Genomic DNA, 60,948 nt, shown 5'->3' with positions numbered 1-60,948 from the left:
CTCATGAGCATTGATGCACCTGGTCTCTCCGCTGCCTATCAGCTATTCCTATTTGTTCTTGTAGATTCATATTGAAAATTGATGCAGCTTTGAATGGTTTTACAGTGCCTTGCGAAAGTATTCGGCCCCCTTGAACTTTGCGACCTTTTGCCACATTTCAGGCTTCAAACATAAAGATATAAAACTGTATTTTTTTGTGAAGAATCAACAACAAGTGGGACACAATCATGAAGTGGAACGACATTTATTGGATATTTCAAACTTTTTTAACAAATCAAAAACTGAAAAATTGGGCGTGCAAAATTGACATTTTTTCCCCATTCCTCCTTGCAAAACAGCTCGAGCTCAGTGAGGTTGGATGGAGAGCATTTGTGAACAGCAGTTTTCAGTTCTTTCCACAGATTCTCGATTGGATTCAGGTCTGGACTTTGACTTGGCCATTCTAACACCTGGATATGTTTATTTTTGAACCATTCCATTGTAGATTTTGCTTTATGTTTTGGATCATTGTCTTGTTGGAAGACAAATCTCCGTCCCAGTCTCAGGTCTTTTGCAGACTCCATCAGGTTTTCTTCCAGAATGGTCCTGTATTTGGCTCCATCCATCTTCCCATCAATTTTAACCATCTTCCCTGTCCCTGCTGAAGAAAAGCAGGCCCAAACCATGATGCTGCCACCACCATGTTTGACAGTGGGCATGGTGTGTTCAGGGTGATGAGCTGTGTTGCTTTTACACCAAACATAACGTTTTGCATTGTTGCCAAAAAGTTCAATTTTGGTTTCATCTGACCAGAGAACCTTCTTCCACATGATTGGTGTGTCTCCCAGGTGGCTTGTGGCAAACTTTGAACGACACTTTTTATGGATATCTTTAAGAAATGGCTTTCTTGCCACTCTTCCATAAAGGCCAGATTTGTGCAATATACGACTGATTGTTGTCCTATGGACAGAGTCTCCCACCTCAGCTGTAGATCTCTGCAGTTCATCCAGAGTGATCATGGGCCTATTGGCTGCATCTCTGATCAGTCTTCTCTTTTGTATGAGCTGAAAGTTTAGAGGGATGGCCAGGTCTTGGTAGATTTGCAGTGGTCTGATACTCCTTCCATTTCAATATTATCGCTTGCACAGTGCTCCTTGGGATGTTTAAAGCTTGGGAAATATTTTTGTATCCAAATCCGGCTTTAAACTTCTTCACAACAGTATCTCGGACCTGCCTGGTGTGTTCCTTGTTCTTCATGATGCTCTCTGCGCTTTTAACGGACCTCTGAGATTATCACAGTGCAGGTGCATTTATACGGAGACTTGATTACACACAGGTGGATTGTATTTATCATCATTAGTCATTTAGGTCAACATTGGATCATTCAGAGATCCTCACTGAACTTCTGGAGAGAGTTTGCTGCACTGAAAGTAAAGGGGCTAAATAATTTTGCACACCCAATTTTTCAGTTTTTGATTTGTTAAAAAAGTTTGAAATATCCAATAAATGTCGTTCCACTTCATGATTGTGTCCCACTTGTTGTTGATTCTTCACAAAAAAATACAGTTTTATATCTTTATGTTTGAAGCCTGAAATGTGGCAAACGGTCGCAAAGTTCAAGGGGGCCGAATACTTTCGCAAGGCACTGTATGTGTGGTATGATTGCTACCTATTGTAGATCTGTACAAACGATCCACCTATCACTATGAATGGTGGATAGAGAGTAAGACAAGACAGTCAGACTGGTAGACTATAGTGGTATAGTAAAAGTTAGCTTGATATAGTGGAGGCGCATGCAAGCAGATGAGGAAATGTGGCTAGGATGGATGACATTATACAGTAAAACCTGCAAAAGAGCCAATGCAAACCAGGAAAAGAAACACACAACCCTCCTCTGTGGCCAATTTGTTTATAAACACAACCCTCCCCTATTTTGGAAGTTTGAACTTTCCCTTAGAGCTGTCAAATCCACAAGCAGTTCGTGGCATTATACCTAAAGCAGACATATCCATTGGCTGCACTGTCGCATTAACATAAATCCCATACAGCCTCGCTTACAAATTCAAACACTGGAATGTAATCTACACCTCGATGGAAATGATATAAATCCTAATTTCGTTGAATGATTTTTCATTTTGAGCGTCATTATTTCTATATAGCCTACACTTTCTCGTTCTGAACTTCTAACGCCAGCCGGGCGGGTGTGGCTTCGTGACAGCGCGCAAGAGGCTGCTCTCCAATTTGACAGCTCCAACCCAGTTCCACCTCCACCACTGCCTAAACATCAGCTATAATGCGGGTGTCAGCTATCGCTAGTTAACGCATGATCTGATTTAAGCTAGGCCTTAGTTTAGGAGAAACCCTGCACAACCTGGTGAGCTTCCCCCTTGTCTTAAAGTGTAAGTCACTTTGGGTTTAATAACCTGTACAACTCTTCACTCAACACCCGTCGTCTGAAATAGCAGGGCCCTCTGCTATTCGCAGCTGAATTTCCCCAACTCTTGTTTGGTTCCCCTGCATATCACATATGGTCTAAGAACAACTTATATGAATCTGTTATTTTCCAAGATTAAAATCAGTCTCTTGAATAAAAATATCTGGCTAGCTATAATTACATTTCCCCTTCAACTGTGGCTGCTGTCAACAACCTTGGGCTTTTCTGTTCCTATTGTCATACAATGGATGTATTTCCACTCGCTACCTCTGCAAACCCATTCAAACGCGAGGCCTTCAATTAAATGTTGAAATCACCAATCTGTCTAGTCTACTACCTATGGACATTCTTTAGAGGTACAGTGACTATGTTCAGTTATTTGGAGCACATAGGAACATTACAAACGATGTCGTTGTAGCCATTATATTCATATACCATCATTTCAAAACATTATGAATAGAGCAGATATTGTTTTGGGTAACTCAATTATAATACATCGAAAATTATTCTATGGGCCTATGTCCATCATTCTCAATGTGGCAACTACTCTGAACGCTTCGGGTAGGTTGTGTTTGTGGTCATATGGCGCCACCTGTCGGTAAAATGTTAACATTACACATGTTTTTTAATTAACCTTTATTTAACTAGGCAAATCAGTTAAAGAACAAATTCTTATTTACAATGACGGACTACCCAGACCAAACCCGGGCGACGCTGGGACAATTGTGCGCCGCCCTATGGGACTCCCAATCACAGCCGGATGTGATACAGCCTGGATTCGAACCAGGGACTGTAGTGACGCCCCTTACAATAAGATGCAGGGCCTATCCTCTTCTCTACTAATAACCAGGTATACAGAATTATCTTTCAGATGTTTTTTTATAAAAAAGAAAGCAACAGCTACAGTGAACAAACAAAACGGAATTATTCGAAAGATTTCACATTGCCATTCATTATACAGGTACTGAGTACTACTGTAGAGTTACATGAAGCATGAAGAGTCCTGACTTTTTACTAGTTACTATGTCCATCTCAGCAATGACCATTTAAACCAAGGATTACTAGCAGTCAAATCCTTGCTTCCTCCTCGATTCCTTACCTTTCTCAAAGTGCATGGAAGTAGATGATCCAAGGTCTCTCCTCTAATGAACTTTGAGAGGAATTTAGGAAAAAAAGAAGCAAGGATTTCACTGTTAGCAACATTTAGACAGCCTTTTTTCCTGTGGCAGCATCAATGCAAAGGCATACAATTGAATGGTTCCCAAATGTCCACTTTTATTAAAAGTCATAAAAGAGGACACAACAAACACAAACGATGGAACAGTTTAGTAGCTCTTGGTGGTCTCGTATGATTCAGGGAAGGGGACAGACATGTGGCCAGAGCCCATGACCAGGGGCAGGATCCCAGCGTTGGGCACCACGTTCCAGGACAGAGTCAGGGTGATGTTTTTGTTCGCCCTGGTGGAGAGATCATCACACAAAGGCCTTAAACATCGTAGAACATTCCTACAGTATTTCCATTCAAAAGACTGGAGAGGAGCAGGAGAGGTGCCAAAAGCGGTCCTATACGAAGGGTGTAACTATTCAACATAATGTAGGACTAAAGGGAAATCAGATAGCTTACAGCAGGTTTAAAAGGTGTAGCAAAATGATTATGTCAATGTGCCTTTTATACCTGCTGTAAACTCTATGTGACAAACTATTTGATTTGATTAAATAAAATGGCATCAAGACCGATTTTACACCAATGCTATATCAAAAACACGATTTGTTATCGTTAGGTTACTGGCAGCAGAATAAAAGTGAGAGGGTGAACAGAGGGCGCTTACCGAAGACCGTTTCCATCATCGAAGAAGAAGTACTTGGACTTCATGTCTCTGAGGTTGAGCTTGGTGCTCTCTCCTCTGAGCACGATCTTATCCCACAGAACCACCTGGTTCAGGGCCTGGAAGAAAGCACAACACGTCGCAGTTAAACGTCGCAGCCATGCATGTCACCTTCCTAGGTGGCCCAATCCCAGATCTGTATCAAAACTCCAGTAAAAAGTCCAGTAAGTGTGCATAGAGCTGGTGCAAGAGTCAATACAAATAGTCCAGCAGTCTTATGGCCCGCTTGCCGTGCGGTAGCAGAGAGAACAGTCCATGACTAGGGTGGCTGGAGTCTTTTTTTCCTCCACTGACACCTCCTGGTATAAAGGTCCTTGATGGCAGGGAGCATGGCCCCAGTGATGTACTGGGCCAGACGCGCTACCCTCTGTAGCGCCTTACGGTGGGGTTGTCAAGCAATTGCCATACCAAGCGGTGATGCAGCCAGTCGAGATGCTCTCAATGGTGCAGCTGTAGAACTTTTTGAGGATCTGAGGAACCATGCCAAATCTTTTCAGCCTCCTGAGGGGGGAGAGGCGTTGTTGTGCTCTCTTCACGACTGTGTATCAAATTCCTATAGTCATAGTTTACATAGGATTATACAGCACAGACAGACCTGAGACCAACCCAGGCTACTTCTTAGGATACACCATTTATAAAAAGTCACCCATCAAACCATATTGCCTTCTTGGCTCCCACCAATTAAATGTGTGTGATCTGTAGAAGAACCAATGTGTCAACAGCGTGTGGCAACCAGCCTACCCATGCCAAGAGGAGGAAGGTGATAATGACCCTACACCATAAAGGAAAGAGGTCAGTTCTTACATTGCTCCTGGTGGTGTAGAAGTATGACTATTCTGCTGCAATTCTATATATAGGGTAATGAACCTATAGAAGGTCATCCCTTCAGATTGGCTTTCATCAAGTATAATTTGTGTGATCTGTTGTTGTGGCAACTACCAAAGCAAGCCAAGAAGAACGTAAGATAATGATAATTGACAGATCAACAGGAAAGAGAACAGGTCTGGGTTGTATTCATCACGCCGATTTTGCAACAGAAACTGTTTAGTCGAAACGGAAAACATATCGCAACGAAAATTAGAGTTCGAAGAGTGCCTTGGTCCTTCTTTCTATTAGATCATTTCAGGTAGGTACCTCCCCGCTTGGTTCTTAAATGGTCAACCGTTCCTGTTGCAAGACGTAATGTATACACCCGTTGTAAGACACTTACGTTGCTCTTGGTGGCGTACTCGGCAGACAAGTAGAGGAAGAGCTGCTTGACGTTCCAGTCAAATATGGGCTTTATGTCAGCAGAGAGGTCAAAGGTGATGAACCCCAGGTCACTTCTCTCCCTGGGTCCTGTGAAGTCATCCACGTTTTTCCTGTCAAATGGTAAAGGCCGACTTAGTTGTGTGCAGTGCAAGACATTTCTTTCACCACGTGGAACAATAAGCTGTAAAAAAAAACAGTTTTTTGTCTTGGCTACACCATAGATATTAGTAGGCTACATTTACTTTATGGTTTCTGGCTGTACATTTAGGCAATGTTCTCTAGCTACACTTTGCACTGTATGGCTTGGTACAGCTACTTGAATGGCATATCACAGTTCAGTGGGCCCCCCGCAAGGGGGGACAACAGCCAACTACCTACAATTCTACACATTTTGCCATGTGGTAAAGGGAAATGTGCATATTTACATATGCCATGAGCCTGAGAGACAATGTTGCTGTTTAAAAGTAATTTCCTGCAAATCTACACGTAGCCACAGGGCAGAGAGAAAATTTTGCAGTTTCATAGCTGATCTCATGGTATTCTATACATTTTGCCATGATACTGAGAGAACATGTTGCAGTTTTGCAGCTAATTTCCTGAAATTCAAAAAAACAAATTGTGCCATGGCTCATGATCTGTTCATATGCTAATGGTGGGGGGGGGGGGGGGGGTTGTAACTACGCAAGTCAGTTAATAACAAGTTTTTATTTACAGTAAGGTCGGAAACATTTGATCTGCTGGCAGCTAGGTTACAGTTTGACAAAATATACCGCGCTGACGTGCTGTTCAACTATTGGGTACAATGTTGCAAGCAGCAGCAGCTGGCATCCGGTCTGGCTGGCAGGCAACGGTTGTTTATTGCTCAGGCAGTTTAATACACTGGTGTCTGTTAGATTGATTGGCGTCAATATTGCCATATGAATTCAATGATCACCTCGAGCTAGCATTAGTTAGCACCATTGCAAACACGCATACACCGAGCTAGCTATGTAGCCAATTGAGACCAATAACTGTTTATACGAATACAAATGTGATAGATCACGGAGTGAAATATATCTAAACCAAAACAAAGCATGTTCACTGTAGTTTAATAATAATAACTAGTCATCACTCACAGCATTACTCTCGAGACGTGGATATCCACCGGTACCCTGCGGTCTTTGAACGCCGTCGTGATAAAACAGCCAAACGTCAAAGCTGCCATCACGCTGAGCGAGAAGGCGAAGAGGGAATTTGCCCTCGACAACACTGTATTCATTTTGAAATACAATTATATTACAGCTTCATACACAGCGATGCGGAACACTTCTCGCTGCAAAAGCAGGAAGTGTAGTTTGACACAACGAAATACGAAACAGGGTGGTTCATCTGTAAACGATGGAACATTAAAGAAAAACATTGCCACCATGTGTTATGGAGGCGAACTACAGCTCACACGACCAGTAATGGCTAAGGAATTTCGTGACAGTAGACAATTGACTGGATAATATAATTTTGAAGTAAAAGTACATGAGTCAAGATAATGTTAAACCTCAAGAGAAGAAATGCTCAACACATATTTTTGAACCTTTCTGAAGCATCACAACAAAATGGAACAAACCACAGTTCAACTAAGATTAAGGCGCGGGTTAGTTTTTTGTAATCATAGGTCACAGTCAGAATGCCCCTGGCTATAGCTGTACTGTATTCCCTGCCCTAGGACTGCTGGAAGAGTCTAAATGGCCCTAGGCCTGTATCCACAAAGTGTCTTAGAGTAGGAGTGCTGATAGTGCTGATCTAGATTCAGTGTTGCATTTTAGATCATAATGAATAAGAATACATGGCTAGGAGGGGTCTAAGCCTAGATCTGCACTCCTACTCTGAGACACTGTATGACTATGGGCCCCAGTTGTCCCACAGGCAGGCAGGCAGCGCTACAATACAGCTGCTCTCTCCAGCTTATCCTATCTGGTCTCGACCCAGCTGCTGAGGGGAATTTATGTGTCATTCTGGGCTGGCATATGACCCAGTACCAGAGTCAACACAACACAGATAGCCAGGCCCCTCATTTAAATTTCCAAAACATTAGCAGCCAGCCACTGACAGCCAGGCAAGACATAAGCAAGGATAGACAAGAAAGGAAGCAATGACTTCAAATGTGGATAGCCAGTCCTTTGGCACAGTACACTACTCCAATGTCTACCTCTCCATATTCGCTCTGTTTTGCATCAAGCTCTTTGTCAAGATCAGCCTGAATATTCTCACCCACTTCTATGTGGTGAAGGGGAATCGGAAGGAGGCTGCCCGCATTGCAGAAGAGTTTTATGATTTTGGACAAGGGCACAGTAAGTAGCTGTTTCTGTGAAAGGCAACAGACTATTATTCTATAGTAGAGGGTCATACACACACTTTCTACAGTAACGTGTGTGTATTAGGGTATTCCAGCTTTCTAAAAGCTCTGTGTCTGTAACATGCCAGGCCAACTGTATCCAGTCTGCTCAGGAACTACCCAGCCTATCGTTGTGGCCCGGGGACATTAGAAACACTTAGATACATTGTGTATTAAATATACTTTCTTCTTGATGTCTTTCAATGCTCTTTTCTTGCTGAGGTACTGGGGGAAAGCACTGCATTGTAACAACCGCACCTGGGATGAGGGGAAAGACCCAGAACCTTTGGCATCATGACGACACGTTGGGTTGGCATGACAGAAGTCTCTGATTCAATATTTCTTCCGCCCTTAGCGTATTCCACGCACTGCAATCGTCAAGTGATCTGATGGGATGACACAGGGAATGCACATTTTTGAGACTATGTCAAATGAATATTATCAATCCAGAGGTTTGCAGCTGTACGTGTTTGTATAATTGCGCATGCCCCTTGGATGGGGGTCATACCTAGGAGCTGTGCCCTTATTAAAATGCCACACAATTCACAGACAGATTATATCGAAGCTGAGACTTGGCAGTTACAGCCTGTTGTCATACTCCACCTAGGTTACGCACCGCGACTGTCAGCCAGGAATGTTTTGAGCTGAACAGAAGCATGTTAGAGAGAGGTTAGAGAGGCTCTAGCGTTCCATCCCCAAGTACAACTAGTTTAACTAGTCTATTTGATTTGATAACCTGTAGTAGGGATATTCAAATATGGCTCTGGAGAGGCAAAATACTTATTAACTAGTTATTCAAATTCCCTTATTAATCAAAGACTATTTCAGACCAGGGACATCAGGTGTGTAAACCTTCCGATCAATGAATGAACTATCAAAGAATACCTGCATTATGTCCGTCCCTGAATTATTACCTGACAATTATGACCTTATAATGTGATCAATGACGTTATGAACAGCATGTGGGTTTTTCACTTGAATATTGCAAGCAAATGATTGTTACACAAGCAACTAGGCATACTCAAAATAGCAAATACTATACTCAACTCAAAGGTCAAACTTTAGTATTTCAAACCATGCAGAATGAATCCTTAATGAACAGAACGGTTCCTAACCCTGAGACCAGCGGGGGTAAAGGCTGTTCTGGTCCTTCTCTGCCTATTCATGTTATTGTGGTGCTTGTCCTTGGCAGTGAAACGACAACAAGCTGAGCAACCAATCAGAGAGCAGGTTTTAGACTGGATCATGGTGCACAGTGGTGTGGGGACAGATAGCTGATGTAAACATGCCTGAAGTTCCGTCTGCAGAGAGCTCGAGCGAGCAGCAGCCAGAAAACACGTCGAGGAAAAGAACGTTAGAGAACACAGATGATTACACCGCAAAAAAGAAACCACGCTGTTGGGGTATTTTAACTAGCCAAGGTCAGTAGCGTTTTACGCACACACAATTGCGTATTTGCGCACTGGGTGAGAGCGTCTCGGACTGTCACAGTGCAATGTTATTATAGGACTCATGTGCTGTTCGTGTCGAGTTTATTTGAGGTAGAGAGAGGGGTTGACATAGAAATGTTTCGTGAAAAAGGCACCTGTTCTGGAACATTCTCATAGGATCCAGCCTATTTGGGACTGTGTTATAACATGTGAAATTAAGCAAATGAATCAAACAAACGCCTTGGACACATCTGGTCAAATGGGTCCCTAGAGCAGTCGAGTGCTTATCCTACTGATGTGGATACAGATCCATACATCTTACATCATAACACAAATGCTTTTTAAATTTTATTTAACACATACTTTATTAGTATTATTACTAGGCCTATGTGTAGTAGTAGGCCTTAGGGTATGTGTCTATTAAAGTTTAATAATGACTGGCCTACAACAGCTGAAGCTACCATGTACTCTCATGACTCTCACACAAGACAATAAGAGTATGACCTTTGAACTGGACTAAGCAGCAGCTTCAGACAATTAAACCTGATTGTATTTCTTTATCAGCTGTATCCAATCTAAACTGTAGCTGGGTCACATTAGGGTTGTAACTGCTTGATTACTAATTGACTTTGACATCCAAATGTTGTAAATGCAATAGTTTATTTAAGCAGAGTAAATAAACAGAAATACAGATTGCAGATATTATAGCCATTTCTGCTTCCTCCTGTTATTGCTTAGTGTGGCAAAGGGGAGCCTTAAATGAAAGCAAAAGTCACATGTTCAGTGCACTGTTGCAATATTCATGAGAGCTACCATTTTACTCTGCTAGAATAGAGACACCATGTGCTGTTCGAATGAGCATAATGGGCTTCAGCCGCACCAGGCAACCAGCTATAGAGGATCTGGACTGTGGGAAAGGTTGGCTGGGTTCCTGGAGAAAGAAGAGAAAATAGAGAGAGGGGGATTCCAGGTTGCTGTTGTGACTGGAATTAACTACTTACTGTGGCTCTAACATGTGCTTCCTAAGAATAGCTTCCAAACTCTAATTATCTCTGTAACAGTGGTGGTCCTCAGTGGCACCTGTTGTTATGCTATGTATACCTTGAAAGAGTTATTATCCTTTCCCCCCAAAAAAATATCTATCAAAATGAATGTCAATTTGCAACAACAAAAAACAAAGATACAGTATTTTAGTTGTCCTATTCATCATAAAAGATAGTAGCAACAACAGGCCATTTCATTGTACTACATGAGCTTGTCAGGTGATGCAGATGCCCTTCCAAAGATGGCCGGCACAGTCACAGCTCTGCCTGTGTGAATCCATGCAGTGACAAAAAGTCCCTTCAGTACAGTAACAGTACAGTAGGTGACAGGCGCCCTCTTCTCCTACAGGCAGCAATGTCATATACCTATCAATGGCTAGATGTTCCGTGGGGAGACGGAGACATGGGTATGTAGTATTGAATATTGCACTGCATTGCTGTGTGATGTTTATTGTTTTATTTATTTTTTATTTCACCTTTATTTAACCAGGTAGGCTAGTTGAGAGCAAGGTATCACTTGCAACTGCGACCTGGCCAAGATAAAGCAAAGCAGTTCGACACATACAACAACACAGAGTTACACATGGAATTAACAAACATACAATCAATAATACAGTAGAAAAATCTATATACAGCATGTGCAAATGAGGTAGGATAAGAGAGGTAAGACAATAAATAGGCCGTGGTGGCGAAGTAATTACAATATAGCAATTAAACACTGGAATGGTAGAATGTGCAGAAGATGAATGTGCAAGTAGAGATACTGGGGTGCAAAGGACAAGATAAATAAATAAATACAGTATAGGGATGAGGTATATTGGATGGGCTATTTACAGATGAGCTATGTACAGGTGCAGTGATCTGTGAGCTGCTCTGACAGCTGGTGCTTAAAGCTAGTGAGGGAGGTAAGAGTCTCTAGCTTTAGTGATTTTTGCAGTTCGTTCCAGTCCTTGGCAGCAGAGAACTGGAAGGAGAGGCGGCTGAAGGAATAATTGGCTTTGAGGGTGACCAGTGAGATATACCTGCTGGAGCACGTGCTGCGGGTGGGTGCTGCTATGGTGACCAGTGAGCTGAGATAAGGCGGGGGCTTTACCTAGCAGAGAATTGTAGATGACCTGGAGCCAGTGGGTTTGGCGACGAGTATGAAGTGAGGGCCAGCCAACGAGAGTGTACAGGTCGCAATGGTGTGTAGTGTATGAGGCTGTGGTGACAAAACAGATGGCACTGTGGTAGACTGCATCCAGTTTGTTGAGTAGAGTGTTGGAAGCTATTTTGTAAATGACATCGCCGAAGTTGAGGAGCGGTAGGATAGTCAGTTTTACGAGGGTATGTTTGGCAGTATGAGTGAAGGATGTTTTGTTGCGAAATAGGAAGCCGATTCTAGATTTAATTTTGGATTGGAAATGTATAATGTGAGTCTGGAAGAAGAGTTTACAGTCTAACCAGACACCTAGGTATTTGTAGTTGTCCACATATTCTAAGTCAGAGCCGTCCAGAGTAGTGATGCTGGACGGGCGGGCAGGTGCGGGCAGCGATCGGTTGAAGAGCATGCATTTAGTTTTACTTGCATTTAAGAGCAGTTGGAGGCCATGGAAGGAGAGTTGTATGGCATTGAAGCTCATCTGGAGGTTTGTTAACACAGTGTCCAAAGAAGGGCCAGAGGTATACAGAATGGTGTCGTCTGTGTAGAGGTGGATCAAAGAATCACCAGCAGAAAGAGCGACGTCATTGATGTATACAGAGAAGAGAGTCTGCCCGAGAATTGAACCCTGTGGCACCCCCATAGAGACTGCCAGAGGTCCGGACAACAGGCTCCCTCATAAAAGAGACTCATATCTCAATAGGGTTTCACCTGAATAAAGGATTAATAAAATAATTTAAAAAACACCTAAATATTGTTCTCTGACGTGAATGGTAGTGTTGTTGGGTGTGTAGGGAGAGACTGAGCTATGCCTGCCAGATGTACAAGGCTATGCCTGCCAGATGTACAAGGCTATGCCTGCCAGATGTACAAGGCTATGCCTGCCAGATGTACAAGGCTATGCCTGCCGGTTGTACAAGGCTATGCCTGCCAGATGGCCTGCTTGGTTGAGCTACAGTTATATATAGCTCCATCCACACTGTAAGAGAGTGAAAATATATCTAGCGCTCCGTGATATTAGTGACAGCTGTGACAACTGGGTTTCAATTTTCTGAACATATGAACATATGGATAGTGGACTGGTACTACTGGCTTTTGGGAAGTAATTCTAGATTAGGATTACGGTAATGATTGAATAATAAGGATACCGACAGAGAGTGAAGGCTATGATGAATGCTGTCATTGTATCAGACTTGAATGGGAATGTGCTGGTTATATATATATATATATTTGTGGATGTGAACATTAAGAGCTTGTGTGATAGTGAAGGGCTGTCACTGTAAACGTATGACTGTAATGTGTGTTGTTTTGGAGAGGCTCAGTGTTTTGTCTGCCCCTCTCCCAGGGTCATGGGCGGACCGGTCCCCTCTCCACGAGGCAGCGTGTCATGGCCGTCTCCTGGCCCTCAGGACCCTTCTCTCACAGGTGAGTCACACACAGAGGGGCGGGGCACCACATTGCAAAGATTTCTGGTCAATTGTTTATACAGTGTTAAGACAGAGGGACTTTTTTGACACCTTTATATAAAATAAAATGCTGATGCTCTGTCTGTACGTCCCAGATAAGATACATATATGTTTGCCATTTTCCCTCGTAGTCAGATCTCCAAAAGTTTATTTGGGTAGTTCATCTGTAGATGCTCTAAAGACTGTCAGTAAAATTTCAATTATCTATCTACTAACTTTAGCGCTAATCCTAATCTTAACCCTTATCCTAAACCTAAACTCAACCCTAACCCTGACCCTGACCTAACCTTAACCCTCACTCTACACTATCTAGAAACTAAAAAGGCTTCTTGCCGGTTCCCATAGGAGAACCCTTTGAAAAACCCATTTTTGCTTCCAGGTAAAAACCCTTTTGGTTCCAGGTAGAATTTTTTTTTTACACAAAGGATTCTACATGGAACCCTAAAGAGTTCTACCTGGAACCAAAATGATTTATACTATGGAGACAGCCTTAGAACCATTTTGGAACCCTTTTTTCTAAAGAGTGTAACCCGTATTGGAAACCTAACCGTAACCTTAGCAAGCAGCTGCTTCTCAACAGACAGTGTGTTGATAGTATGACCATCTGTAGAGCATTTACACAAAATAACGTGTAGGGAAAGTGAGACCTATATAACGAATGCAAACATTTCTTGTTGTCAACCCAGGGTTACAACGCAAACATCCCTACCATAGACCATGTGACGCCGTTGCATGAGGCTTGCCTGTCAGACCACGCGTCATGCGCCAAGGCGCTCGTTGCAGCTGGTGCCAACGTAAGTCATGACCAAACGGACGCACACACAAACACATAACGCTCCACGTCAGAACGAGACGTCATTATTCGGTGGCAGCAACTCCTCTTTTTACATTCCGATTGACTCGCCTTTGTTGGAACTTTATAACTTAACACATGGTTTTATGACAATGCTCCATCTATCTGATCAGGTAAATGCCACCACCATTGATGGGGTGACGCCACTGTTCAATGCCTGCTCAGCGGGCAGTGCCACCTGTACAGAGGTACTGCTGGAAAACGGTGCCAAGCCCCAGTCAGAGATGTGCCAGCCCTCGCCCATACACGAAGCCTCCAGCAAAGGTACTGCCATCGCAGGATATGTGTGTCATACACATAGCTGTCACTTTACTGTGAGGTTTTGAAGAACTCTGGCTGTAATTTTGGTATGTTTCCCCCCTCTATTCTAAGACGAGAGCACTGAATGCGTTTCTGAATGAGAGTACCCTGGTAACACAGGGCGTATTGTGTGTAGGCAGAATTGCTTGTCTGGAGGCACTGATCACATGGGGAGCAGACGTGGACTATGATATTCCTCACCTGGGAACCCCCCTGTACATCGCCTGCATCTCCTCAGGACTCCAGTGCACACAGAAACTCCTCGATGGAGGTCAGTAACTAACCAGACACTTTGGTCCTAACTTCACATGATCTCTCCCATTGACATCAATGCATTTTTATTTATTTATTTTTTTACGGTTCATCCGTTTGTACTTTTTCCCCTTCTGTATTCAGCATTTAGTAAGGAAAGGTATGTCACGGGACATTGTTTTACCTGACGCAGTACTCACAAACATGGAGCGTGTTCAGTAGGGAGAATCTTTTGAAACTGAGGGAAACGGGAAGGAACTACACAAACGAGTCCCTTCCGATCATAGATTCATGTTTTCTGTTGCAAACCATTTTGGTACAGTGTGACCTATTGAACAAAACCAATGTTGTCTGGTTTGCTCCACAGGGGCCAATGTGCAGAAGGGCAGGTTCCTGGAGAGCCCACTCCATGCAGCAGCTCAGAAGGACTGTACTGAGATCATCAATGTGTTGTTAGAGTTTGGAGCGAACATTAACGCTAAAAACCTAGAGTTGAAGAGACCGGTGGAGTCAGCCCCACCTAACAGCTCAGCAGAGGAGACGTTACTGCTGTATGAAGGTAAGATTATGCTCAGTTCACATGGGAATATCAGCCTGATTCCAGATCAGTTTGTACTGTATAACAAACTCATATGTTTGTTTTCATGCCAAACTTGTGGTCTGATCAGAAACCGATACTGAAGTTTCTTGATACTAATTCTGATCTGGGACCAGGTTAGGAAATATCCCCATTCAGCTGGTGGGAAGAAGTCAGAATCCCTTGTAAAACATTGCTATTTGGATTATAAAAGTGGATGATATTGAGGCTGTCTTGGATTAATCAGATCAGATATATCTCTTGCTCTCTCCCTCTTGTTTCTCTCTCTCTCTCTGCAGCAACACCTCAGTCACTATGTCAACTGTGTCGTCTCAGTGTCAGAGATTATATGGGCCGATCTCGACTACACCTCATCCCTCAGTTACACCTCCCCAACCCTCTCAAACGCTTCCTCCAGTACAGATAGAACACAACGCTCTCTCTCTTTCTGTCCCTTCCCCTCTCTGTTTCTCTCTGTCTTCCTCTTTCTCTATCTTTCTAAATGAGAGAGCATCGTCATAATAGAGGATATTCTTTCTCCCACCCTCTCTTTTTCTCTCTGTTTCTCTCTCCGTCCATCTTTATCATCAAGGGAAGTTTTTTATTACTCACTGAACCTTGTTTCTTTTTAACCCAGAACCTCAAATGCACCGAATCCCTCCCATTGACTGACATCTGTTTCCACTCTTTCTCTGAAGCACCTACGTACAAGGTCATGTAAATATGTATATTCTGTTACATTGACCAAAACAACAACTCTTATGCTAATCAGAGGTACTGTGAATAATATTGCATTTCAATTATTTTCTTATATAATATTAGCCAACTAATATATTAACGTGACCCGTATATGCATAACACACTGAAAAATGTACAGTATTTTGCCAAAACTCATTTCACATACCTCTCACCTGTTTCACTCTAATAAATGAGAATGTTATTCCATGATGTGGTTGTCTTGGAGATTATACTTCTGGCATGTTTCGGCTGTGGTTTAGTTCAGTCGTTTTTTTCTTCTTGTCTACAATACTAGATGGTGCTCTGTAGCAGGACCCATTTTCTCAATCTATTTAGAAGATCCTTCACCTTTTCCATCAATCAAAACTCAAATATATATCCTGCTCACGATACATTGGTATCGTCTTTATGGTACAAAAACTAACATTTTGATATTTTCATGAACACATTTTATAAACTGCAATGGCAGTACAAACAAACTGTACATATGTCAATAAGTAAAACACAATCAATAAATACATATGCAAATAAATGCATTTGAAGATAATTTAAGTAGAGGTGGAAAACTAAATATCAATACATTATTTTAAAAAATGACAACACTTGTATAAATTATCTGAATAAATGTTTGTTTCAAGAAAACCTCTTGTCTTTACATGAATGTACCGACTTACCAATATACTGTATGTTGCAGTGATAAATAGTTTTCTACTTTAAGGCACAACCTTCAGGTATTACATTTTTTTTAAATGATTAATTAGCCTATTTATTCCGGTCTGTGTTTCAAAAGCAAAATGATTCTCAAATATTGCCTTTTTAATCACAGCTTTCTGTTTAACATATAAGCTAGCTAGTCTTAGCAGGTTGTCACCCTGTCCGCCAAATTGTGATGGTAATAATGACTTGCATACAGAAGCTTGTCATCATTATGAAATCACTACAATCTCTGCAGTCAGGTGATGGCTACAAATGATTATGAAGGAGGCAACGCTGACGAGACTCAGAGGCATTCCAAAGCGTCGACCCCACCATAGAATAGGAGTTGTAATCCTATGAATCAAGTGTCGTAACAGCTATTACACTTGCAAGGCCCTAGCCGTGTACAGTACCAACTACCTCCCCTTCTAGCTAGCCACTGTGATCCCTGAAGCAGTGCTGCGCAACTCAGCAGGAACGACAGTCTTATGTACAATACAAGAACCCATTCACAAGTTAATTGACAACATTACATGTCCACATCCTTTTTTTTAGTTTGTTGGTCCAGCAGAAGTCTTATACCTTCACAGTCAAACACAGTACTGCACAGACACCATGCTGCTAAACTGTTTTAATGCGAACGCAATCACGTCCTACATCAATTATTTGACTGATTGATGCTAAGCTAAATAAAAGGCTAACGGGTACGTTTCTCTGTATTTGTTTTGCTTTCGTTCAACTACCCCTGTAAGCCGACATCACCATCCGCTCTGCTCTTGTGCATGTATGTGTGCGGGCTGGTTTCTGTAGCAGACAGAAAGGATGATGCAACATTGCACAACGTTAAACCAACAGCAATACAACACACATATGGTGTTCACCAATCAAATGAGGCTGGTGCTATGACCATGAGCACAATAAGAATCACATGGCTCGTCGACTTGTCTGTCTGTGTAGTGATGTGCATGTGACGGTGTTTCTAAAACCAGACAGCCGTACTAGAATGGTCTCACTCCTACATATAAACACTATCACCCGTTTCAACCATGCGAACCCTCTTTGTCAGTGTCTAAGTACGGCAACACGTTTTCTGTGAGAAGCTGTAACACTGTTGACTGGATGACTTGTGCTGCACACATTGTAAAACCACATAGAAAAAGCACACAGTGGAGAGAACTCATTTTAAGCATCCTTCCTCCCATCTCTCTTCTTTCGTCCTGGAACGTCCATCCCTTCTTCCTTCTTTCTCTCAGGAAGAGCAGGTGTCGGTCCTGACGTCGCCCTTTTACCGTCGTGTGACCTTGGCCTCGGAGGCTGACCAATCAAATGCTATTAGTCCTGTAGCCCATCCTCGTTGGCTAGGCTGGCTCTTAGAAGGGGTTGAGACGGGCACCCGTACCCAGAGGTGAGAAAGGGTTCACTTTGGCCCACATAAGGGCGTCGTTCAATGATATGGCCGATTTACCGTCCTCAAGGAAAAACACAGGGCCCTGAGTGAAGAAAGAAAAAACACAGCACTACTTTTATTCTTCTACCATTGACCTTATCACCATGGCCTGCAAAACAGTTTAAAGGTTGTAACAAAGTCATCTTTCTCCCCTTGACTCACCAGAGGAAGTGACTGAGACACACTTGAAGCAGAAAGGCACTTCAAATCGTCGCTGTGGACACAGCTTGAGCAGCAATTTACTGATTACCACCCACATAGTGATTACCCACCACTAGGGGACTACAAATAGTAACCACTTATGGGTTATATATAGCATGGTCCTCTTTATAAGGGGTTAGAAAGCATGGCGGTTTCGGGTCTGGGTTGCTGCTGAGCCCTTTGTTTCCCTGACCCAGATTAAGCCTAGTCCCTAACCAAATTCTGTGTCCTCCAAACTGTCCCTTTGTGACCAACGTATTTTTCTGAATACACTTTGTTTGATTTATTATTATTAATTGGTTGATTGCTTGAGGCTGACCTGGATCCTGAGTCCGGTAAAGCAGGAGACCTGGACGTCAGAGTGGCTGGGCAGGTTGGAGCCTGTGACATAGTCAGGCCCCTCCAGGCCCCTGAGTGGCTCCTCCTGGAGCCTGTCTAGCAGACGGGCGTGCTCTGCCTTCTGGGCCTCTGACGGAGGGGTGTAGGGAGCCTCATCTGGACCCCTGGAGCTGGGTGGCATGGAGACAGAATCAAATGATTCAGACAGATAAACACTGGTGTGTTTTAATGTCAGACTTTGAACCTCAAACTGTCTTGAGTTTGCTAGTCCAATACTTGGACGTGATGACTAACGTATTTGCCAGGCCAGAGTAGAGTATATCAGAGTCATGGATTGATAAGACAATTCTTCCACTCACTTGATGAGAGACTGCGTGCAGGCCATCCATGCCTCCAGCTCTACAGAGAGTTGCTCTATCTGTAAGGGAACAGACACCTCTCTCCTCTTCATCAACTGACTGGGGAGGAAGGTGAGAGGTCAGAGATAGGGCTTTTAAATTCAACATTGAATTGGTGATGTAGGTTCAACACAGACATTTTTGCGTCTTACCTGGTGTACTCGTAAAGTGCAGGAACAATGCTGGAGTACTGTCTTCTGATGGCCAACAGTGCACCGATGTAGCCAGATAGGATGAGCAGCTCACTTCGAGCTCTATAACACAGAAAGAACATCCAAGGTGAGAGGGCTGAGGACCAATCTACAGCAGCAGACATTCTTATCCAGAGCGACTTACAGGAACAATGAGGGTTAAGTGCCTTGCTCAAGGGCACATTGACAGATGTTTTACCTAGTCGGTTCAGGGATTCGAACCATAAACCTTTCGGTTGCTGGCCCAACACTCTTAAACACTAGGCTACCTGCCTAGACCCAGGTGACGTTGTGTCACACATTCTGATTCCCGTTCACTTACTCAGTGAACTTGGCAAGTATGAGCCGGTCCGTTCTAATGTAACCCAGAAGGTCCAGGATAGGATGGACAGAGTCTACGGTCCAGTCAGAATCACTCAGCTGTTCTTTGACGTGGGCGATGCCAACAAGCAGGGCTGCCTCGGGTTCTGGACTCATTAGATAGTACTTGACAGCGTTGAAGATGTCTCCCTCGCTGACAGCAGACTCAGCTAATCCCTGACACTCCTCCAGACTGGGAAGACCACACTGAAACAACACCACCAATTATTAACATGCATTTTTTTACTTCAATGTTGTTGTTGACATTTTCATGTCATATTGTCGATAGGTCTATTTCTATGTTCTTCTGTTTAAACAATTAGGGCCGGTTTCCTGGACCCATTTTGGACTAAAATGTCACGCCCTGACCATAGTTTACTTTGTATTTTCTATGTTTTGATTGGTCAGGGTGTGATCTGAGTGGGCATTCTATGTTGGATGTCTTGTTTGTCTATTTCTATGTCTGGCCTGATATGGTTCTCAATCAGAGGCAGGTGTTAGTCATTGTCTCTGATTGGGAATCATATTTAGGTAGCCTGGGTTTCACTGTGTGTTGGTGGGTGATTGTTCCTGTCTATGTGTTTTTCACCAGATAGGCTGTTTAGGTTTTCGTTACGTTCGTTACGTTTTGTTTTGTAGTATTGTATTGGAGATTCGTGTTTCGTATTATTAATAAACATGGATCGTAAACCACACGCTGCATTTTGGTCCGACTCTCCTTCTCATCAAGAAAACCGTTACAGAATCACCCACCACAAAGGGACCAAGCAGCGTGTCAACAGGCAGGAACAGCCCAAAGTGGAGTACAGTATGGACTATACTTCTTGGGAGGAGATAGACAGGTGGGCGGTCGACCCAGGGAGAGTGCCGGAGCCCGCCTGGGATTCGATGGAGCAGTGCGCGGAAGGATATAGGAGAATGGAGTTTGCGAAGCAAGCAAGGCGGCGCGGACGGAGGCCCCAGAGTCAGCCCCAAACATTTCTTGGGGGGGGGCTCAGGGAGAGTGTGGCAGAGTCAGGAGCCAGACCTGAGCCAACTCTCCCTGTTTATCGTGAGGAGCCAAGGAGGAGACCAGAACCAGAGCCGGTGTTGGAGGTGAGCGAAACAGAGACTGTGAAGGAGTTAATGGGGAAATTGGAGGAGAGAGAAATGAGGGAGTTGCTGTGTTGGTGTTTTAAACATGGAATTCGCCCGACGGAGCGTGTCGGGGATTTGATGGCACCTGGGTCAGCGCTCCATACTCGTCCTGAGGTGCGTGTTAGTCGGCTGGTGAAGATGGTGCCAGTCTCACGTACCAGGCCTCCTGTGCACCTCCCTAGCCTTGTACGTCCTGTGCCAGCACCGCTCTCAAGATCTCCAGTACGCCTTCACGGTCTAACCCATCCTGTGCCACCTCCACACCCCAGCCCTCCGGTAGCAGCTCCCTGCACCAGGCTTCCCGTGCGTGTCCTCGGCCCAGTACCACCAGTGCCAGCACCACGCATCAGGCCTACAGTGCGCCTCGCCTGTCCAGCGCTGTCGGAGCCCTCCTCCTCTTCAGCGCTGTCGGAGTCTCCCGCCTGTTTAGCGCTGTCAGAGCTTTCCTTCTCTTCAGCGCTGCCGGAGTCTCCCGCCTGTTCAGAACTGCCAGTCTGCATGGAGCTGCCAGTCTGCATGGAGCTGCCAGTCTGCAAGGAGCTGCCAGTCTGCATGGAGCTGCCAGTCTGCAAGGAGCTGCCAGTCTGCAAGGAGCTGCCAGTCTGCAAGGAGCTGCCAGTCTGCAAGGAGCTGCCAGTTTGCAAGGAGCTGCCAGTCTGCAAGGAGCCGCCAGAGCTGCCTGTCTGCAGGATGCCGCCAGAGCTGCCAGTCTGCAAGGAGCCGCCAGAGCTGCCAGTCTGCAAGGAGCCGCCAGAGCTGCCAGTCTGCAAGGAGCCGCCAGAGCTGCCAGTCTGCAAGGAGCCGCCAGAGCTGCCAGTCTGCAAGGAGCCGCCAGAGCTGCCAGTCAGCAAGGAGCAGCCAGGGCCGCCAGTCAGCATGGAGCAGCCAGGGCCGCCAGTCAGCATGGAGCAGCCAGGGCCGCCAGTCAGCATGGAGCAGCCAGAGCAGCCAGTCAGCATGGAGCAGCCAGTCAGCATGGAGCAGCCAGTCAGCATGGAGCAGCCAGAGCAGCCAGTCAGCATGGAGCAGCCAGTCAGCATGGAGCAGCCAGTCAGCATGGAGCAGCCAGAGCTGCCAGTCAGCATGGAGCAGCCAGTCAGCATGGAGCAGCCAGAGCAGCCAGTCAGCATGGAGCAGACAGAGCTGCCAGTCGACCAGACTCTTCCAGATCTGCCAGTCGACCAGACTCTTCCAGATCTGCCAGTCGTCCAGACTCTTCCAGATCTGCCAGTCGACCAGACTCTTCCAGATCTGCCAGTCGACCAGACTCTTCCAGATCTGCCAGTCGTCCAGACTCTCTCAGATCTGCCAGTCGTCCAGATTCTCCCAGATCTGCCAGTCGACCAGATTCTCCCAGATCCGCCAGTCGACCAGATTCTCCCAGATCCGCCAGTCGACCAGATTCTCCCAGATCCGCCAGTCGACCAGATTCTCCCAGATCCGCCAGTCGACCAGATTCTCCCAGATCCGCCAGTCGACCAGATTCTCCCAGATCTGCTAGTCGACCAGGATCTGCTGAAACCGCCAGCCAGCCAGGTTCTGGTAGTTTCTACTACCTGCCTGGGCTTCCTCTCAGTGCTGAGCTTCCTCTCAGTGCTGAGCTACCTATCTGTCCCGAGTTACCTCTGTCCCGAGCTGTCCCTCTGTCCCATGTTATCATTGTGGTGGGTAACCTATTTAGGGACGTTTAGGAGGGGGATTAAAACTGTCATGGAGTGGGGTCTACGTCCAGCGCCAGAGCCGCCACCGCGGACAGATGCCCACCCAGACCCTCCCCTATAGGTTCAGGTTTTGCGGCCGGAGTCCGCACCTTGGGGGGGGGTACTGTCACGCCCTGACCATAGTTTACTTTGTATTTTCTATGTTTTGATTGGTCAGGGTGTGATCTGAGTGGGCATTCTATGTTGGATGTCTTGTTTGTCTATTTCTATGTCTGGCCTGATATGGTTCTCAATCAGAGGCAGGTGTTAGTCATTGTCTCTGATTGGGAATCATATTTAGGTAGCCTGGGTTTCACTGTGTGTTGGTGGGTGATTGTTCCTGTCTATGTGTTTTTCACCAGATAGGCTGTTTAGGTTTTCGTTACGTTCGTTACGTTTTGTTTTGTAGTATTGTATTGGAGATTCGTGTTTCGTATTATTAATAAACATGGATCGTAAACCACACGCTGCATTTTGGTCCGACTCTCCTTCGTATGAAGACGAAACTCGTTACATAAAAAGGATGCTCAATGGGGAGTATTCCCGCTGAATTTCAGCACCAACTTTTTCATGGATTTGGTCTATCTCCGAGGAGCTCCCAGGGTAGAAGGCACACAGCTTGGCCAGCAGGACCTCATTGTCTGGGATCATCTGGAGAAGGTCAGCTGCCAGGTCCCTGGGAAGGAGAAGGGTGGTGACATCAGTCTAGTTGTTGGATTGCAGAGGACACATCCACACATCCCTTTGAAAACCTAAACAGTCTTTATGAATCCAGAATAAAGTCAAATCCATTCTCGCAGTAAACATAGGGTTATGATACATGAAACATGTGTAATACCTGCTTCCAACTGATGGAAAGCTACGAGAGAAATGAGAGAATGGAGATGATAAACAAATGCACTTTACATATTCACAATCATATGGAGAATATATATATAACCTAGCCTGTCATGTTCATTAGCCCTCTCATGGAGAGTTGTAATTGGCTCTTACCAGGTGGGTGCGGTCATGTACTTCCTGGCTAGTAGCTCCAGGACGTAGTGAGTGGCCTGATTGGCTGATTCTCCCAACACCAGCCCTACACACACAGCCAGCTCCAGCTCATTACCCCGGATCAGACTGGCCATGGCTAGCTGTGGGGAACACACAACAACATGATAGGTTATGCATCTACTAAATATGCACATTTATGTTCACATTCATAGGCATTAGTGCTCTGTAGGTTTTTTCTCCAGCCCTACACGTAAATACCTGATTCAGCCAATCAAGGGTCAGAGGCTGCTGATTAGTAGAACCGGGTGTATTGGGAGTATGGTTGGAACAAAACCCTGCAGGAGGGTAGCTCATGCCTAGCTTTAGGTTTCAGGTGCACAACTAGCATGCGCAACATTGAATGTTATGTGTGTATTACAAGAGATCATACATACGTAACCTTTGACGCCATCATGCCCTGTCTGTGTGTTTACCTCAGTGTTGTCCACAGCCAGGTGACAGCAGGCCGCCAGCACAGCACGGCCATCTTGGAAATACCACTCCGCTAGCTCCTTACATGCACAGTGCAGTAGCCTGGAACAACAGAGATTACACTTCACCCTCACAAGCCTGGGGTCACGAGGGGATATTCAGTTGCCCAGTATGGATGCAATGCACCATGGACAGGATGGTGATTACGTATGCTGTGGAACACACCATCATTAGGCAAAATGGTGTATTTTTATGTGAAAAGGACACACCCATTATATGCCTGTATGTCGTCGCTGTCTGTATTGGTTGTATGGTTGATTACGGCGGTCTGAGGCACGTGGATGTTGCCTTCACAAGCTCCCTGTACAAGAACAAAGGTATGACGTACGACAGCAATAAGGCTGAATGAACCTTCATCAATCCAGATAAGCCAATTAACATGGTGGTATGTTGTTCTCTCCTTTAGAGAACAGGGGTTCCGATTGGAACCAATACATGTTTTATATTATGTTACTTTGTTTTCTAATTATACAATTAATCAAAGAATGTCAATGTCGACATACCTGAGCCACTAGCAGTGCCTCGTTCAGTTGACCCCTGGCAGTAAAGAAGCTGACCAGCTTCCTCACATCTCCCGTGGCGATGCAGTACGGGATGACATCATGGTTTTCTTCCTGCATCAGCTGGTCGGCTCTTCTACGAGGGCACATGCATTGAGCAAGGAAGTCAACAACCCCTGTTGTCGTTCTAATTGTAAGCCGCTCTGGATGAGAGCGTCTGCTAAATGGCTCAAATGTACACGTAACCATAAACATGCCTCTTGAATTGACAAACTAACTCAAAACATACCGTTGCATGAGTTTCTTCCAATACTTTATGGATACACCAGGGGCAACTGACAATGCCTTGTCCCACTTTCAAATACAGAAAACATGGCAGACATCATCATTATGTACAGCAATTAATGCTGTGATTGTTAATTTGACACCCTTTATTGAGGGACATACTGTAATGTCGTATGACTCCATGTATTCTTCCTAATACACCCATAGTTGTTCTACACACAGAAAAAAGATGCTATCTAGTACCAAAAATGGTTCTGCAGCTGTCCCCATAGGAGAACCCTTTGGGTAACCCCTTTTGGTTCCAGGTAAAACCCTTCTACACGGAACCCAAAAGAGTTCTACCAGGAATCAAAAAGGGTTCTACCTCGAAGCAAAAAGGGTTCTACCTATGGGGACAGCCGCAGAACCCTTTTTCCCCTAAGAGTGTAGCCTAGGGCCTATAACAAATAGGTCCATTACCTCTCCCAGTTCCACCATGAGTTCACAGTATCTCTGGATCTGCCCCAGTCTTAGATGGATCTCTGCTGCGTCTCTCAGTCTCTCCTCTTTACTGGGAGCCCCGATCCCCCCGCCGAACTTAGACATCTTCACTATGGTCAATTCCTGGGCCTCAGACTACAGAACAGACACATTGAAATGTGTACTGTAAGTGAATAGTCGTGAAACGTTTGATGTTCTTTTGAAAAACGAACCCCTTAGAAATATGACTCATACGCTTGGTCCAAAATCACTCCATCCCCCTTTCCTTCTGCCCTAACCCTTGGATGTTTGCAGATCTGAAGGGACTGGACCATGTGTGAGATGAGACAGTCAGTCAGTCAGTGGTCGACTTACGGTTTTGAAGCGGACCAAGTGTTTCATGTGCATGATGCCCTTGCCGTAGCTCTGGGGAAGCAGACTGTCGTCCTGCCCATTGATCACTGACACCAGGTCCCACAGGTTATGACTGCCCCCTGGTGGCTGGAGGAAAGAACACAGAACAAGTATTCATAAGCACTTCATAAGAGTAGGTAGTATGTACAGTACATAATACATGGGGATTCCAGTACATACAGTGCCTTGCGAAAGTATTCGGCCCCCTTGAACTTTGCGACCTTTTGCTACATTTCAGGCTTCAAACATAAAGATATAAAACTGTATTTTTTTTGTGAAGAATCAACAACAAGTGGGACACAATCATGAAGTGGAACGACATTTATTGGATATTTCAAACTTTTTTAACAAATCAAAAACTGAAAAATTGGGCGTGCAAATTTATTCAGCCCCCTTAAGTTAATACTTTGTAGCGCCACCTTTTGCTGCGATTACAGCTGTAAGTCGCTTGGGGTATGTCTCGATCAGTTTTGCACATCGAGAGACTGACATTTTTTCCCATTCCTCCTTGCAAAACAGCTCGAGCTCAGTGAGGTTGGATGGAGAGCATTTGTGAACAGCAGTTTTCAGTTCTTTCCACAGATTCTCGATTGGATTCAGGTCTGGACTTTGACTTGGCCATTCTAACACCTGGATATGTTTATTTTTGAACCATTCCATTGTAGATTTTGCTTTATGTTTTGGATCATTGTCTTGTTGGAAGACAAATCTCCGTCCCAGGCTCAGGTCTTTTGCAGACTCCATCAGGTTTTCTTCCAGAATGGTCCTGTATTTGGCTCCATCCATCTTCCCATCAATTTTAACCATCTTCCCTGTCCCTGCTGAAGAAAAGCAGGCCCAAACCATGATGCTGCCACCACCATGTTTGACAGTGGGGATGGTGTGTTCAGCTGTGTTGCTTTTACGCCAAACATAACGTTTTGCATTGTTGCCAAAAAGTTACATTTTGGTTTCATCTGACCAGAGCACCTTCTTCCACATGTTTGGTGTGTCTCCCGGGTGGCTTGTGGCAAACTTTAAACAACACTTTTTATGGATATCTTTAAGAAATGGCTTTCTTCTTGCCACTCTTCCATAAAGGCCAGATTTGTGCAATATACGACTGATTGTTGTCCTATGGACAGAGTCTCCCACCTCAGCTGTAGATCTCTGCAGTTCATCCAGAGTGATCATGGGCCTCTTGGCTGCATCTCTGATCAGTCTTCTCCTTGTATGAGCTGAACGTTTAGAGGGACGGCCAGGTCTTGGTAGATTTGCAGTGATCATATACTCCTTCCATTTCAATATTATCGCTTGCACAGTGCTCCTTGGGATGTTTAAAGCTTGGGAAATCTTTTTGTATCCAAATCCGACTTTAAACTTCTTCACAACAGTATCTCGGACCTGCCTGGTGTGGTCCTTGTTCTTCATGATGCTCTCTGCGCTTTTAACGGACCTCTGAGACTATCACAGTGCAGGTGCATTTATACGGAGACTTGATTACACACAGGTGGATTGTATTTATCATCATTAGTCATTTAGGTCAACATTGGATCATTCAGAGATCCTCACTGAACTTCTGGAGAGAGTTTGCTGCACTGAAAGTAAAGGGGCTGAATAATTTTGCACGCCCAATTTTTCAGTTTTTGATTTGTTAAAAAAGTTTGAAATATCCAATAAATGTCGTTCCACTTCATGATTGTGTCCCACTTGTTGTTGATTCTTCACAAAAAAATACAGTTTTATATCTTTATGTTTGAAGCCTGAAATGTGGCAAAAGGTCGCAAAGTTCAAGGGGGCCGAATACTTTCGCAAGGCACTGTATATACTACCAAATAGGAGTACTAACTTGAAGGGTTATCTATAGGTTATTTGATACCTGATGATATAAAATTATACCAAGAAAGAAACTACTATACTTCAATCAAACCAAATTAAAACCATGTGTCTGGACTACAGGAATGGAATAACTAAATGACTGTAAATAAAGTGCTATTCATTTAAGGAAAATTGCGAGAAAATATACTCACAGAGAAACATTCAGAGAACCACCTGAGTTTCTTCACCCGTACTTCACTGGAGAGTTTATCCAGCTCCTGCTTGATGTCTCTGGACACCTTCCCACAGAGCAGAGGGGTAGCACCAGGTACCATGGCCCTATCTGGAGGAGAGGAGGGGATATAGTACTCTACCATACAGACACACACAGGTTCAGAATGATGTCAGATCAGATTAATTGTTCTTGTGAGGCTATGTCCGGTTTGGACTGATAAATATTTGCGGTATCACTCTCTCACAGTGGAGACAGAGTTATGAGCAATCAACATATTGATGTCATGAGTAATCAACACGTCTATAACAATATAGTCATAGTGACTGATGGGAGAGGGATAAAGAGTGTTTACTGATGAATCCCTAATCCTGGAGTGTATACAGATAGAAATGCAGCACATAGAACTAACACGATTCCTTATTCTACATGGCCAGTGATGTAGAGGTAAAAAAAAAAAAACGCTAACCGCAGGTCGCGGTGAGTAAAGTTACGCTCCCTATGTTTTCAATGCATTTTTTCAGCGAAAGGTGGGTAAACGCTGGCACAAAATAAGGGTGTTTACGTGCCTTACCCTCCACTGTACATGTTCTACACAACACATTTCTTCAGTATTGGACCATTTAACTGACCCGTGTTGCCGATGATGTCGTCCCAGCTGTGGTCAGCCAGGACGTTGACCAGGAGTGGAGCGATGAGCGGAGTGAGGGACCACAACCTGACCGTAGAGTCCCGGGAACATGAGGCCATGGTGAACGGACGGCTGGGGTGGCAAGTCAGGCCTGGAGGAATCAGATCAGGTTGCAGCATTACAGACACAGTGTCAGTGTAGAAACAGTACCATATATTTCATTTCACACTCATTGGCCTCTATAAAGCATAGCAGGTTTCCCCAACTGGTGGTCCACAGATTATTTATTTGGCCCCCAAAGTTTCTGAACAACCCCCCCCCCCCTCTTGTTGGACATAAAAGGCTGTGAAAACACCAGCAAATCAGCTCCAAGTGATTTGAATTTTGACTCCCACGCATAATAGAGAGAGATATGTGATTGTATGCAAACGCAAGCAAGGTTTGAGATGATAATGTCTTAGTCAAATATGATATGTTTGGGCTTCTGGTGGTCAGTTTGCAGTCTAGAAATGATCCTGGGCCCATGGCTGAGTCTATTTGATGAAGGCTGCAGTGTGGTGTTCCTGATTCATTACGGAGGTACCATAAACATCAGCGCCGTGGTCGTAGCAGGTGTCCAGGCAGGTTCCGTCCCTGGTGTCCCAGACTTTAATGGTGTAGTCCCAGCTGCCGCTGGTCAGCAGGTAGGGCACCTCCGTGTTCCACATCAGGCCTCGGACCGGAGCCTTGTGACCACTCAGCACGTTGATACAGGCATCCTGGGTATAATCCCAGATACGCACAGTCCTGGAGATTGGGGAGGGGAGGGAGGGAGGGAGAGAGAGAGAGAAAGGGAGCGAGAGACAGAAAGAGAGAGAGAGAGAGAAAGGGAGCGAGAGACAGAAATAGAGAGAGAGAGAGAGAGACAGAGAGAGGTTATATGCGGACTCCCATATACATAATAGAGTGACTACTCAAACCAATGGCATCTGTATTGATAATGGTGGCATATCAAATAACTACCATGTGTATCTGTGTATCAGTACAAAGTGTTTACCATGCATTATTCAGGTACTGTTACACATTGGTGGATGTGATAAATCACCCTAATGCAATGTGCTGTGAGACTCAGTGAAAGAACATATATGAATAATGTATTAATGTGCTGCGTGTACCCGTCATCTGAGCCACTGCAGAGAATACCCTCTCGGAGAGGAGACCAGCGCACATGGAACACCTTGGCCAGGTGACCCGTGAACACCTTGAGTGGCTGGTCAGAACTGGTGGCCAGGTAGTACACGCGCACGTTTTTATCCTCACAGCCCGTGGCTATCATGTCTCTGGGAATGGAGAGAGAGAGCGAGAGAGAGAGAGAGAGAGAGAGAGTATAGGTAACTAACTACAGTGCCTTGCGAAAGTATTCGGCCCCCTTGAACTTTGCGACCTTTTGCCACATTTCAGGCTTCAAACATAAAGATATAAAACTGTATTTTTTGTGAAGAATCAACAACAAGTGGGACACAATCATGAAGTGGAACAACATTTATTGGATATTTCAAACTTTTTTAACAAATCAAAAACTGAAAAATTGGGCGTGCAAAATTATTCAGCCCCTTTACTTTCAGTGCAGCAAACTCTCTCCAGAAGTTCAGTGAGGATCTCTGAATGATCCAATGTTGACCTAAATGACTAATGATGATAAATACAATCCACCTGTGTGTAATCAAGTCTCCGTATAAATGCACCTGCACTGTGATAGTCTCAGAGGTCCGTTAAAAGCGCAGAGAGCATCACGAAGAACAAGGAACACACCAGGCAGGTCCGAGATACTGTTGTGAAGAAGTTTAAAGCCGGATTTGGATACAAAAAGATTTCCCAAGCTAAATCAAATCAAATCAAATCAAATTTTATTTGTCACATACACATGGTTAGCAGATGTTAATGCGAGTGTAGCGAAATGCTTGTGCTTCTAGTTCCGACAATGCAGTAATAACAAGTAATCTAACTAACAATTCCAAAACTACTGTCTTGTACACAGTGTAAGGGGATAAAGAATATGTACATAAGGATATATGAATGAGTGATGGTACAGAGCAGCATAGGCAAGATACAGTAGATGGTATCGGGTACAGTATGTACAAATGAGATGAGTATGTAAACAAAGTGGCATAGTATAGTATAAAGTGGCTAGTGATACATGTATTACATAAGGATACCATCGATGATATAGAGTACAGTATATACGTATGCATATGAGATGAATAATGTAGGGTAAGTAACATTTATATAAGGTAGCATTGTTTAAAGTGGCTAGTGATATATTTACATCATTTCCCATCAATTCCCATTATTAAAGTGGCTGGAGTTGAGTCAGTGTCAGTGTGTTGGCAGCAGCCACTCAGTGTTAGTGGTGGCTGTTTAACAGTCTGATGGCCTTGAGATAGAAGCTGTTTTTCAGTCTCTCGGTCCCGGCTTTGATGCACCTGTACTGACCTCGCCTTCTGGATGATAGCGGGGTGAACAGGCAGTGGCTCGGGTGGTTGATGTCCTTGATGATCTTTATGGCCTTCCTGTGACATCGGGTGGTGTAGGTGTCCTGGAGGGCAGGTAGTTTGCCCCCGGTGATGCGTTGTGCAGACCTCACTACCCTCTGGAGAGCCTTATGGTTGAGGGCGGTGCAGTTGCCATACCAGGCGGTGATACAGCCCGCCAGGATGCTCTCGATTGTGCATCTGTAGAAGTTTGTGAGTGCTTTTGGTGACAAGCCGAATTTCTTCAGCCTCCTGAGGTTGAAGAGGCGCTGCTGCGCCTTCTTCACGATGCTGTCTGTGTGAGTGGACCAATTCAGTTTGTCTGTGATGTGTATGCCGAGGAACTTAAAACTTGCTACCCTCTCCACTACTGTTCCATCGATGTGGATAGGGGGGTGTTCCCTCTGCTGTTTCCTGAAGTCCACAATCATCTCCTTAGTTTTGTTGACGTTGAGTGTGAGGTTGTTTTCCTGACACCACACTCCGAGGGCCCTCACCTCCTCCCTGTAGGCCGTCTCATCGTTGTTGGTAATCAAGCCTACCACTGTTGTGTCGTCCGCAAACTTGATGATTGAGTTGGAGGCGTGCGTGGCCACGCAGTCGTGGGTGAACAGGGAGTACAGGAGAGGGCTCAGAACGCAACCTTGTGGGGCCCCAGTGTTGAGGATCAGCGGGGAGGAGATGTTGTTGCCTACCCTCACCACCTGGGGGCGGCCCGTCAGGAAGTCCAGTACCCAGTTGCACAGGGCGGGGTCGAGACCCAGGGTCTCGAGCTTGATGACGAGCTTGGAGGGTACTATGGTGTTGAATGCCGAGCTGTAGTCGATGAACAGCATTCTCACATAGGTATTCCTCTTGTCCAGATGGGTTAGGGCAGTGTGCAGTGTGGTTGAGATTGCATCGTCTGTGGACCTATTTGGGCGGTAAGCAAATTGGAGTGGGTCTAGGGTGTCAGGTAGGGTGGAGGTGATATGGTCCTTGACTAGTCTCTCAAAGCACTTCATGATGACGGATGTGAGTGCTACGGGGCGGTAGTCATTTAGCTCAGTTACCTTAGCTTTCTTGGGAACAGGAACAATGGTGGCCCTCTTGAAGCATGTGGGAACAGCAGACTGGTATAGGGATTGATTGAATATGTCCGTAAACACACCGGCCAGCTGGTCTGCGCATGCTCTGAGGGCGCGGCTGGGGATGCCACCTGGGCCTGCAGCCTTGCGAGGGTTAACACGTTTAAATGTCTTACTCACCTCGGCTGCAGTGAAGGAGAGACCGCATGTTTTCATTGCAGGCCGTGTCAGTGGCACTGTATTGTCCTCAAAGCGGGCAAAAAAGTTATTTAGTCTGCCTGGGAGCAAGACATCCTGGTCCGTGACTGGGCTGGGTTTCTTCCTGTAGTCCGTGATTGACTGTAGACCCTGCCACATGCCTCTTGTGTCTGAGCCGTTGAATTGAGATTCTACTTTGTCTCTGTACTGGCGCTTAGCTTGTTTGATAGCCTTGCGGAGGGAATAGCTGCACTGTTTGTATTCGGTCATGTTACCAGACACCTTGCCCTGATTAAAAGCAGTGGTTCGCGCTTTCAGTTTCACACGAATGCTGCCATCAATCCACGGTTTCTGGTTAGGGAATGTTTTAATCGTTGCTATGGGAACGACATCTTCAACGCACGTTCTAATGAACTCGCACACCGAATCAGCGTATTCGTCAATGTTGTTATCTGACGCAATACGAAACATCTCCCAGTCCACGTGATGGAAGCAGTCTTGGAGTGTGGAGTCAGCTTGGTCGGACCAGCGTTGGACAGACCTCAGCGTGGGAGCCTCTTGTTTTAGTTTCTGTCTGTAGGCAGGGATCAACAAAATGGAGTCGTGGTCAGCTTTTCCGAAAGGGGGGCGGGGCAGGGCCTTATATGCGTCGCGGAAGTTAGAGTAACAATGGTCCAAGGTCTTTCCTCCCCTGGTTGCGCAATCGATATGCTGATAAAATTTGGGGAGTCTTGTTTAGCTTTAAACATCCCAAGGAGCACTGTGCAAGCGATAATATTGAAATGGAAGGAGTATATGATCACTGCAAATCTACCAAGACCTGGCCGTCCCTCTAAACGTTCAGCTCATACAAGGAGAAGACTGATCAGAGATGCAGCCAAGAGGCCCATGATCACTCTGGATGAACTGCAGAGATCTACAGCTGAGGTGGGAGACTCTGTCCATAGGACAACAATCAGTCGTATATTGCACAAATCTGGCCTTTATGGAAGAGTGGCAAGAAGAAAGCCATTTCTTAAAGATATCCATAAAAAGTGTTGTTTAAAGTTTGCCACAAGCCACCCGGGAGACACACCAAACATGTGGAAGAAGGTGCTCTGGTCAGATGAAACCAAAATTGAACTTTTTGGCAACAATGCAAAACGTTATGTTTGGCGTAAAAGCAACACAGCTGAACACACCATCCCCACTGTCAAACATGGTGGTGGCAGCATCATGGTTTGGGCCTGCTTTTCTTCAGCAGGGACAGGGAAGATGGTTAAAATTGATGGGAAGATGGATGGAGCCAAATACAGGACCATTCTGGAAGAAAACCTGATGGAGTCTGCAAAAGACCTGAGACTGGGACGGAGATTTGTCTTCCAACAAGACAATGATCCAAAACATAAAGCAAAATCTACAATGGAATGGTTCAAAAATAAACATATCCAGGTGTTAGAATGGCCAAGTCAAAGTCCAGACCTGAATCCAATCGAGAATCTGTGGAAAGAACTGAAAACTGCTGTTCACAAATGCTCTCCATCCAACCTCACTGAGCTCGAGCTGTTTTGCAAGGAGGAATGGGAAAAAATGTCAGTCTCTCGATGTGCAAAACTGATCGAGACATACCCCAAGCGACTTACAGCTGTAATCGCAGCAAAAGGTGGCGCTACAAAGTATTAACTTAAGGGGGCTGAATAATTTGCACGCCCAATTTTTCAGTTTTTGATTTGTTCAAAAAGTTTGAAATATCCAATAAATGTCGTTCCACTTCATGATTGTGTCCCACTTGTTGTTGATTCTTCACAAAAAAAATACAGTTTTATATCTTTATGTTTGAAGCCTGAAATGTGGCAAAAGGTCGCAAAGTTCAAGGGGGCCGAATACTTTCGCAAGGCACTGTACATCTTCCAGTATACCTGTTATACAATATGAAAGGTGAACTACACAAGTGGACTCTTACTTGTTATTCTGGCTCCAGTCACAACCAAACACAGCAGCAGGGTGCTTGTACTTGTGTAAGACCCTGCCGTCGATGGTCCTAATGATGCAAAAGCCGTCGCCACTACATGTGGCTATTCTCTTAGAGTCCTTATGGCTCCATGCGATACAGAAGATACCATGATTCCCATGCTGTTGAGTACACAAGGGAACAAAAACGTTTGTGACATAAAAAAATATTTTTCGATAAACTAAAGAAATGATTAATAAATCACTCTATTCTCCTTTTCACACTATCAGGCCGACCCGAACAAACTGCTGGATACTGGATGCGTAACCAGGCTAGCTCAGTACAGCTTGGTTTGGTTTAACTCGGTTCGGCTCAGTAGTGTGAAAAGCCCTTATGACTGATATGTTTTTGGTCGGGGTTGTTGACGCACCTCATTGAATCGTGTGATCATCTTGCCTTTCTTCACATCCCAGATGAATGCACCGTTCCGGGACGTGGCTCCGGCTATGCAGTTCAGGTCTCCTTTCGAAGAACACACACGAAGATAACAAGAGACATATTTACGGCTTCCAAATGAACGAACGCAAGAAAGCGCAACATATTTCATAGCTTGGTTTGAATCGTTACATTTTTTAAAATTTAATTTAATTTATATTCAGTAAATCATTACTAACGGGAAAGAACTCAAGGTAACACTTTACATGAAAATATATACTTAAGGCGTTCATAAAACATCTATTCATCACCAGCAGAGCCGTTTTCAAAATAAAAGTCAATATGACGAATTATGGTATATAAAGGGTGTTTCGAATTAGAGCATGGGAAGGTTCGGAGTATGAGCGTATATCAAAGTATGCGAGATGGGACATGGGGGCACTTCTCGGATGAAAGAAGGTTCAGTGAATGGGGAGGTGCAGCGTGAGGTAATACAGTGGGGGAGGTGCAGCGTGAGGTAATACAGTAGGGGGAGGTGCAGCGTGAGGTAATACAGTGGGGGAGGTGCAGGGTGAGGTAATACAGTAGGGGGAGTGCTTCTCAAATGTCATGTTTTATGAGTTCTCCACACTCTCGTCCTCACAAGAACGTCCTCGGAGAATGCACTCGGAGCACGACAACGTGGAACACGGTAGAAAACATATTGAGAAACACCCAAAGTATTATGGTCTGCGTGTGTTCTCTCCCCGTGTCTTACCAGGAGCCCAGGACAGGGAGTAGACCACACCCTCGTTGCCGGGAGACGTATTAACCGCCGTGAGGGTGTTGATGTCCCACACCTTAATGGTCCCGTCAAACGAGGCTGTCGCCAACAGGTTGGGGTCGTCTGGCTTGAATTTACAGTCAAATATGGTCTCAACGTGACCCTGAGAACAACATATTGTTTCATGGTCAGGTCTTCTTCAACATGAACTGGATTGGGAGTTATGTACAACAGAAATGCAGACACAAACAAGAAATAGAAGAACGCCCTTAGGATCATTCCAATTTCCCTACCTCCCTTGCTACCACTTTTCCTCCCTTCTTTTCACCCCCCCCAATCTCTTCCCCTCCCTCACCAGGTCTCGTAGGAAGTCCCACTTCTTGGCTCCCATGTCGTAGAGCCCCACCCCTCCATCCACGAAGCAGCAGACAGCGTGGCCCGGGGGGAGGGAGAAGGCCTGGTTCTGGGATAGAGTAGGAGGAGGAACAGCCTCACTGGTGGATGATGTGTAGTGGTTCTTTGTCGGGGAGATGGAGCTCAAGGCTGAAAAGAGGGTGGGAGGCAAATAATGGCAGGGCCAGGAGGGGTCAGGAGGGGTCAGGTGATAGCAAGAATGGGGAAAGAACACACTATGCCATAGAAAAGTTACAGTTTTTCCAAGAGATATAGCAATCTTACTGTCATGTACTGTCATGTTGTGTCTTGTTTCTGTCTTTTCCCTTCACCCTGTCTCCCTCTGCTGGTCGTTGTTAGGTTACCTTTTCTCCCCCTCTTTCCCCCAGCTGTGCCTTGTCTCCTCCTAACTACCTCGTCACCCCTTTTCCCACCTGTTCCCTTTTTCCCTCTGATTAGTCCTCTATATCTCTCTCTGTTTCTGCTCCTGTCTTTGTCGGATTCTTGTTTGTGTTGTTCATGCCTGAACCAGACTATCGTCATGTTTGCTGCAACCTTGTCCTGTCCTGTCGGAACCTGCCGGTCCATCTGAGCCTACGTTTTGTTTTGTTATTAAAGAAGCTCTGTTTACGTTAATTCGCTTTTGGGTCCTCATTCACGCACCGTAACAGAAGAATCCGACCAAGAATGGACCCAGCGACTTCGGATCCTCTCCACTCAGCCGTCGAGATCCAGGGAGCGATGCTAGGCAGACACAAGCAGGAATTGTCTGCTGCTCGACATGCCGTTGAGACCCTGGCCACCCAAGTCTCCAACCTCACAGAACAGGTTCACCATCTCCGCCTCGATCCACCGGCCACTTCCAGGGCTTTCGAATCTCCGGAGCCCAGAATCAATAACCCGGCGTGTTACTCTGGGGAGCCCACTGAATGCCGCTCGTTCCTCACCCAGTGTGATATTGTGTTTTCTCTCCAGCCCAACACTTACTCCAGGAGCACTGCTCGTGTCGCCTACGTCATATCTCTCCTTACTGGACGGGCTCGTGAGTGGGGCACGGCAATCTGGGAGGCAAGGGCTGAGTGTACTAACCAGTATCAGGACTTTAAGGAGGAGATGATACGGGTTTTTGATCGATCTGTTTTTGGGGAGGAGGCTTCCAGGGCCCTGTCTTCCCTATGTCAGGGTAATCGATCCATAACAGACTACTCTATTGAGTTTCGCACTCTTGCTGCCTCCAGTGGCTGGAACGAGCCGGCTTTGCTCGCTCGTTTTCTGGAGGGTCTCCGCGCAGAGGTAAAGGATGAGATTCTCTCCCGGGAGGTTCCTTCCAGCGTGGATTCCTTGATTGAACTCGCTATTCGCATTGAGCGACGGGTTGATCTTCGTCACCGAGCTCGTGGAAAGGAGCTCGCGTTCTCCGTTGCCCCCCTCTCCGCATCACTACCATCTTCCTCTGCCGGCTCGGGTGCTGAGCCTATGCAGCTGGGAGGTATCCGCATCTCGACTAAGGAGAGGGAACGGAGAATCACCAACCGCCTCTGTCTCTATTGCGGTTCTGCTGGTCATTTTGTCACTTCATGTCCAGTAAAAGCCAGAGCTCATCAGTAAGCGGAGGGCTACTGGTGAGCGCTACTACTCCTGTCTCTCCTTCAAGATCCTGCACTACCTTGTCGGTCCATCTACGCTGGACCGGTTCGTCAGCTTCCTGCAGTGCCTTAATAGACTCTGGGGCGGAGGGCTGTTTTATGGACGAGACCTGGGCTCGGGAACATGACATTCCTCTCAGACAGTTAAGGGAGTCCACGGCCTTGTTCGCCCTGGATGGTAGTCCTCTCCCCAGGATTCAGCGTGAGACGCTACCTTTAACCCTCACTGTTTCTGGTAATCATAGCGAAACCATTTCTTTTTTAATTTTTCGTTCACCTTTTACACCTGTTGTTTTGGGCCATCCCTGGCTAGTTTGTCATAATCCTTCCATTAATTGGTCTAGTAATTCTATCCTCTCCTGGAACGTCTCTTGTCATGTGAAATGTTTAATGTCTGCTATCCCTCCTGTTTCCTCTGTCTCTTCTTCACAGGAGGAGCCTGGTGATTTGACAGGGGTGCCGGAGGAATATCACGATCTGCGCACGGTGTTCAGTCGGTCCAGGGCCACCTCTCTTCCTCCACACCGGTCGTATGATTGTAGTATTGATCTCCTTCCGGGAACCACTCCCCCCCGGGGTAGACTATACTCTCTGTCGGCTCCCGAACGTAAGGCTCTCGAAGATTATTTGTCTGTAGCTCTTGCCGCCGGTACCATAGTCCCCTCCTCCTCTCCCGCCGGAGCGGGGTTTTTTTTGTTAAGAAGAAGGACGGGTCCCTGCGCCCCTGCATAGATTATCGAGGGCTGAATGACATAACAGTGAAGAATCGTTATCCGCTTCCTCTTATGTCTTCAGCCTTCGAGATCCTGCAGGGAGCCAGGTTTTTCACTAAGTTGGACCTTCGTAACGCTTACCATCTCGTGCGCATCAGGGAGGGGGACGAGTGGAAGACGGCGTTTAACACTCCGTTAGGGCACTTTGAATACCGGGTTCTTCCTTTCGGCCTCGCTAACGCTCCAGCTGTCTTTCAGGCATTAGTCAATGATGTCCTGAGAGACATGCTGAACATCTTTGTTTTCGTTTACCTTGACGATATCCTGATTTTTTCACCGTCACTCCAGATTCATGTTCAGCACGTTCGACGTGGCAGACACAAGCAGGAATTGTCTGCTGCTCGACATGCCGTTGAGACCCTGGCCACCCAAGTCTCCAACCTCACAGAACAGGTTCACCATCTCCGCCTCGATCCACCGGCCACTTCCAGGGCTTTCGAATCTCCGGAGCCCAGAATCAATAACCCGGCGTGTTACTCTGGGGAGCCCACTGAATGCCGCTCGTTCCTCACCCAGTGTGATATTGTGTTTTCTCTCCAGCCCAACACTTACTCCAGGAGCACTGCTCGTGTCGCCTACGTCATATCTCTCCTTACTGGACGGGCTCGTGAGTGGGGCACGGCAATCTGGGAGGCAAGGGCTGAGTGTACTAACCAGTATCAGGACTTTAAGGAGGAGATGATACGGGTTTTTGATCGATCTGTTTTTGGGGAGGAGGCTTCCAGGGCCCTGTCTTCCCTATGTCAGGGTAATCGATCCATAACAGACTACTCTATTGAGTTTCGCACTCTTGCTGCCTCCAGTGGCTGGAACGAGCCGGCTTTGCTCGCTCGTTTTCTGGAGGGTCTCCGCGCAGAGGTAAAGGATGAGATTCTCTCCCGGGAGGTTCCTTCCAGCGTGGATTCCTTGATTGAACTCGCTATTCGCATTGAGCGACGGGTTGATCTTCGTCACCGAGCTCGTGGAAAGGAGCTCGCGTTCTCCGTTGCCCCCCTCTCCGCATCACTACCATCTTCCTCTGCCGGCTCGGGTGCTGAGCCTATGCAGCTGGGAGGTATCCGCATCTCGACTAAGGAGAGGGAACGGAGAATCACCAACCGCCTCTGTCTCTATTGCGGTTCTGCTGGTCATTTTGTCACTTCATGTCCAGTAAAAGCCAGAGCTCATCAGTAAGCGGAGGGCTACTGGTGAGCGCTACTACTCCTGTCTCTCCTTCAAGATCCTGCACTACCTTGTCGGTCCATCTACGCTGGACCGGTTCGTCAGCTTCCTGCAGTGCCTTAATAGACTCTGGGGCGGAGGGCTGTTTTATGGACGAGACCTGGGCTCGGGAACATGACATTCCTCTCAGACAGTTAAGGGAGTCCACGGCCTTGTTCGCCCTGGATGGTAGTCCTCTCCCCAGGATTCAGCGTGAGACGCTACCTTTAACCCTCACTGTTTCTGGTAATCATAGCGAAACCATTTCTTTTTTAATTTTTCGTTCACCTTTTACACCTGTTGTTTTGGGCCATCCCTGGCTAGTTTGTCATAATCCTTCCATTAATTGGTCTAGTAATTCTATCCTCTCCTGGAACGTCTCTTGTCATGTGAAATGTTTAATGTCTGCTATCCCTCCTGTTTCCTCTGTCTCTTCTTCACAGGAGGAGCCTGGTGATTTGACAGGGGTGCCGGAGGAATATCACGATCTGCGCACGGTGTTCAGTCGGTCCAGGGCCACCTCTCTTCCTCCACACCGGTCGTATGATTGTAGTATTGATCTCCTTCCGGGAACCACTCCCCCCCGGGGTAGACTATACTCTCTGTCGGCTCCCGAACGTAAGGCTCTCGAAGATTATTTGTCTGTAGCTCTTGCCGCCGGTACCATAGTCCCCTCCTCCTCTCCCGCCGGAGCGGGGTTTTTTTTGTTAAGAAGAAGGACGGGTCCCTGCGCCCCTGCATAGATTATCGAGGGCTGAATGACATAACAGTGAAGAATCGTTATCCGCTTCCTCTTATGTCTTCAGCCTTCGAGATCCTGCAGGGAGCCAGGTTTTTCACTAAGTTGGACCTTCGTAACGCTTACCATCTCGTGCGCATCAGGGAGGGGGACGAGTGGAAGACGGCGTTTAACACTCCGTTAGGGCACTTTGAATACCGGGTTCTTCCTTTCGGCCTCGCTAACGCTCCAGCTGTCTTTCAGGCATTAGTCAATGATGTCCTGAGAGACATGCTGAACATCTTTGTTTTCGTTTACCTTGACGATATCCTGATTTTTTCACCGTCACTCCAGATTCATGTTCAGCACGTTCGACGTGGCAGACACAAGCAGGAATTGTCTGCTGCTCGACATGCCGTTGAGACCCTGGCCACCCAAGTCTCCAACCTCACAGAACAGGTTCACCATCTCCGCCTCGATCCACCGGCCACTTCCAGGGCTTTCGAATCTCCGGAGCCCAGAATCAATAACCCGGCGTGTTACTCTGGGGAGCCCACTGAATGCCGCTCGTTCCTCACCCAGTGTGATATTGTGTTTTCTCTCCAGCCCAACACTTACTCCAGGAGCACTGCTCGTGTCGCCTACGTCATATCTCTCCTTACTGGACGGGTTCGTGAGTGGGGCACGGCAATCTGGGAGGCAAGGGCTGAGTGTACTAACCAGTATCAGGACTTTAAGGAGGAGATGATACGGGTTTTTGATCGATCTGTTTTTGGGGAGGAGGCTTCCAGGGCCCTGTCTTCCCTATGTCAGGGTAATCGATCCATAACAGACTACTCTATTGAGTTTCGCACTCTTGCTGCCTCCAGTGGCTGGAACGAGCCGGCTTTGCTCGCTCGTTTTCTGGAGGGTCTCCGCGCAGAGGTAAAGGATGAGATTCTCTCCCGGGAGGTTCCTTCCAGCGTGGATTCCTTGATTGAACTCGCTATTCGCATTGAGCGACGGGTTGATCTTCGTCACCGAGCTCGTGGAAAGGAGCTCGCGTTCTCCGTTGCCCCCCTCTCCGCATCACTACCATCTTCCTCTGCCGGCTCGGGTGCTGAGCCTATGCAGCTGGGAGGTATCCGCATCTCGACTAAGGAGAGGGAACGGAGAATCACCAACCGCCTCTGTCTCTATTGCGGTTCTGCTGGTCATTTTGTCACTTCATGTCCAGTAAAAGCCAGAGCTCATCAGTAAGCGGAGGGCTACTGGTGAGCGCTACTACTCCTGTCTCTCCTTCAAGATCCTGCACTACCTTGTCGGTCCATCTACGCTGGACCGGTTCGTCAGCTTCCTGCAGTGCCTTAATAGACTCTGGGGCGGAGGGCTGTTTTATGGACGAGACCTGGGCTCGGGAACATGACATTCCTCTCAGACAGTTAAGGGAGTCCACGGCCTTGTTCGCCCTGGATGGTAGTCCTCTCCCCAGGATTCAGCGTGAGACGCTACCTTTAACCCTCACTGTTTCTGGTAATCATAGCGAAACCATTTCTTTTTTAATTTTTCGTTCACCTTTTACACCTGTTGTTTTGGGCCATCCCTGGCTAGTTTGTCATAATCCTTCCATTAATTGGTCTAGTAATTCTATCCTCTCCTGGAACGTCTCTTGTCATGTGAAATGTTTAATGTCTGCTATCCCTCCTGTTTCCTCTGTCTCTTCTTCACAGGAGGAGCCTGGTGATTTGACAGGGGTGCCGGAGGAATATCACGATCTGCGCACGGTGTTCAGTCGGTCCAGGGCCACCTCTCTTCCTCCACACCGGTCGTATGATTGTAGTATTGATCTCCTTCCGGGAACCACTCCCCCCCGGGGTAGACTATACTCTCTGTCGGCTCCCGAACGTAAGGCTCTCGAAGATTATTTGTCTGTAGCTCTTGCCGCCGGTACCATAGTCCCCTCCTCCTCTCCCGCCGGAGCGGGGTTTTTTTTGTTAAGAAGAAGGACGGGTCCCTGCGCCCCTGCATAGATTATCGAGGGCTGAATGACATAACAGTGAAGAATCGTTATCCGCTTCCTCTTATGTCTTCAGCCTTCGAGATCCTGCAGGGAGCCAGGTTTTTCACTAAGTTGGACCTTCGTAACGCTTACCATCTCGTGCGCATCAGGGAGGGGGACGAGTGGAAGACGGCGTTTAACACTCCGTTAGGGCACTTTGAATACCGGGTTCTTCCTTTCGGCCTCGCTAACGCTCCAGCTGTCTTTCAGGCATTAGTCAATGATGTCCTGAGAGACATGCTGAACATCTTTGTTTTCGTTTACCTTGACGATATCCTGATTTTTTCACCGTCACTCCAGATTCATGTTCAGCACGTTCGACGTGTCCTCCAGCGCCTTTTAGAGAATTGTCTTTTTGTGAAGGCTGAGAAGTGCTCTTTTCATGCCTCCTCCGTCATATTTCTCGGTTCTGTTATTTCCGCTGAAGGCATTAAGATGGATCCCGCTAAGGTCCAAGCTGTCATTGATTGGCCCGTCCCTAAGTCACGCGTCGAGTTGCAGCGCTTTCTCGGCTTCGCGAACTTCTATCGTCGTTTCATCCGTAATTTCGGTCAGGTGGCAGCCCCTCTCACAGCCCTTACTTCTGTCAAGACGTGCTTTAAGTGGTCCGTTTCCGCCCAGGGAGCTTTTGATCTCCTCAAGAATCGTTTTACATCCGCACCTATCCTTGTTACACCTGACGTCTCTAGACAGTTCATTGTCGAGGTTGACGCGTCAGAGGTGGGCGTGGGAGCCATTCTTTCTCAGCGCTCCTTCTCTGACGACAAGGTCCACCCTTGCGCGTATTTTTCTCATCGCCTGTCGCCGTCGGAACGTAACTATGATGTGGGAAACCGCGAACTGCTCGCCATCCGCTTAGCCCTAGGCGAATGGCGACAGTGGTTGGAGGGGGCGACCGTTCCTTTTGTCGTTTGGACTGACCATAGGAACCTTGAGTACATCCGTTCTGCCAAACGACTTAATGCGCGTCAGGCGCGCTGGGCGCTGTTTTTCGCTCGTTTCGAGTTCGTGATTTCTTATCGTCCGGGCTCTAAGAACACCAAGCCTGATGCTTTATCTCGTCTCTTCAGTTCTTCAGTAGCCTCCACTGACCCCGAGGGGATTCTCCCTGAGGGGCGTGTTGTCGGGGTGACTGTCTGGGGAATTGAGAGGCAGGTAAAGCAAGCACTCACTCAAACTCCGTCGCCGCGCGCTTGTCCCAGGAACCTTCTTTTCGTTCCCGTTCCTACTCGTCTGGCCGTTCTTCAGTGGGCTCACTCTGCCAAGTTAGCCGGCCACCCTGGCGTTCGGGGCACGCTTGCTTCCATTCGCCAGCGCTTTTGGTGGCCCACCCGGGAGCATGACACGCGTCGCTTCGTGGCTGCTTGTTCGGTCTGCGCGCAGACTAAGTCCGGTAACTCTCCTCCTGCCGGCCGTCTCAGGCCGCTTCCCATTCCCTCTCGACCGTGGTCTCACATCGCCTTAGATTTTGTCACCGGACTGCCTTCGTCAGCGGGGAAGACTGTTATTCTTACGGTTGTCGACAGGTTCTCTAAGGCGGCTCATTTTATTCCCCTTGCTAAGCTTCCTTCTGCTAAAGAGACGGCACAAATCATCATCGAGAATGTTTTCAGAATTCATGGCCTTCCGTCAGACGTCGTTTCGGACAGAGGTCCGCAATTCACGTCTCAATTTTGGAGGGAGTTTTGCCGTTTGATTGGGGCTTCCGTCAGTCTCTCTTCCGGCTTTCACCCCCAGTCTAACGGTCAAGCAGAACGGGCCAATCAGACTATTGGTCGCATCTTACGCAGTCTTTCTTTTCGCAACCCTGCGTCTTGGTCAGAACAGCTCCCCTGGGCAGAATACGCCCACAACTCGCTTCCTTCGTCTGCGACCGGGCTATCTCCTTTTCAGAGTAGCCTCGGGTACCAGCCTCCGCTGTTCTCATCTCAGTTCGCCGAGTCCAGCGTCCCCTCCGCTCAGGCTTTTGTCCAACGTTGCGAGCGCACCTGGAAGAGGGTCAGGTCTGCACTTTGCCGTTATAGGGCGCAGACTGTGAGGGCTGCTAATAAGCGTAGAACTAAGAGTCCTAGATATTGTCGCGGTCAGAGAGTTTGGCTCTCCACTCAGAACCTTCCCCTTAAGACCACTTCTCGCAAGTTGACCCCGCGATTCATTGGTCCGTTCCGTATTTCTCGGATCATTAATCCTGTCGCAGTTCGACTTCTTCTTCCGCGATATCTTCGTCGCGTCCACCCGGTCTTCCATGTCTCCTGTGTCAAGCCCGTTCTTCGCGCCCCCGCTCGTCTTCCCCCCCCCCCCCCCCCATCCTTGTCGAGGGCGCACCCATCTACAGGGTCCGTAGGATTTTGGACATGCGTCCTCGGGGCCGTGGTCATCAGTACCTAGTAGATTGGGAGGGGTACGGTCCTGAGGAGAGGAGTTGGGTTCCCTCTCGGGACGTGCTGGACCGTGCGCTGATCGATGATTTCCTCCGTTGCCGCCAGGTTTCCTCCTCGAGTGCGCCAGGAGGCGCTCGGTGAGTGGGGGGGTACTGTCATGTACTGTCATGTTGTGTCTTGTTTCTGTCTTTTCCCTTCACCCTGTCTCCCTCTGCTGGTCGTTGTTAGGTTACCTTTTCTCCCCCTCTTTCCCCCAGCTGTGCCTTGTCTCCTCCTAACTACCTCGTCACCCCTTTTCCCACCTGTTCCCTTTTTCCCTCTGATTAGTCCTCTATATCTCTCTCTGTTTCTGCTCCTGTCTTTGTCGGATTCTTGTTTGTGTTGTTCATGCCTGAACCAGACTATCGTCATGTTTGCTGCAACCTTGTCCTGTCCTGTCGGAACCTGCCGGTCCATCTGAGCCTACGTTTTGTTTTGTTATTAAAGAAGCTCTGTTTACGTTAATTCGCTTTTGGGTCCTCATTCACGCACCGTAACACTTACTCCATAAGATCAGTCATTCATATCCAAAACTCTGAAGTTATTATTCCCTTTTAGAAAAAAGGGATCCAAAAGGTTTCTCCTATTGGGACAGCTGTAGATAGCACCTTTTTTTCTAAGAGTGTGCTGCAGACTGTGGATTCTACCCTAATTTGTGGATTATCAGTAGTGTGTCAGTAGTGTGTCAGATGCTTACATTTCTTGGCTGGGGGAGAGTTTAACACATGTAAAGCATGGAAGCCGGTCTTCTTCAGTTTAAAGTTGTCCAGCGGTGTAGATCTGGACACGTTCCATATCCTCAACACACCGACTTGAGAATCTGGGAACAGAAGGAACACGTTGGAACAGTGGTATTGACAGTTCTAAAGGCCTGAGCCTTACACACCTGACCTCTAGCTACCTACACTGAAAAACATACCCTACCTTGTGACCTTACCTTAACCCCCCAGTACCCTACCCCTTATACCCTACCCCCTAAACGCTACCCCCATTTCTTTACCTCTAGTGATGAACATGCCGGGGGCGCTGAGGACACAGCTTTCCCCTCCCCCCTACACCCTACACCCTGCACCCTAACCCATTGTACCCTACCCGTAAACCCTACCCCAATATGTCCTTACCTCCAGTGATGAACATGCCGGGTGCACTGGGGACCCAGGCCAGACACTGTACAGAGGCAGCTGAACTGGGGAAGCTGAAGGTAGTGACACAGGTGAGCCCCTCTGAGTCGACCATTCGGATACCATTATGCAGGTTGGCCACTAGGAGGTAGTCTGTAGACAGGGGATCCCACTCCAACGCTGTGACCGGGTCCTCCTCGTCCGTCCCCTCTAAAGACTCCGGGCGCAACACGTGCTTCTGGTTTTTAGATCCTAGGACAGGAGAGGAGACCTGCTGCATCAACTGACTAAATAAAGTCACCACAGCCCCTAATGAAATACCTGGAGGTACCAAATAAAGGTTCTCATGTGGAAGAAACAGTCAACAAATACATATTTAAAGGTTGTTTTTTCTTCCTGGCACTGATTCTGCTGATAGCAGCTCTTTCGAAGAAGGGTCTACAGATGTAAGATCCTAATTTGATCACTCTTGTTGCTGAGAATTTTCCTGCACCGCAGGAAATGCGAACTTGTAGTGTATTCAAGGTTTTAAAAGTAATTTTCACTTTAAAATTTGCCTTAACAAAAAATGTATCAACCTCTACAAAATATATCCATTAATTATAATCCACATAATTATTTACATTTCCTGTTGCTGCAGGATTATTTTCCTGCTGTAGCAAACTGTCTCAAATGTAGATCCTACATCTGTACTTGCAATAATTGTGATATGTGGTTGTTTACAGACTAAAATGATTGTAAGTCGCTCTGGATAAGAGTGTCTGCTAGCTAAATGACTCAAATGTAAAATTGTTTGTAATAGGGAAACGCATGCCCAGTTCTTTCACATCAGTGCAAATGAAGGAGATAAGACAAAGAGAGGAAGCCATTTTAGACAATTAAGACGCAGCCACAGTCTAGACTATCTATAGACTATTGAGATGCAGGCTCAGTCTAGACTATCTATAGACTATTGAGACGCAGCCACAGTCTAGACTATCTATAGACTATTGAGATGCAGGCTCAGTCTAGACTATCTATAGACAATTGAGATGCAGCCTCAGTCTAGACTATCTATAGACTATTGAGATGCAGCCTCAGTCTAGACTCTCTATAGACTATTGAGATGCAGCCTCAGTCTAGACTCTCTATAGACAATTGAGATGCAGCCTCAGTCTAGACTATCTTTAGACTATTGAGATGCAGCCTCAGTCTAGACTATCTATAGACTATTGAGATGCAGCCTCAGTCTAGACTATCTATAGACTATTGAGATGCAGACTCAGTCTAGACTATCTATAGACTATTGAGATGCAGCCTCAGTCTAGACTATCTATAGACTATTGAGATGCAGCCTCAGTCTAGACTATCTATAGACTATTGAGATGCAGCCTCAGTCTAGACTATCTATAGACTATTGAGATGCAGCCTCAGTCTAGACTATCTATAGACTATTGAGATGCAGCCTCAGTCTTACCTGGCTGGAAGATGGAGAGGCTCCCGTCCGTGTGTCCAAACACCACCTTGCCCTTCTTGACGGGGTGCCAGCGGAACAGACAGATGTCAGACAGGAAGCTGTGTGCCTCCTTGTGGATGGTGACGCCGGCGTCCAGCCCGCTGATGGCCCACAGGTAGAGAGGGCCCCGGTGGGACACAAACGCCACGCCTTCACCTGCGTTCCAGCACCAGCTCAGAGACGCTGGGATGCCTGGGTGATGGTACATAAGGGTTAGAGACACATTAGATACACACACACACACACACACACACACACACACACACACACACACACACACACACACACACACACACACACACACACACACACACACACACACACAGAAAACACACACATTCATCCACCCACCCACACACACACTCTCTCTCTCCTAGAAAAACAGCCGTCAGCCATCTCCCTCCTGATAGGAGTCAGTGTAGCAGTAACAATAGCCAGTCCTAATGACATTACTAAGCACACAAACACTTCACTACACTGAGTCACCCTCCCAAGGCAACCCAACCTACTCTCTAGCCTCTCTGACACGTCTCCCATCAGTAGTGTCTAAAGAGGAGCCTACTCCCAGGTAAACTCCCTTACCACTGGTCCACAGTCATCCCTCATTTCCATTCTGATGAAGAACCAGTATCTTTTGCGTTATACAGACCACGTGTCTCTATAGTTCAGTACATTTGGTGTTATCTGGCCACAGCTTTCCGCTCCACCTTGTTTCACTCTGTTTCAAAACGTTTTCTCCCTACTGAACACCCACCTCTGGCCCACCCACTCCCCTGTACATCTGCCTCCACTGGGCATAGATCATTATCAGTACCTTTGGTGTTATCCAGCCTGGCCACAATCTTCTGCTCTGCCACGTTCCAGATGATGAGCAGGTTGTCTGCGCTGGCGCTGGCAAACACCTCGGGGTTGTGTGGGCACCACGATATGGCCGTGATGGTCTTCTTGTGCTCTGACATGATGGCTCGAAGCTTGAACTCATTGTATCTGTGGTCCAACTGCATGGGTGCAGATGGGAACGACGAGGAATACATTGGTATTGGTGTTGCATATGTAAACAGATGGGGTGGCAGAGATAACGATAGATAAGGAAAACGTCAATGACAGAAATCACTTGCAGATTAGACATCTCTTTTGAGTGTCCTTTCGACAGGGAAGGGAGAGAGCACATGCAACGAGAGGCGCACGCATGCCGACACGGGCGCACAAACGCGCGTGCGCGCACACACGTCCACAGGCACGCAGACGCACACGCACACACACCGATTTTTGCCAAGCTAATTACCTGGTAGACATATATAGCAAGTGTTGCACAGTAAGCGAACCGGTCTTCACTGGCAGCACACACGTCTTTGTTCCAGGGCTGGCACCCGGCAGCCAGCAGGCCCACCTGTTTCACCTGGGACATCTTTATCTGCGACACACAGAGAAGAGAAGGAGATGGACTACACCAGAACACAGGCAATGATCTGTGATTCTTATTCATGGATTGAGGGATACATTCAGGTCTAAAGCATGTTCTATTCTCAAGTACATCAGTCTTGCATTTCAGAACTGATAATAGATTGACATGGCTTATTACTCAGCTGTAATAGACCGTTCTCACAATAACAGCGCAGTAGCCTTCAATGCGTACTGATATGAAACGTAGTTTGACGTTTCACATGGAGCGCCAGTCACTTTGTAACCAAACAGATTCGAGAGATGTTGTACTTTTTATACTTACAATTCGAAAATAATAAGAATCAAAATTGTCAACGGGACAACAGTAACAACAATAACCAAGGGTCAAAATAACCATACATTCAACAATAACAATAAGCATACAGTAGAGTACATGTGCATGTCTGTCAGACACTGTCCCTCATCTTATGGCAGACAGCAATGTAGTGCGCTCCCAACCCACAGCTCTCTGCGTCCTCCCCCAACAGGAAGGGTAGCTTACTCTCATCAGAGAGGTCTTTGAAACCTTGAAATGTTGAAATCTCTCTCTCTCTGTCTCTCTCTCTCTGTCACGCTCTCTCTCTCTCTCGCTGTCTGTCTCTCTCTTGCTGTCTGTATATCTCTCACTGTCTGTCTCTCTCTCTTGCTGTCTCTCTCTGTCTCTCTCTATCTCTCTCTGTCTCTCTCTCTGTCTCTCTCTCTCTCTCGCTGTCTCTCTCTCTCTCTCTCTCTCTCTCTCTCTCTCGATGTCTGTCTCTCTCTCTCTCTCTCTGTCTCTCTGTCTCTCTGTGTCTCTCTCCACCTCTCTCTCTCTCTCTATATATATATATATATATAAAGTGAATATATAAAGTGAAATAAACAATACAAATTAACAGTAAACATTACACATACAGAAGTTTCAAAACAATAAAGACATTACAAATGTCATATTATATATATACAGTGTTTTAACAATTTTAACAATTTAACAAACAAGTGCTTTAACAATGGTTAAAGGACACAAGATAAAATAAATATGCATAAATATGGGTTGTATTTACAATGGTGTTTGTTCTTCACTGGTTGCCCATTTCTCGTGGCAACAGGTCACAAATCTTGCTGCTGTGATGGCACACTGTGGAATTTCACCCAGTAGATATGGGAGTTTATCAAAATTGGATTTGTTTTCGAATTCTTTGTGGATCTGTGTAATCTGAGGGAAATATGTCTCTCTAATATGGTCATACATTGGGCAGGAGGTTAGGAAGTGCAGCTCAGTTTCCACCTCATTTTGTGGGCATTGAGCACATAGCCTTCTTCTCTTGAGAGCCATGTCTGCCTACGGCGGCCTTTCTCAATAGCAAGGCTATGCTCACTGAGTCTGTACATAGTCAAAGCTTTCCTTAAGTTTGGGTCAGTCACAGTGGTCAGCTATTCTGCCACTGTGTACTCTCTGTTTAGGGCCAAATAGCATTCTAGTTTGCTCTGTTTTTTTGTTAATTCTCTCCAATGTGTCAAGTAATTATCTTTTTGTTTTCCCATTATTTGGTTGTGTCTAATTGTGCTGCTGTCCTGGGTCTCTGTGGGGTCTGTTTGTGTTTGTGAACAGAGCCCCAGGACCAGCTTGTTTAGGCCAAGGTATGTATAGTTTTTTTGTGTGCTCTAGGGCAATGGTGTCTAGATGGAATTTGTATTTGTGGTCCTAGCGACTGGACCTTTTTTGGAACACCATTATTTGGTCTTACTGAGATTTACTGTCAGGGCCCAGGTCTGTCAGAATCTGTGCAGAATATCTAGGTGCTGCTGTAGGCCCTCCTTGGTTGGTGACAGAAGCACCAGATCATCAGCAAACAGTAGACATTTGACTTCAGATTCTAGTAGGTGAGGCCGGGTGCTGCAGACTTTTCTAGTGCCCGCGCCAATTCGTTGATATATATGTTGAAGAGGGTGGGGCTTAAGCTGCATCCCTGTCTCACCCCACGGCCCTGTGGGAAGAAATGTGTGTGTTTTTTGCCAATTTTAACCGCACACTTGTTGTTTGTGTACATGGATTTTATAATGTCGTATGTTTTACCCCCAACACCACTTTCCATCAATTTGTATAGCAGACCCTCTTGCCAAATTGAGTCGAAGGCTTTTTTGAAGACTTTGCCTTTGTTTTGGTTTGTTTGGTTGTCAATTAGGGTGTGATACATGATCAAATACAAATCTTAGAATCAACTATTAAAGACAAAGGGTGTGCAATTTGACATTTGCTTAGTACATTGTTTTCATTGAAGAAATGTACGAGTCTGCTGTTAATGATAATGCAGAGGATTTCCCCAAGGTTACTGTTGACGCATATAGTAGTAGTTATTCGGGTCAAATTTGTCTCCACTTTTGTGGATTGGGGTGATCAGTCCTTGGTTCCAAATATTGGGGAAGATGCCAGAGCTATTGATGATGTTAAAGAGTTTTAGTATAGCCAATTGTAATTTGTTGTCTGTATATTTGATCATTTCATTAAGGATACCATCAGGATACCTTTTTGGGTTGGAGTGTTTTTATTTTGTCCTGTAACTCATTCAAGGTAATTGGAGAATCCAGTGGTTTCTGGTAGTCTTTAATAGTTGATTCTAAGATTTGTATTTGATCATGTATCATGTTTTGCTCTTTGTTCTTTGTTATAGAGCCAAAAGGATTGGAGAAGTGGTTTACCTATACATCTCCATTTTGGATAGATAATTCTTCATGTTGTTGTTTGTTTAGTGTTTTCCAATTTTCCCAGAAGTGGTTAAAATCTATGGATTCTTCAATTACATTGAGCTGATTTCTGACATGCTGTTCCTTCTTTTTCCATAGTGTATTTCTGTATTGTTTTAGTGATTCACCATAGTGAAGGCGTAGACTCAGGTTTTCCGGGTCTCTATGTTTTTGGTTGGACAGGTTTTTCAACTTCTTTCTTAGATTTTTGCATTCTTCATCAAACCATTTGTCATTGTTGTTAATTTTCTTCGGTTTTCTATTTGAGATTTTTATATTTGATAGGGAAGCTGAGAGGTCAAATATACTGTTAAGATTTTCTACTGCCAAGTTTACACCTTCACTATTACAGTGGAAATTGACCAGGAAATTGTCTAAAAGGGATTGAATTTGTTGTTGCCTAATTGTTTTTTGGTAGGTTTCCAAACTGCATTCCTTCCATATATAGCATTTCTTAATGTTACTCAGTTCCTTTGGCTTTGATGCCTCATGATTGAGTATTGCTCTGTTCAAGTAGACTGTGATTTTGCTGTGATCTGATAGGGATGTCAGTGGGCTGACTGTGAACGCTCTGAGAGACTCTGGGTTGAGGTCAGTGATAAAGTAGTCTACAGTACTACTGCCAAGAGATGAGCAATAAGTGTACCTACCATAGGAGCCCCCTCGAAGCCTACCATTGACTATGCACATACCCAGCGTGCGACAGAGCTGCAGGAGTTGTGACCCGTTTTTGTGAGCAGAGCCTGCTGCAGGAGTTGTGACCCATTTTTGTGAGAAGAGCCTGCTGAGCATCTGGTACATGCCATTGGCTAGGGCTAGTGTAAGAGTGGGGGTTGGGCCTGTTTGCCCGCTCATTGCCTGGGATATGTGTGACTTCCATGATGAGCCCCTCTTTGCGGGAGTGGGGGGCATGGGGTGGGAAAGAGGGGCATAGGTCTGATCTGAGGGGGCCTAAATGGGGTGTGGGCATGGTTGACGTGGGGGGGGTGTTGATTGGTTGGGATGGGGGTGTGGATGTGGCTGAGGGTGCTGTGGTCTGGATGTAAGTCCTCTTAGCGTGGGTCCTCTATGTGTAGGTTCAGGGGGGGTCCCGCAGGTCTGGGAGAGTGTCTCCCTGGTCTGGGCGGGGTGTCTATTGATCTGTTGCTCCTGTGTGAAGTGTTTGGGATACGTTTGAGAGCGATGTCCTTTAGAGTCCGGGCAAAGGTGGGCACTGCTGCCTTGTATAGGTGGACCTGATCATAGAAGCTGTTCAAGTCCAGGGTAGAGTGGTGGGCCAGGAAAACATTTGGTTTTGAGGCACAGTCATGGGAAATACTTGCGTTTACCTGCTGCATTGTGGCAGGGTGGAAGTCTTTTCGTGGGAGCAGGATGGAGATAACCACTTGTGCGAGGGGGAAAGTAGAAGAAGCTTTTTCAATCACTCCCTTCAGTGCTGTGGCCACCCTTTCCTGCTGTGCTCTCAGGTCGTTTGTGCCTGTGTGTATTATTACGTGGCTAGGTGAACCTAGTTGGTCCTCCTACAGAAGGTCTAGGGCGCGCTGGGTGTTTGGACACCAGAGTTTAGACACACTGTGTTTGGGAAAAAGTTTTTTTTCTTGTATATATTTTCCATTTGAGTCCATGAGGAGAACAATCTGTGTCTTGTGTATGTCCTCAGTGGGTGTGGGGGGGTTGTCAGAAGGGCTATCAGGGTGGCTGACAGGGGGGGTGCTCAGAGAGGGTGAGAGCCGCTGGGCTTGGGGTTCTGGTGTGGACTGTTCTGCTGTGGTGTCAAGACTTTTGTCGGGTGCTGAAGTGGGCTGTTCTGCTGGCTTCTCTGTGGGGGTGGTCACCTCTCTAGTGGGTTGTTCTCTGTCACACGCCATCCCCCTCAACCTCTCCTTCAGCAGTCTGATCCTCTCCTCTCGTGCTCTGTTCTTCTCCTGCTCCTGCTCTTTCTCCTGTTGAAGTTGTCTCACCATTGTCCAGAGTGCAGATATGTCTCTTTCTACCTCCAGCTTTCCAGGTCTGGTTAAGAGAGTGTTGTTGTGCTGGACTGTTGTCTGGGTCTGTGCTGACTGGAGTGTAATCACCTGCTGTTCCAGCTCCACCTGCCTTACCTCCAGCTGGGTAAATGTATCCTTCATTTCAATGAAGGGGTAGTACTCTGTGCTGGGAGGTTGACTTTCCGCTGGGGGTGGCTCGTTTGTGGGGTCATATAACGAAGAAGTCTGGTCTGACCCGCTCGGGGTGGGGGTATCTTTCTCAAGGGAGAGCTTCTCCTGCTGGGCTAATTTTTTGATTAGGTGAAAGTCCAGCTGAAACTGTTTGGGGTTGCCCTGTACCATTACTGTTCCAGACGTATAGAGATTTATATTAGCTGACTCAGAGTCCTCGTTGTCAAGTATCCTGAGTTTCCACCCCTCGTTTAACACCCCCTCTCTTAACAAAGGGGTAGTGTGCTAATATAGCACTGTGCCATGCCAGGGGCTGGTTTGTGTGGAAGATAAGGTTGCTGATGTTCCCATTTTTGTAATAGTCAGCAAAAATTGTCCCTTTGTCATCTTTTCTTGCCTTATCATTCTTTACATACACAGGGTACTGTATTTGAATTACCTCTGAACAGCGGGAGGCAGCTTCTCAGGCCTCTCCATTTGGTTGGGGACTCTCCTGCCATTGTTGGGCTAAAGGGCTTTGACACCTCTCACTTGACACGTCAGTGCTAACTGAAGCTGTATCAAGCTTGGCAGAATCATGTTAGCATTCAGTCCTTATAAAGTAATGTAGCGTATTTTTCTTCTTGGCTTTTGGAAAATCAAATATAGTTTCAGACTAAACATTACTCACTCAGTTCCAGGTTGGATGGTGTTTTCAGGTTTCTGTTGTTTTCCAGAGAGTTTGCTGTATAGAATAATAATCCTTGGTAGTTGTAAACCTTCCAGGTGATTCCGTAATTCCATCCAAAATCAGGTTGTAGGTTTTGAGTTTTGATTTGAAGTGAAGGTTATGTTGTAGAGGGTAGCATCCTGTATATGTTCCTGACAAAAAAAAATCCAAGTTTATCGAACTCTAAGTCTATCTTTTTTAAAGAAAATGCTGAAAAATGCAGGAGCTCATCTGATCATGACCTCTAGCCTCTCTCTCTCTCTCTCTCTCTCTAACTCCATCACTCTTCTATTTTTTTGTATTGAACTGTTGTTTATTCAGGGGAACCCATAGAGACCTGAGACTCATTTGCCATGGTGCCCTGAGGACAACAATGCAACACATTCAAAATGATCAATACAAATAAAATAAACTACAAATTACAAAATCAACACTGGAATCAACACAAATACAATTATTTACATGAAATCCAAACAGTTTCAATTATCATTAGATTCATTCAACATTAAAGTCCTGAATTGCCCTACAGGCGCCAGAGAGTCAAGGTGTACATGTAGGGAGTTTTGTAGGCTATTCCAAAAAATGGGGTGGACTAAAACTGAAGGAGGATTTACTTAGATCGATAAGTACTAGTGGAACCTTGAGAGTTAACCATCCCTGTGAACGGGACCGGTGTCCCTATACCAGGACGGCTGTCGCTCAATATGCTGGCTTTGTAAGCGTAAAGGGAGTCATGACGTGATCTAGGCGACTCTAATGAGGACCAGCCAACCTTTCGATACAGGATGCAGTGACGCGTAGTAAAACTGTAACTTGTGATAAAGTGAAGGACGGCATCCAAAGGTTTAAGTGTAGTGGCTGCTGCATCGCGATAAATGGTGTCACCATACGTTTCTTAAACGTCAAATTACTGTCAATCCAAAAGCCCAGATAATTATAGGCAGGAACCTGCTCGATTAAAGAACCATCCAATCCAGAAATGTGTAAGCCATCACAAATATTTCTACGAGAATTTAAAAAACAGCATACATTTAGTTTTTCCGGCATTAAGTACCAATTTTAAATCGACAAGGTCCTTCTGCAGGGAGACTAAATCAGATTGCAGCTCCAACATAGCCTGGTCAGCCGTAGCGACAGTAGTGTACAGTGACATCTGCATACAGATGAATGTTACAGGTTTTTGCAGATAGACCAATATTATTTATATAAATAGTCAAGTGGACAGGTCCCAAAATCCCAAAGTCCTGTAGATCATAATCTGTCTCATTGATAAAATAATGTATATGTTGAAAGATAATGATAGAATAATTCCACTCTGAAACCTTATAACCGTGTGAAATTGATTAGAATCATAAAATTCTAATCTGATGATGTGTGTGGTTTTAGTCAGAATTAGGTCAAACAATGTATCTGTATAGTGGAAAAACACAGACTGTCTGAGCAAGGCGTAGCTCAGGATTTGAACTTGTATGCGTGTGCCGAAGAAAAAAAACGAGAACAGTTAAACTGTGTTTGGACCGACCTGGCTAGGCCTCTGAGGAACTTACGATAGCATAGGGAGTACTTCTCAAGGTTTCCCTAATCTCAGGGGAACGGAACTGTCGGCTGGGTAGTGATACACAGTGGTGAGAACTATGGAGAAGGATCAAACTCAGCTACTGTGTGTGTGTATGAATGTGCGTAGGATACCTACTGTTTGTGTGTGAAGGTATGTGCGTAAGGAGCCAGTATAAAATGGATGTTTTTGTACAACGGACTAGGACGTCCTCGTGAATAAACATTTTGACTATTGTAAACTGAGAAATCTGTCTGTTTCATTTAAACCAGAATCTTACAAACTCTGGGTTGCAGACTGAGTAGATTAATTGAAGTTTATGAACATTGATAACAAAATTCTCATAACACTCATGCTACAAACCAGACAGAAACAGAACATAACAGAACCTGTAAGCTCGTACATAGACAAAACACATAGACAAAATGCATAGACAAAACACAGTTTGACTCCTCCCCTTCTCTCTCCTCCCCTCATTCTATCTCCTCCTCCCCTCTTTTCCCTACCTTCACGTCGGCATCGTTCTTAGTGTACCACTCCAGGTTGTCTGTGTCCATTTTCCAGAAGGATCTCTTCACCCTCTAGTCTCTCCAAAGCAAGATGAACTAGGATTGCTGTTATAGAGAGGGTAGCTAGCTAACAGATTAACAAAGCTCTCTGTTACAGGGAAGGTATCCAGCTAACAGATTAACAAAGCTCTCTGTTACAGGGAAGGTAGCCAGCTAACAGATTAACAAAGCTCTCTGCTACAGGGAAGGTATCCAGCTAACAGATTAACAAAACTCTCGGTTACAGGGAAGGTAGCCAGCTAACAGATTAACAAAGCTCTCTGTTACAGGGAAGGTATCCAGCTAACAGATTAACAAAGCTCTCTGTTACAGGGAAGGTAGCCAGCTAACAGATTAACAAAGCTCTCTGTTACAGGGAAGGTAGCCAGTTAACAGATTAACAAAGCTCTCTGTTACAGGGAAGGTAGCCAGCTAACAGATTAACAAAGCTCTCTGTTACAGGGAAGGTAGCCAGTTAACAGATTAACAAAGCTCTCTGTTACAGGGAAGGTAGCCAGCTAACAGATTAACAAAGCTCTCTGTTACAGGGAAGGTAGCCAGCTAACAGATTAACAAAGCTCTCTGTTACAGGGAAGGTAGCCAGCTAACAGATTGACAAGGCTCTCTGTTACAGGGAAGGTAGCAAGCTAACAGATTAACAAAGATATCTGTTACAGGGAAGGTAGCCAGCTAACAGATTAACAAAGCTCTCTGTTACAGGGAAGGTAGCCAGCTAACAGATTGACAAGGCTCTCTGTTACAGGGAAGGTAGCCAGCTAACAGATTGACAAGGCTCTCTGTTAGAGGCAAGGTAGCTAGCTAACAGATTGACAAAGCTCTCTGTTACAGGGAAGGTAGCCAGCTAACAGATTGACAAGGCTCTCTGTTAGAGGCAAGGTATCCAGCTAACAGATTAACAAAGCTCTCTGTTACAGGGAAGGTATCCAGCTAACAGATGAACAAAGCTCTCTGTTACAGGGAAGGTATCCAGCTAACAGATTAACAAAGCTCTCTGTTACAGGGAAGGTAGCCAGCTAACAGATTGACAATGCTCTCTGTTATAGTGAAGGTAGCCAGCTAACAGATTAACAATGCTCTCTGTTACAGGGAAGGTAGCCAGCTAACAGATTAACAAAGCTCTCTGTTACAGGGAAGGTAGCCAGCTAACAGATTAACAAAGCTCTCTGTTACAGGGAAGGTATCCAGCTAACAGATTAACAAAGCTCTCTGTTACAGGGAAGGTAGCCAGCTAACAGATTGACAAGGCTCTCTGTTACAGGGAAGGTAGCCAGCTAACAGATTAACAAAGCTCTCTGTTACAGGGAAGGTAGCCAGCTAACAGATTGACAAAGCTCTCTGTTACAGGGAAGGTAGCCAGCTAACAGATTAACAAAGCTCTCTGTTACAGGGAAGGTAGCCAGCTAACAGATTAACAAAGCTCTCTGTTACAGGGAAGGTAGCCAGCTAACAGATTAACAAAGCTCTCTGTTACAGGGAAGGTAGCCAGCTAACAGATTGACAAGGCTCTCTGTTACAGGGAAGGTAGCCAGCTAACAGATTAACAAAGCTATCTGTTACAGGGAAGGTAGCCAGCTAACAGATTAACAAAGCTCTCTGTTACAGGGAAGGTAGCCAGCTAACAGATTGACAAGGCTCTCTGTTACAGGGAAGGTAGCCAGCTAACAGATTGACAAGGCTCTCTGTTAGAGGCAAGGTAGCTAGCTAACAGATTGACAAAGCTCTCTGTTACAGGGAAGGTAGCCAGCTAACAGATTGACAAGGCTCTCTGTTAGAGGCAAGGTATCCAGCTAACAGATTAACAAAGCTCTCTGTTACAGGGAAGGTATCCAGCTAACAGATGAACAAAGCTCTCTGTTACAGGGAAGGTATCCAGCTAACAGATTAACAAAGCTCTCTGTTACAGGGAAGGTAGCCAGCTAACAGATTGACAATGCTCTCTGTTACAGGGAAGGTAGCCAGCTAACAGATTAACAAAGCTCTCTGTTACAGGGAAGGTAGCCAGCTAACAGATTAACAAAACTCTCTGTTACAGGGAAGGTAGCCAGCTAACAGATTAACAAAGCTCTCTGTTACAGGGAAGGTAGCCAGCTAACAGATTGACAAGGCTCTCTGTTACAGGGAAGGTAGCCAGCTAACAGATTAACAAAGCTCTCTGTTACAGGGAAGGTAGCCAGCTAACAGATTGACAAAGCTCTCTGTTACAGGGAAGGTAGCCAGCTAACAGATTAACAAAGCTCTCTGTTACAGGGAAGGTAGCCAGCTAACAGATTGACAAGGCTCTCTGTTACAGGGAAGGTAGCTAGCTAACAGATTGACAAGGCTCTCTGTTAGAGGCAAGGTAGCTAGCTAACAGATTGACAAGGCTCTCCGTTAGAGGGAAGGTAGCTAGCTAACAGATTGACAAGGCTCTCTGTTAGAGGCAAGGTAGCTAGCTAACAGATTGACAAGGCTCTCCGTTAGAGGGAAGGTAGCTAGCTAAACTTACAGAGCTGAGGTGTGGTGATGTTGTCACAGCGAAGACAGAGCCGGCGAGTGAAGAGAGAGGAGCCTTGTGTGTACGTCTCAGAGATAGATACGGAGGAGTGTGTGTATGTGTGCGTGTGTGTATGTGTGTGTGTATGCACTCATTGACTGGTGCAGTGTAGTTGTGTGTGTGTGTGTGTGTGTGTGTGTGTGTGTGTGTGTGTGTGTGGGAGACAAGTGCAGCCCCCAATGGTAGCCAGGCAACTGCAGCTCCCTGTATTAAAATTAGTGCCTTTTAACTCTCCCTCCTACACACACACACACACACACACACACACACACACACACACACACACACACACACACACACACACCCCGATATACACATACATATGTGAACCTACCATGTACCATGATGATAAATCCCCTACCTCCACACACCTATGCACAATGCATACACACACAAACATACAAGTACCTACACACACTCAGGGGCGTAACGTAAACAACACACACTTCCTCGCCCTAACCCCCTGACTGCACGCCTCACCCACACCCAGTCATGTTAGTTGTTTTCCTCCATTCTCTCCCTGACTCAGTGTACAACCCAGTGTCCATCTCCCCCACACCTCAAACCACCGAACTAACCCACCGTTCCCCACTTGTCATCCCTGGATCCAGTCTCCTGTGTAGCTGGCTCTCTCATCTGTCAGATAATGGTAACAATGCAATCAGCGTAATGGCCCCTGCTGATAAGGACACAGTGGAGAGATCCCTCACTGGGTCTAGAGAGGCTAGCAATCTCTATTATAAAGCCTCAATCTGCATGACAATGATGGTGGAAAAAGACAGGATGCTGGAGATAGAGATATTCCTGACTTTGAGTATGGGATTGGTCTCTAAACTCATCTGAGGATCTGAGATTGGTTGAGGGGGCTTGGAGGGTCCTTGTATGATATTTTACAGAGAGAGAGAGGAGAGAGAGGAGAGAGAGAGAGAGAGAGAGAGAGAGAGTTTGTGTGTGAGCGGGAGTGTGCGTTCGGAGCAAATGGAATGGCATCAAACAAATAGAACCCATGTATTTGATACCATTCCAACCATGACCACAAGCACGTCCTCCCCAATTAAGGTGCCACCAACCTCCTGTGGCATCCATGTATGTGTGTGTGTGTGTGTGTGTGTGTGTGTGTGTGTGTGTGTGGACAGGACAGGACAGTAGATACGGTAATGACTAGAGACACACTAGTCTCTAATTAGCAGGAGAATGATAAATGTACCTTCAACTAATGAATGAATGGATTAGATGGAGAGTCAAGTGGTAGCTCAGTTGGTAGATCATAGTGCTTGCAACGCCATGACAGTATTACCCGGACCACCCATATGTTAAAAAACATGTATGTACGCATGACTGTAAGTCACTTAATGGTATGTGTGAAATTCTGTGTGTCATGTGGTGGACATGGGTGGAGGAGAGGTGAATGGATGTGTAGGTGGGTTTGTTCAGTGATGCCAGGACTATGTCCGTGATCGGACTCACATCCCAGCACCCTCGGCTACGGGGGTGAGAGACAGAGAGGAAACTTGGTGCAGCGTTACCTAGGCGATGGAGGCAGACTCAGGAAAGCTGTTCAACTGGAGTAGCACTGAGCACTGCTTGAAGGAGAGAAAAGAGAGACGGGGGAGAGGGAGAACAGACAGAGTGTGAGTGAGAAAGAGAAAGTTGCTCATCCTTACCGAAAGAGTTAAACAATCCATTCAGAGTACGAATGATAAAATCATAACTATAAAACGGGTGATTTGAGCCCTGAATGCTGATTGGCTGAAAGCTGTGGTATATCAGACAGTATACCATGGGTATGACAAAAAATTGTATTTACTGGTCTAATTACATTGGTAACCAGTTATAATGGCAATAAGTTGTTGTGGTATATGGCCAATGAATGGGCTGTGTCCAGGCACTCTACATTCCGTCGTGCATAAGAACAGCCCTTAGCTGTGGTATATTAGCCATATACCACACTTCCTCGGGCCTTATTGCTTAAGTATAGACTAATGACACCAAGTCCTCTTCTTTTCCACAAAGCAACTTTTTTTGGGCTAGTTGCCTGACAATGCACTTTCCATTAAGCTACAGTGTAAATACTACAGCTACAGCCGGTCATTAGACTGCTACACCAATCTCTTGATGAGAAGTGTCCTGCAGGACTACTTGGCTGGAAGCCCTACACACTGCTGTGGTGTTGGTTTGTTACTGGTCACAGAGGTCAAGGACATGACAATCCAAGGAGAGGAGCACAGCAGGACGAACCAGTCCACAACCTAAATAAAGAGTTTTACAACGTTCTATCCCTTTCTTGAACACCTCCCATTCTCTAGTATGACGCCTGGCATGTATGATCTACAAGTCTAATGAATTCAATTCCTCACGACAATTCAATTCCTCACGACAACCAAGTGAATTCAAATGTTTTTGAAGACGACTGAAGTACAGAATGCAAGACTGCGGTCATGTTCAATGGGTAATATTATTCAGACTCCTAGGCCTATATCAGCTCTGCACATGAAAGCTGGGGATGTTTTCAAAGGCTCT

At 46.0% G+C, this 60,948-nt stretch overlaps 3 protein-coding genes across 5 annotated transcripts; 1 reads left to right on the top strand and 2 right to left on the bottom strand.

The window, feature by feature from the left end:
• Window positions 1-3,273: 3,273 nt before the first annotated feature.
• Window positions 3,274-6,891, bottom strand: LOC139374129 (signal peptidase complex subunit 3). The gene is made up of 4 exons (XM_071115128.1): window positions 6,666-6,891; window positions 5,510-5,660; window positions 4,243-4,358; window positions 3,274-3,871 (listed from the first exon to the last, which is right to left on the bottom strand). Exons 1-4 carry the CDS (start codon window positions 6,806-6,808, stop codon window positions 3,739-3,741), a joined length of 543 nt encoding a protein of 180 aa, XP_070971229.1. The 5' UTR covers window positions 6,809-6,891; the 3' UTR covers window positions 3,274-3,738.
• A 717-nt stretch (window positions 6,892-7,608) lies between these two features.
• Window positions 7,609-16,360, top strand: LOC139374733 (ankyrin repeat and SOCS box protein 5-like). 3 transcript variants are annotated; one of them, XM_071115853.1, is made up of 8 exons: window positions 9,218-9,339; window positions 10,741-10,798; window positions 12,878-12,957; window positions 13,685-13,792; window positions 13,965-14,115; window positions 14,288-14,422; window positions 14,771-14,962; window positions 15,280-16,360. In XM_071115853.1, the coding sequence occupies exons 2-8, from the start codon at window positions 10,747-10,749 to the stop codon at window positions 15,405-15,407; spliced, it is 846 nt and encodes a 281-aa protein (XP_070971954.1). In that variant the 5' UTR covers window positions 9,218-9,339; window positions 10,741-10,746; the 3' UTR covers window positions 15,408-16,360. The 3 variants fall into 3 exon arrangements, with proteins under 3 accessions (XP_070971952.1, XP_070971953.1, XP_070971954.1); XM_071115851.1 differs by lacking the exons at window positions 9,218-9,339; window positions 10,741-10,798 and adding an exon at window positions 7,609-7,874; XM_071115852.1 differs by lacking the exon at window positions 10,741-10,798 and having other exon boundaries at window positions 9,140-9,339.
• Window positions 16,361-16,982: 622 nt separating this feature from the next.
• Window positions 16,983-55,916, bottom strand: LOC139374731 (WD repeat-containing protein 17-like). The gene is made up of 28 exons (XM_071115850.1): window positions 55,833-55,916; window positions 48,022-48,150; window positions 47,551-47,734; window positions 46,698-46,928; window positions 45,242-45,493; window positions 44,818-44,940; window positions 35,288-35,475; window positions 34,927-35,095; window positions 34,165-34,256; window positions 33,747-33,916; window positions 29,184-29,348; window positions 28,613-28,815; window positions 28,031-28,180; window positions 27,379-27,509; window positions 25,331-25,456; window positions 24,956-25,111; window positions 24,501-24,565; window positions 24,215-24,347; window positions 23,921-24,012; window positions 23,654-23,753; window positions 23,181-23,320; window positions 23,026-23,046; window positions 22,752-22,863; window positions 19,313-19,557; window positions 18,952-19,053; window positions 18,761-18,859; window positions 18,382-18,571; window positions 16,983-17,904 (listed from the first exon to the last, which is right to left on the bottom strand). The coding sequence occupies exons 1-28, from the start codon at window positions 55,881-55,883 to the stop codon at window positions 17,785-17,787; spliced, it is 3,939 nt and encodes a 1,312-aa protein (XP_070971951.1). The 5' UTR covers window positions 55,884-55,916; the 3' UTR covers window positions 16,983-17,784.
• Between the last annotated feature and the right edge of the window lie 5,032 nt (window positions 55,917-60,948).

This window comes from Oncorhynchus clarkii, chromosome 19, assembly GCF_045791955.1.
Source record: "Oncorhynchus clarkii lewisi isolate Uvic-CL-2024 chromosome 19, UVic_Ocla_1.0, whole genome shotgun sequence".
NCBI classification, from domain to species: domain Eukaryota; kingdom Metazoa; phylum Chordata; class Actinopteri; order Salmoniformes; family Salmonidae; genus Oncorhynchus; species Oncorhynchus clarkii.
This window is presented reverse-complemented; position numbering and strand designations above follow the sequence as displayed.

What these genes read in the sequence shown, in the direction of transcription:
- LOC139374129 (XM_071115128.1), bottom strand. Translation starts at nt 6,808, where the DNA reads ATGAATACAGTGTTGTCGAGGGCAAATTCCCTCTTCGCCTTCTCGCTC. An exon ending in AGTACGCCACCAAGAGCAAC is followed by an intron (nt 4,359 to 5,509) that starts GTAAGTGTCTTA and finishes GCTTTCTTCCAG; the next exon opens with GCCCTGAACCAGGTGGTTCT. An exon ending in GATGATGGAAACGGTCTTCG is followed by an intron (nt 3,872 to 4,242) that starts GTAAGCGCCCTC and finishes TCTCTCCACCAG; the next exon opens with GGCGAACAAAAACATCACCC.
- LOC139374733 (XM_071115851.1), top strand. Translation starts at nt 7,676, where the DNA reads ATGACTTCAAATGTGGATAGCCAGTCCTTTGGCACAGTACACTACTCC. An exon ending in TCGTTGCAGCTGGTGCCAAC is followed by an intron (nt 13,793 to 13,964) that starts GTAAGTCATGAC and finishes CTATCTGATCAG; the next exon opens with GTAAATGCCACCACCATTGA. An exon ending in ACAGAAACTCCTCGATGGAG is followed by an intron (nt 14,423 to 14,770) that starts GTCAGTAACTAA and finishes TTTGCTCCACAG; the next exon opens with GGGCCAATGTGCAGAAGGGC.
- LOC139374731 (XM_071115850.1), bottom strand. Translation starts at nt 55,883, where the DNA reads ATGGACACAGACAACCTGGAGTGGTACACTAAGAACGATGCCGACGTG. An exon ending in GACTGGAGCCAGAATAACAA is followed by an intron (nt 29,349 to 33,746) that starts GTAAGAGTCCAC and finishes CTCCATTCCCAG; the next exon opens with AGACATGATAGCCACGGGCT. An exon ending in TTACCGGACTCAGGATCCAG is followed by an intron (nt 17,905 to 18,381) that starts GTCAGCCTCAAG and finishes TTCTTCACTCAG; the next exon opens with GGCCCTGTGTTTTTCCTTGA.